The 72,089-nt window shown below is 48.9% G+C and overlaps 1 protein-coding gene across 1 annotated transcript; it reads right to left on the bottom strand.

The window, feature by feature from the left end:
• Positions 1–29,267: 29,267 nt before the first annotated feature.
• Positions 29,268–45,750, bottom strand: LOC116967957 (zinc finger protein OZF-like). The gene is made up of 4 exons (XM_033014593.1): positions 45,603–45,750; positions 38,506–38,671; positions 29,318–30,648; positions 29,268–29,274 (listed from the first exon to the last, which is right to left on the bottom strand). Exons 3-4 carry the CDS (start codon positions 30,508–30,510, stop codon positions 29,268–29,270), a joined length of 1,200 nt encoding a protein of 399 aa, XP_032870484.1. The 5' UTR covers positions 30,511–30,648; positions 38,506–38,671; positions 45,603–45,750.
• Positions 45,751–72,089: the final 26,339 nt, after the last annotated feature.

The raw sequence follows: 72,089 nt of genomic DNA, 5'->3' as shown, positions 1-72,089 counted from the left end.
GTAAAAGCTAGCTTCTTCCAGCTTCGGACGATAGCTAAAATAAAACAATTCCTCCAGTTTGATGACCTCGAAAAGATCATCCACACATTTATCTCCTCCCGCCTCGATTACTGCAACTCCCTCTACAGTGGCATCAGCCAATCTTCCCTGTCCCGCCTGCAACTGGTCCAAAACGCCGCAGCGAGACTCCTGACGGGCACCCGAAAAAGGGACCACATCACCCCGATCCTGGCCTTTCTCCACTGGCTCCCTGTGTGGTTCCCAATAAATTTCAAGATCCTCCTCTATGTCTACAAAGCCCTTAATGGGCTTGCCCCCACCTATATCAAACGTCTGCTTACCCACCACTCCACCTCCAGGTCCCTCAGATCGGCCGACTTGGGGTTACTGAACATCCCGCGGTCCAGGCATAAGCTCAGGGGCGACCGCGCCTTTGCGGTTGCAGCTCCTAGACTGTGGAACAGCATCCCTCTTCCCATCAGAACTGCCCCCTCCATCGACTCCTTTAAGTCGAGACTTAAAACTCATCTTTACTCACAAGCCTTTCTTGGCATCCTCTGAGGGAGGGCTATATGTATGTATTTATGTATGTACTTAATTTATTGAACCAATGTTGTGTAACGTTAGTACCTCCACCAATGTAAAGCACTTTGGTCAACGAGAGTTGTTTTTTAAATGTGCTAGAGAAATAAAAGTGGCTTCACAGAGGGCACCACATTTCTTAAAGAGGGCAGTCCTTTGGGGTACAATCCGTAGATATGACTTCTTAAATGGACAGTCCTTCTTAAAGGGGCAGTCCTTAAAGATGCAGTCCTTCTTAAAGGAGCAGTCCTTGAGTGTAACTTTTTTCTTAAAGCGACAGTGTATTTGAAAGATGCAGTCCTTAAAGATACATACCTTAAAGGTATATTCCTTCTTAAAGGGACAGTGCATCATGAAGGTGTTTTCCCTCTTAAAGTGATAATCTTTCATAAATGGACAGCCCTTTCTGAAAAGGACAGTCCTTCGTAATGGGACAGCCTCTCTTAAAGGTAAAGTCTATTAAAGGGACAGTCTCTTAAAGGGACCGTCTTTCTTAGGACAGCCCTTCTCGACAGAAGATCTTCCTTAAGGGACAGTCTCAGGAGAGAGGGTGGAACGAGGAAAGGGAGGTGGAAGGTGAGGGGAGAAGGAGAGGGGAGGGGAGGGCGGTAGAGGGAGAATGGGGGGAGAAGGGGACGGGGGCGGGGTGAGAAGAGAAGAGGGGGGGGGAGGGGAAGGGGTGTGCTCTCCTTTCCCCATTAGAGTTTCCGGAAGAGGGAGAGGAGACCGCGGTGATCCCGGGGAGATTGGGAAGGGGAAGGTGTTTTGACTCTACCCCCTCCCCTCGAACTCTCCCCCCGCCTCTCCTGTCCATGCTGAGTCTGTAGCTGCTGTCGTAGAATAGTCTGTATATCCTCCTGTGGAAGAGAGAGTGGAGGGAGAGAGTTTGGAGCGAAGAGGAGGGGAGGAGGGGGAGCAGAGAGAGGGGGAGTGAGGGAGAGGGAGACAGAGGGGGTAGAGAGCGAGGGTGAGAGAAAAAGGAGAGGAGAGTGAGAGAGGGGGGGTCAGTGATGGGATAGAGAGGGGGAGAACGAAGGGGGAGATAGATAAGTGGGAGTGAGAAGTAGAGAGAGGGGGAAGAGAGGAGGAGGGAGGAGAGAGATGGGAGTGAGAGAGGGGGAAAGAGAAAGGGGGAGTGAGAGGGGGGAGCGAAAGGGGGAAGAGGGAGAGGGGGAGAATGAGGAGTGGGGAGAGGGTGGAAGAGAGGAGGGAGAGGGAGATTATTTGTTTGTCACATAGAAAAACTAAAGAAAACTAAAAAACTCATCTCGGTCCTAAATAATTTCCGTCTTATCCATTTTGTTCTATGATTATAAACAATCAGAAAGCACACCTGAAGACTGATTCCTGGGATGTCAGGACTTCCATATGAAGAAAGACTGGATAGACTCGGCTTGTATTCGCTAGAATTTAGAAGATTGAGGGGGGGGATCTTATAGAAATGTACAAAATTCTTAAGGGGTTGGACAGGCTAGATGCAGGAAGGTTGTTCCCAATGTTGGGGAAGTCCAGAACAAAGGGTCACAGTTTAAGGATAAGGGGGAAATCTTTTAGGACTGAGATGAGAAAAACATTTTTTACAAAGAGAGTGGTGAATCTGTGGAATTCTTTGCCACAGAAGGTAGTTGAGGCCACAGTTCATTTGCTATATTTAAGAGGGAGTTAGATGTGGCCCTTGTGGCTAAAGGGATAAAGTATGGAGAGAAGGCAGGTACAGGATACTGAGTTGGATGATCAGCCATGATCATATTGAATGGCGGTGCAGGCTCGAAGGGCCTCTACTCCTGCACCTATTTTCTATGTTTCTCTGTCTTTCTGTCCTGGGTTTCCTCCATTGCCAGAGGGAGGTGACATGCAAACTGGAGGAACAGCACCTCAGCTTACAGCCCAATGACATGAACATTGAATTATCCAAATTAAGGGGACAACTCCCCCCCCCCCCCCCCCCCCCCCCGTGGGCCATCTCTTCATCATTCCTCCTCATTCTTCTCCTCGTGATTGGAAGGTAGATAAAAATTGGAAGATAGATCAAAATTGGAAGGTAGATAAAAATTATCCTGACTCCTCATTGGCGAAAGGAGTCAGGATAAATCCCGAGTCACCGGTTCCCCCTCAACTCCGAAAGATGGGATCTCTCTCTCTGCCCTTGGACCTCCTCAAGACTCTGGCTGCGGTAAACAAGGGCTGTTGCTCATTTACCCGCTTGATCCAAATTGTATTACAATGAAATAATTGTCTTTATTTCAGCATAAAAATAAACAATGTAGATAGGCCCCCAAATAATCAGTCAGCTGGTACCTCCACCAGTACTGGCTGCCTCGCCAACAGTCTGTCTGTCCCTTCTGTTTTTATTTTGTTACGTATGTTTTAAACGTATGTTGTGGTGTTTCTAGGTTTGTTCTATGTGGGGATTAGAAACATAGAAACATAGACAATAGGTGCAGGAGTAGAGGCCATTCGGCCCTTCGAGCATGCACCGCCATTCAATATGATCATGGCTGATCATCCAACTCAGTATCCCATACCTGCCTTCTTCTCTCCATACCCCCTGATCCCTTTAGCCACAAGGGCCACATCTAACACCCTCTTAAATATAGCCAATGAACTGGCCTCAACTACCTATATGGCAAAGAGTTCCAGAGATTCACCACTCTCTGTGTGTGAATTTTTTTTTTCTCATCTCGGTCCTAAAGGATTTCCCCCTTATCCTTAAACTGTGGCCCCTTGTCCTGGGCTTCCCCAACATCGGGATCAATCTTCCTGCATCTAGCCTGTCCAAACCCTTAAGAATTTTGTAAGTTTATATAAGATCCCCCCCTCAATCTCCTAAATTCTAACGAGTACAAGCCGAGTCTATCCAGTCTTTCTTCATATGAAAGTCCTGACATCCCAGGAATCTGGTGAACCTTCTCTGCACTCCCTCTATGGCAAGAATGTCTTTCCTCAGATTAGGAGACCAAAACTGTACGCAATACTCCAGGTGTGGTCTCACCAATACCCTGTACAACTGCAGTAGAACCTCCTTGCTCCTATACTCAAATCATTTTGCTATGATTGGGGGAAACTTTTTTTCAGTCACTTACCTAGATGGAGATGTGATTTTTCTCCTTTGCCGAGGATCGACCGTGAGGAGCTCCAACCTCGGGGCCTGCGGACTTTAACACCGTGAAGCCCGAACGGGAGTGTTCCAATCCGTCGCCGGAGTTTTGGTCATCCCTACACGAGGACTTCGGACATCGGACCGTCGGCAGCGGCGACTGCGGAGAGTTCAACAGCCCCGACCACGGGTGAACAAAAGAGGAAGATGCAGTTGTACAGGATCTTGGTGAGACCACACCTGGAGTATTGCGTACAGTTTTGGTCTCCTAATCTGAGGAAGGACATTCTCGCCATAGAGGGAGTACAGAGAAGGTTCACCAGACTGATTCCTGGGATGTCAGGACTTTCATATGAAGAAAGACTGGATAGACTTGGCTTGTACTCGCTAGAATTTAGAAGATTGAGGGGGAATCTTATAGAAACTTACAAAATTCTTAAGGGGTTGGACAGGCTAGATGCAGGAAGATTGTTCCCGATGTTGGGGAAGTCCAGAACAAGGGGTCACAGTTTAAGGATAAGGGGGAAATCTTTTAGGACCGAGATGAGAAAAACATTTTTTTTCCCACACAGAGAGTGGTGAATCTCTGGAATTCTCTGCCACAGAAGATAGTTGAGACCACAGTTCATTGGCTATATTTAAGAGGGAGTTAGATGTGGCCCTTGTGGCTAAAGGGATCAGTGGGTATGGAAAGAAGGCAGGTACAGGATACTGAGTTGGATGATCAGCCATGATCATATTGAATGGCGGTGCAGGCTCGAAGGGCCGAATAGACTCTACTCCTGCACCTATTGTCTATGTTTCTATGTTTAACGGGGCGATCGCTGGTTGGTGGGGAAGGGCCTGTTTCCGCGCTGTATCTCTGAAGTAAAAAGGGAATAGTTGAAGCAGGGAGAGGAGGGCGAGAGTTTGGGGCCTGGTTCAAGATGGCCGACTTTTGCCTCCTGTTTCCGCGCTGTATCTCTGAACTAAACTAGTGTGTGTGAACGGGCGATGGCTGGATCTCCACAGTCAGGTGATGTGGAACGATGAGAACTATATTCTACTCTGTAAATCCTGTCCTTTGCTGAACCTGTCGATGCTACACGAGTTGGGACTGATTGTGCAGACGGGCTGTATAATCTGATCTCTCTCTCTCTGTTCCCCCACTCTCTCTCTCTTTCTCTGTCTCTCTCTAATCTCCGATCTCACAGCTCTGTCACACACACACACACACACACACACACACACACACACACACACAGAGTCAAGGGCCATTAACGGCGGGCACAATCGACCGATCGTTCCCCAGTCTCGATGTCTCCACGGACAGAAGACAGACTCACTGCCCCAGGGGGAGAGAGAGAGAGAGAGAGAAAACACCGACTCATCATCTCTTTCTGTCTCCTCTCCCACACCCACCTGTCTGAAAATCACCAGGTCTCCGCCCCACTCTCTCTTCCTTCCTCCCTCTGTCTATTCCTCCCTTCGCTCCCTACTCTCTTCCTCCCCTCCCCCCCTCTCCTTTCTCTCTCTCTTCCTCCCCTCTGCCCCTCTCTCTCTGCCCTCTCCTCTCTCTCTCTCCCCACTCTCTCTTCCTGAGTTACTCCAGCACTCTGTGAAAAGTCACCTATCCATGTTCTCCAGAGATGCTGCCTGACCCACTGAGTTACTCCAGCACTCTGTGAAATGTCACCTATCCATGTTCTCCACAGATGCTGCCTGACCCGCTGAGTTACTCCAGCACTCTGTGTCTATTGAGCAAGAGCATCCATATACAACTATCTGTCCAGTCCAAAGCTCAATGAATGACCACTCTACACATCACACACGGCTTCCTTTCACCTGAAAGACTTTCATGCTTTGCTTAGGGTAGTTATCATTAACCATTTCACACAAGTGGTTAATGACTAGTTCACATTAACTTTGAAACGTCACCGATCTGTGTCTGTCTTCAATATTCACACCAATGGTGGAATGGCCCACTCCTGCACCTCCCTCTCTCCCTCGTCTCTTCCTCCCCCCTCCCCCCCCCCCCCCCCCTCTCCTTTCTCTGCCCTGTTTTTCTCTTTACCTGGTTTCAGGCCTTTTACAAATGTTGGCATCGAGGGAATGGATGTATGACGGGGAAAATAAATGGGCCACAGAGCAATAAATAACCATTTTGCAATAAAGAGCACAATTAAGTCTAAATTTTAGACAGCAACTTCCAATGTGCATTGAATTCATCTAATAAGTTGCTCCAATTTGTGGACACCACTCCCACCGTGTGGTGATCCGCTGCACTGCAGCTCCTAAGATATAATTGGCCGGGCCTGCAGTGCAGTGGATCACCACATAGAAACATAGAAACATAGAAACATAGAAATTAGGTGCAGGAGTAGGCCATTCGGCCCTTCGAGCCTGCACCGCCATTCAATATGATCATGGCTGATCATCCAACTCAGTATCCCGTACCTGCCTTCTCTCCATACCCTCTGATCCCCTTAGCCACAAGGGCCACATCTAACTCCCTCTTAAATATAGCCAATGAACTGGCCTCGACTACCCTCTATGGCAGAGAGTTCCAGAGATTCACCACTCTCTGTGTGAAAAAAGTTCTTCTCATCTCGGTTTTAAAGGATTTCCCCCTTATCCTTAAGCTGTGACCCCTTGTCCTGAACTTCCCCAACATCGGGAGCAATCTTCCTGCATCTAGCCTGTCCAACCCTTTAAGAATTTTGAAAGTTTCTATAAGATCCCCTCTCAATCTCCTAAATTCTAGAGAGTATAAACCAAGTCTATCCAGTCTTTCTTCATAAGACAGTCCTGACATCCCAGGAATCAGTCTGGTGAACCTTCTCTGCACTCCCTCTATGGCAATAATGTCCTTCCTCGGATTTGGAGACCAAAACTGTACGCAATACTCCAGGTGTGGTCTCACCAAGACCCTGTACAACTGCAGTAGAACCTCCCTGCTCCTATACTCAAATCCTTTTGCTATGAAAGCTAACATACCATTCGCTTTCTTCACTGCCTACTGCACCTGCATGCCTAATTTCAATGACTGGTGTACCATGACACCCAGGTCTCGCTGCATCTCCCCTTTTCCTAGTCGGCCACCATTTAGATAATAGTCTGCTTTCCTGTTTTTGCCACCAAAATGGATAACCTCACATTTATCCACATTATACTGCATCTGCCAAACATTTGCCCACTCACCCAGCCTATCCAAGTCACCTTGCAGTCTCCTAGCATCCTCCTCACAGCTAACACTGCCCCCCAGCTTAGTGTCATCCGCAAACTTGGAGATATTGCCTTCAATTCCCTCATCCAGATCATTAATATATATTGTAAATAGCTGGGGTCCCAGCACTGAGCCTTGCGGTACCCCACTAGTCACTGCCTGCCATTGTGAAAAGGAACCGTTTACTCCTACTCTTTGCTTCCTGTTTGTCAGCCAGTTCTCTATCCACATCAATACTGAACCCCCAATGCCGTGTGCTTTAAGTTTGTATACTAATCTCTTATGTGGGACCTTGTCGAAAGCCTTCTGGAAGTCCAGATACACCACATCCACTGGTTCTCCCCTATCCACGCTACTAGTTACATCCTCGAAAAATTCTATAAGATTCGTCAGACATGATTTACCTTTTGTAAATCCATGCTGACTTTGTCCAATGATTTCACCACTTTCCAAATGTGCTGCTATCCCATCTTTAATAACTGACTCTAGCAGTTTCCCCACTACCGATGTTAGACTAATTGGTCTGTAATGCCCCGTTTTCTCTCTCCCTCCCTTCTTAAAAAGTGGGGTTACGTTTGCTACCCGCCAATCCTCAGGAACTACTCCAGAATCTAAAGAGTTTTGAAAGATTATTACTAATGCATCCACTATTTCTGGAGCTACTTCCTTAAGTACTCTGGGATGCAGCCTATCTGGCCCTGGGGATTTATCGGCCTTTAATCCATTCAATTTACCCAACACCACTTCCCGGCTAACCTGGATTTCACTCAATTCCTCCAACTCCTTTGACCCGCGGTCCCCTGCTATTTCCGGCAGATTATTTATGTCTTCCTTAGTGAAGACGGAACCAAAGTAGTTATTCAATTGGTCCGCCATATCCTTGTTCCCCATGATCAACTCACCCGTTTCTGACTGCAAGGGACCTACATTTGTTTTAACTAATCTCTTTCTTTTCACATATCTATAAAAACTTTTGCAGTCAGTTTTTATGTTCCCTGCCAGTTTTCTTTCATAATCTATTTTTCCTTTCCTAATTAAGCCCTTTGTCCTCCTCTGCTGGTCTCTGAATTTCTCCCAGTCCTCTGGTATGCTGCTTTTTCTGGCTAATTTGTACGCATCATCCTTCGCTTTGATACTATCCCTGATTTCCCTTGTTATCCACGGATGTACTACCTTCCCTGATTTATTCTTTTGCCAAACTGGGATGAACAATTTTTGTAGTTCATCCATGCAGTCTTTAAATGTCTTCCATTGCACATGGTGGGAGTGTTGACCACAAACTTGAAGGGCCTGCAGTGCAGTGCAGCGGATCACCACGTTTTTTTAATACAAATACTTTTATTTCAAAAAATTAAAATAAACATACAGGCTATTAACACAATCAAACAATGCCTATATTGATAGTTTACAAACGTTCATCAGATAAATATAGCAAGTGGAGTTGAGTATAGGAGAAAAGAGGTCCTTCTGCAGTCGTACAGGGCCCTGGTGAGACCATACCTAGAGTATTGTGTGCAGTTTTAGTCTCCTAATTTGAGGAAGGACATTCTTGTTATTGAGGGAGTGCAGCGTTTGGTTTACAAGGTTAATTCCCAGGATGGCGGGACTGTCATATGCTGAGAGAATGAATTGGCTCGGCTTGTATACTCTGGAGTTTAGAGGGATGGGAGGCAATATTATTGAAACATACAAGATTATTAAGGAATTGGACATGCTAGAGGCAGGAAACATGTTCCCAATGTTGGGGGAGTCCAGAACCAGGGGCCACAGTTTAAGAATAAGGGATAGGCCATTTGGAACAGAGATGAGGAAACCACTTTTTCTCGCAGAGAGTTGTGTGTCTGTGGAATTCTCTGCCTCAAAGGGTGGTGGAGGCCGGTTCTCTGGATACTTTCAAGAGAGAGCAAGAGAGGTCTCTTAAAGATAGACAAGTCCGGGGAAATGGAGAGAAGGCAGGAACGGGGTACTGTTTGGGGATGATAAGTCGTGATCACATTGAATGGTGGTGCTGGCTGGAAGGGCCGAATGGCCTACTCCTGCACCTATTGTCTAATGGCTCTGGCAGAGCCAGAATCTCCACATGCTGGCATTGAAACTCTCAACTCCAGTACCAAGTCTGTTGAGCTTCACCCATGCTCCTCTGGGGAGGTCAAACCCTGGACAGCTTTTATCTGCTGAAGAGATGTAGCTGTGTAATGGAGATGAGGTTGCCTTCCACTCCTGTGACCACTTGGTGGCTATCCAGTGTGCTTTTGTCTCAGTTGGCTGGATGGAGGCTAGGAGTTGTTTTCCATGTGGAGCAAAGGGGTGAAGGGAGAGAGAAGGGGATTAAACAGAGAGAGTGGGGAGAGAGATAGAAGGGGTTAGACAGAGAGAGTGGGGGCGAGAGAGAGGGGGGGAGGAGAGAGCGGGGGGGAGGGAGGGGGAGAGAGAGGGGGGGAGAGAGAGAGGGGTGAGAGAGTGGGGGGGGAGAGAGATAGAGGGGAGAGCGAGAGGGGGAGAGCGAGAGGGGAGAGAGAGAAGGGGAGAGAGATGGGGAGGGAAAGATGGGGGAGTGAGAGAGGGGAGAGAGAGAGGGGGGGAGAGAGAGGCAGAGAGATAGGGGTGGAGAGAGAGAGAGTGAGGGGGAGGAGAGAGTGAGAGGGGAGACAGGGGGGGGGGTCTCTGCTCTGTGCTGAAAGCCTGATGGAGGGGGTGATCAGACAGCCCTCAGGGCCTATAATACAGTCTTGTGGCCCAGAATTTAGGCCCGGAGCCTACACCACAGGCCTGGAGCCTACAACACAGGCCTGGAGGCTATAACACAGGCCTGGGGCCTTCAACACAGGCCTGGAGGATATAACACAGGCCTGGGGCCTATGACACAGGCCTGGAGCCTATGACACAGGCCTGGGGCCTATGACACAGGCCTGGAGCATATGACACATTTGATACTGTCGACCACACCATCCGGTACGGGGTTGGTATTGACGACACTGCCCTGAGCTGGTTCATCTCCTACCTCAAAGGTAGGAGTTTCTCTACTAACATAGGTAACTCTTTCTCCTCCCCAGCGAGCCTCTGCTGTGGGGTTCCACAAGGTTCCATCATTGGCCCCATTCTCCTCTCCCTGTATATGCTGCCCTTAGGCCAAGTCATTCAAAGGCACGGTGTTTCCTTCCATTGCTACGCAGACGATTCACAACTCTATCTCCCCCTGAAGCCCCAAAATAAATCAAATCTACTTAACCTTATCCGCTGCCTCGAGGATATAAAGTGCTGGATGGCCCAGAACTTCCTCCAAATAAACGAGAGTAAATCTGAGGTCATCCTTCTTGGTCCCTCGAACACAATCCAAATGATAGCAGGCAGCCTTGGAAGCCTTACCCCATTACGCAAACCTCACGTCAAAAACCTTGGCGTGATATTTGACTCGGCACTGAAATTTGACAAACAAGTCAATGCCGTGGTAAAAGCTAGCTTCTTCCAGCTTCGGACGATAGCTAAAATAAAACAATTCCTCCAGTTTGATGACCTCGAAAAGATTATCCACACATTTATCGCCTCCCGTCTCGATTACTGCAACTCCCTCTACAGTGGCATCAGCCAAGCTTCCCTGTCCCGCCTGCAACTGGTCCAAAACGCCGCAGCGAGACTCCTGACAGGTACCCGAAAAAGGGACCACATCACCCTGATCATGGCCTTTCTCCACTGGCTCCCTGTGTGGTTCCCAATAAATTTCAAGATCCACCTCTATGTCTACAAAGCCCTTAATGGGCTTGCCCCCCCTACATCAAACGTCTGCTTACCCACCACACCACCTCCAGGTCCCTCAGATTGGCCGATTTGGGGTTACTGAACATCTACTGAACATTTACTGAACGTCTAGGCATAAGCTCAGGGGCGACTGCGCCTTTGCTGTTGCAGCTCCTAGACTGTGGAACAGCATCCCTCTTCCCATCAGAACTGCCCCCTCCATCGACTGTTTTAAGTCGAGACTTAAAACTCATCTTTACTCACAAGCCTTTCTTGGCATCCTCTGAGGGAGGGCTATATGTATGTATTTATGTATGTACTTAATCTATGAACCAATGTTGTATAACGTTAGTACCTCCACCAATGTAAAGCACTTTGGTCAACGAGAGTTGTTTTTTAAATGTGCTAGAGAAATAAAAGTGTCTTCACAGAGGGCACCACATTTCTTAAAGAGGGCAGTCATTTGGGGTACAATCCTTAGATATGACTTCTTAAATGGACAGTCCTTCTTAAAGGGGCAGTCCTTAACGATGCAGTCCTTCTGAAAGGAGCAGTCCTTGAGTGTAACTTTTTTCTTAAAGCGACAGTGTATTTGAAAGATGCAGTCCTTAAAGATACATACCTTAAAGGTGTATTCCTTCTTAAAAGGACAGTGCATCTTGAAGGTGTTTTCCCTCTTAAAGTGATAGTCTTTCATAAACGGACAGCCCTTTCTGAAAAGGACAGTCCTTCGTAATGGGACAGCCTCTCTTAAAGGTAAAGTCTATTAAAGGGACAGTCTCTTAAAGGGACCATCTTTCTCTGGACAGCCTTTCTCGACAGAAGATCTTACTTAAGGGACAGTCTCAGGAGAGAGGGTGGGACGAGGAAAGGGAGGTGGAAGGGGAGGGGAGAAGCAGAGGGGAGGGGAGGGTGGTAGAGGGAGAATGGGGGGAGAAGGGGACGGGGGCGGGGTGAGAAGAGAAGAGAAGGGGGGGAGGGGAAGGGGTGTGCTCTCCTCTCCCCATTATAGTTTCCGGAAGAGGGAGAGGAGACCGCGGTGATCCCGGGGAGATTGGGAAGGGGAAGGTGTGTCGACTCTACCCCCTCCCCTCGAACTCTCCCCCCGCCTCTCCTGTCCATGCTGAGTCTGTAGCTGCTGTCGTAGAATAGTCTGTATATCCTCCTGTGGAAGAGAGAGTGGAGGGAGAGAGTTTGGAGCGAAGAGGGGGGGGGGGGAGGGGGAGCAGAGAGAGGGGGAGTGAGGGAGAGGGAGACAGAGGGGGTAGAGAGCGAGGGCGAGAGAAAAAGGAGAGGAAAGTGAGAGAGGGGGGGGGGGGCAGTGATGGGATAGAGAGGGGGAGAACGAAGGGGGAGATAGATAAGTGGGAGTGAGAAGTAGAGAGAGGGGGAAGAGAGGAGGGAGGAGAGAGATGGGAGTGAGAGAGGGGGAAAGAGAAAGGGGGAGTGAGAGGGGGAAGAGGGAGAGGGGGAGAATGAGGAGTGGGTGGAAGAGAGGAGGAAGAGGGAGAGCAGGATAGAGCGGGAGAAAGGGGGTTGGAGAGAAATTGATTAGAAGGGTCCTTTATCGCCCACAATCCAAAGTGCTTACCCCCCCCCTCCCGCCCCCACTACAAAAGGGCAGCACGGTGGTGCAGCGGTAGAGTTGCTGCCTCACATCGCCAGAGAACCGGGTTTGATCCTGACGACGTGTGCTGTCTGTACAAAGTTTATCCTGCCTCCCCGTAACCTCCGTGGGATTTCTCCGGGGGATCCGGTTTCCTCCCACAGTCCAAAGACACCCAGGTTTGTAGGTTAATTGGCGGGTAAAATTGTAAAATGTCCCCAGTGTGTAGGATTGTGTTAGGGTGCGGGGGTCGCTGGTCGGCGCGGACTCGGTGGGCCAAAGGGCCAGTTTCCGCGCTGTACCTCTAAACTAAACCGGTGTGAACAAGTGAACAAGTAGTAAACACTGCCCAGTCCATCATCGGCTCTGACCTTCCTTCCATCGAGGGGATTTATCACAGTCGCTGCCTCAAAAAGGCTGGCAGTATCATCAAAGACCCACACCATCCTGGCCACACACTCATCTCCCTGCTACCTTCAGGTATAAGGTACAGGAGCCTGAAGACTGCAACAACCAGGTTCAGGAATAGCTACTTCCCCACAGCTCTCAGGCTATTAAACCTGGCTCGGTCAAAACTCTGATTATTAATAACCCATTATCTGCTATATGCACTTTATCAGTTTATTTATTCAAGTGTATATATTTATATTATGGTATATGGACACACTGATCTGTTTTGTAGTCAATGCCTACTATGTTCTGTGTGCTGAAGCAAAGCAAGAATTTCATTGTCCTATCAGGGACACATGACAATAAACTCACTTGACTTGACTTGATCGCTGGTCGGCGCGGACTTGGGAGGGAGGGAGGGAGAGATGGAGAGGGGGGGGGGAGGGATGGGGGGGGGAGAAGAAGGGACTCACCTGCCAGTCCTCTAGTTCTTGACTAAGTCGAACCTTGTGACGACCGGTGGTGATAAGTTGCCGACTTAGAGAATCTCTTTCGTCCCGAACTTGTTCCAGCTCTCGCTCCAACTTTCGCTTCCTAACACAGAGAGAGAGGGTCAGAGAGGGAGGAGAAAGTGGGGGAAGTGAGGCAGGAGAGAGGGAGGGGGGGAGGAAGAGAGTATGACAGGGGAGAGAGATGGGGGGAGAGGAAGAGAGTGAGAGGGAGGGGAGAGAAAGAGGGGAGACAGTGAAAGTAGTGTGAGGTTGGGGAGAGGGAGGAGGGAGTGGAGGGAGAGAGGGGGAGGAGAGAGAGGGTGGAGTGAGACAGTGGAGACAGCGAGGGAGAGAGGGAGAGAGTGGAAGAGGGGTGAGTGAGAGGAGGAGAGTGAGAGTGGGAGAGAGGAGTAGAGAGGGAAAGGGGGAGATAAAGAGGTGAAAGAGGGTAGAGAGGGGGAGGTGAGAGCGTAGAGTGGAAAGAGATGGGAGAGAGAGAGAGGGAGAAAGAGGGGGAGGAGAAAGAGGAAAGAGAGGGGGAAGTGAGAGGCAGAGAAATGGAGAGAGTGAAAGAGAGGGGGGAAGTGAGTGAGAGGGGAAGGGAGGGAGAGGAGTGTGAGTGGAGAGAGAATTGGGCGGGAGAGAGTGGAGGGATGGAGAGGGGGCTAGAGAGTGAAAGAGAGGGGGGGAGAATGATGGGGGAGAGAGAGAAGTGAAAACCCGGAGTTGGTCTCACTTGCGGATCGCTTCGTCCCGGGAGTGGATGGCCTGCTGTAAGACTCGGAGCGTCCTGGATCAGCTCCTGCAGTTCCTCAAACTCTGGGCTGTCTCCCTCCTGTACTCGACCCTGGTGAGGGAGGAAGGGGAGGGGAGGGGAGGGGAGAGAAGGGAAGGGGAGGGGGAAGAGAGGGAGGGAGGGAGAGGGGAGAGAGGTCTGCAAGCTGTTTTTCCCCTTCTCTCCTCCACTCTCTCCCCCTCTATCCTTAAGGGGAGTAAGGGGCGACCACGGCTGACAAGGACAGTCAGGGACAGTATAAAAATAAAAGAGAAGTACAACGTAGCAAAGATGAGCGGGAAGCAAGAGGATTGGGTAATGTTTAAAGAACAACAGAAGATAACTAAAAAGACAATACGGGGAGAAAAGATGAGGTACGAAGGTAAGCTAGCCAAGAATATAAAGCAGGATAGTAAAAGCTTCTTTAGGTATGTGAAGAGGAAAAAATTAGTTAAGACCAAAGTTGGACCCTTGAAGACTGAAAAAGGTGAATTTATTATGGGGTACAAGGACATGGCAGATGAGTTGAACATGTACTTTGGATCCGTCTTCACTAAGGAGGACACAAACAATCTTCCTGATATAGTAGTGGCCAGAGGATCTGGGGTGACGGAGGAACGGAAGGAAATCCACATTAGGCAGGAAATGGTGTTGGGTAGACTGATGGGACTGAAGGCTGATAAATCCCCAGGGCCTGATGGTCTGTATCCCAGGGTACTTAAGGAAGTGGCTCTGGAAATCGTGGATGCATTGGTGATCATTTTCCAATGTTCAATACATTCAGGATCAGTGCCTGTGGACTGGAGGATAACTAATGTTATCCCACTTTTCAAGAAAGGAGCGAGAGAGAAAACGGGGAATTACAGACCAGTTTGCCTGACCTCGGTGGTGGGAAAGATGCTGGAGTCAATTATTAAAGAGGTAATAATGGGGCATTTGGATAGCAGTAAAAGGATTAGTCCAGGTCAACATGGATTTATGAAAGGGAAATCATGCTTGACTAATCTTCTGGAATTTTTTGAGGATGTGACAAGTAAAATGGATGAAGGGGAGCCAGTGGATGTAGTGTATCTAGACTTTCAGAAAGCCTTTGATAAGGTCCCGCACGGGAGACTGGGGACTAAAATTAGGGCACATTGTATTGGGGGTAGGGTGTTGACATGGATAGAAAATTGGTTGGAAGACAGGAAGCAAAGAGTAGGAGTGAACGGGTCCTTTTCAGAATGGCAGGCAGTGGCAAGTGGAGTGTCGCAAGGCTCGGTGTTGGGGCCGCAACTGTTTACCATATATATTAATGATTTGGAAGAGGGAATTAGGAGCAACACTAGCAAGTTTGCGGATGACACAAAGCTGGGTGGCAGTGTGAACTGTGAAGAGGATGTTAGGAGGTTGCAGGGTGACCTGGACAGGTTGAGTGAGTGGGCAGATGCTTGGCAGATGCAGTATAATATGGATAAATGTGAGGTTATCCATTTTGGTGGCAAAAACAAGGGTGCAGATTATTATCTCAATGGGGTTAGGTTAGGTAAGGGGGAGGTGCAGCGAGACCTGGGCGTCCTTGTACACCGGTCACTAAAAGTTGGCTTACAGGTACATCAGGCAGTGAAGAAAGCTGATGGAATGTTGGCCTTCATAATAAGAGGATTTCAGTATAGGAGTAGAGAGTTTCTTCTGCAGTTGTATAGGGCTCTGGTGAGACCACATCTGGAGTATTACGTACAGTTTTGGTCTCCTAATTTGAGGAATGACATCTTGTGATTGAGGCAGAGCAGCGTAAATTCTCCAGATTGATCCCTGGGATGGCGGGACTGTCATATGAGGAAAGATTGAAAAGACTAGGCTTGTATTCACTGGAGTTTAGAAGGATCAGGGCGGATCTTATAGAAACATATACAATTATAAAAGGACTGGACAAGCTAGATGGAGGAAAAACGTTCCCAATGTTGGGCGAGTCCAGAACCAGGGCCACAGTCTTAGAATAAAGGGGAGGCCATTTAAGACTGAGATGCGAAAACACATTTACAACCAGAGACTTGTGAATTTGTGGAATTCCCTGTCACAGAGCGCAATGGAGGCCAAGTCACTGGATGGATTTAAGAGAGCGTTAGATCTAGCTCTGGGGGCGAGTGGAATCGGGGGATATGGGGAGAAGGCACGCACGGGTTATTGATTGGGGACGATCAGCCATGATTCCAGTGAACGGCAGTGCTGTCTCGAAGGGCCAAATGGCCTCCTCCTGCACCTATATTCTATGTTTCTAACACACGATAGAATTTACCATGAACATCCCCACACAGCGGAATCAACGTTTCCCACTGTGAGGCGATAAAGTTCACTCGTCTTCCTCTTTGTTTACCCGTGGTCGGGGCCTTTGAGCCTCCTAGGCCTCCTAACCTCCAATAGCCGCTACAGGCCCTCTCGCAGGGATGATCGGAACTCCGACGTCGGAACGGAAGAACATTTCTCAGCGGCTTGGAGTTTCCGAATCGGTCACTTCTTACCGGAGACCGCGGCTCCCGAAGTCCACAGGCCGAGCTGGGCGGAGATTCAACACGGGCGGCTCTCGGCAAAAGGATCCCAGGACTTTGCGATGTTCAAATCAGCGCCGCCCGCGGCTAGAAGCTCCACAACCACAGCTCCACGATGTTAATGCAGGATGTGTGTAGGATGGAGCTAGTGTACAGGGTGATCACTGGTCGGCGAGGACTCGGTGGGCAGAAGGGCCTGTCTCCGTGCAGTATCTCTAAAATCTAAACAATACCCGGTGACTTGGCCTCCACCTTTTTTTAATTTAAAAATATACTTTATTCGAGAAATAATTATATACAAGATCCATATAAACTCCATCCGACATTTTCGGAGGCTTTACACACATTGAATAGTTTCCCCAAACCACAGTTTTACCCCACACCCTTGCCACTCATGTGGCCCACTGGCGTGGAATCGCTTCCCTTATTTTGAGGGCATCTCCACCACACCCTACCCCCCATGTCCAGCAGCGGAAGGACCCCAGACTGCGGTCCTCCCCCACCGAGCCCTGGCGTTGACTGCACCAAGTTTCAGTGCGTCCCTCAGCACGTACTCCTGCAGTCGGCAGCGGGCCAGTTGGCAACATTCCCTGACGGACATCTCGCTCCGCTGGGTGGTGAACAACGCTCGGGCAGACCAAAGAGCGTCTTTCACCGAGTTGATGACCTTCCAGCAGCACTCAATGTCAGTCTCTGAATGTGTCCCTGGGAATAGTCCGTAAATCACAGAGTCATCTGTGACGGAGCTGTTCGGAATAAACCGTGACAGGGACCCCTGCAGACCTCTCCACACTCTCTTTGCCAATCCACACTCTACAAAGATGTGGGCAACCATCTCCTCTCCATAGCAGCCGTCCTGAGGGCAGTGTGCGCTGATAGTGAGGCTCCGACGGTGCAGGAAGGATCTAACTGGGGGGACTCCCCTCACTGCCAGCCAAGCCAGGTCTCGGTGCTTGTTGTTGAGTTGTGGCGATGAGGCATTTTGCCAGACAAGCTGGGCAGTCTGCTCTGGGAACCACGCCACAGGATCCAGGTAGTCATTTCCCTGCGGTGCCTGCAGGACGTTCCGTGCTGGCCACTGCCCGATGGACATGTGGTCAATGGTGTTGATCCGGAAAACCCTTTCCACACACGACAGATGGGGCGGCAATGCCCAGCTGACTGGCACATTGTGTGTCACACACTAACCCCCCCCCACACACACACACACTAACCCCCCCCACACACACACACACTAACCCCTACCCCCCACACACACTAACACTACCACACACGCACTAACGCCACCACACACTAACCCCCCCACACACACACTAACACTACCACCCACACACTAACCACTCCCCACACACTACCCCCCACACACACCAACCACCCCACACACTAACCCTTCCCACACATTAAACTCCCCCACACACACTAACCACCTCCACACACACTAACCATCCCACTTGATATTATATTAATATTATTCATGGGCTCCTTTTAACCCATCCCCGCCCTGTCCACTGACACATAGCACCTAACTCGCAGGCACGTCTTGAGCGAGGGGGGTAGAGTGCGGGCAGAGACAGAGAGGGGGAAGAGACAGAGAGAGGGGCAGAGAGAGAGGGAGAAGGGGAAGAGGTGGGGGAGGGGGGAGAGGAAGGGGGTAGAGAAGGGGGGGGGGGGAGATTGTGGGGTAGGGGGGAGGGGGAGAGAGGAGGGGCTTTGGAGTGAAGAAGGGGAGAGGAGAGGGGAGAGGAGGAGGGGGAGGGGAGAGGAGGAGGGGGAGAGCGGAGAGGGAGAGGAGTTGGGGGAGAGGAGAGCGAAGGGGGAGTGGGGGAAGAAGGAAGGGGAGAGGGGAGAGGTGGTGGGGGAGAGCGGAGAGGGAGAGGAGGAGGGGGAGAGCGAAGGGGGAGTGGGGAAAGGAGGAGGGGGAGAGGAGGAGGGGGAGAGGAGGAGGGGAGAGCGGAGGGGGAGTGGTGGTGGGGGAGAGGAGGAGGGGGAGAGCGGAGAGGGAGAGGAGGAGGGGGAGAGGAGGGGGAGAGCGAAGGGGGAGTGGGGGAAGGAGGGGGAGAGGGGAGAGGAGGAGGGGGAGAAGAGGGGGAGAGCGGAGGGGGAGGGGGGAGGACGTCACTTGCAGCGCGTGGAACAGCGCAGGTCGCGCGCAGCAGACCTATTGTGACATCATCAGTGAGACCATCTTGTTTATTTTCAAGGTTTTATCGGGTCTGTAAACATCTTCATCAATAACACGAGAAATAAAGCATGAATTTTTCAGATAAGGCGGGTTTGGACTCCAGGAGGAAAATCTCTACTGGAATATGTAAAAGATTTACCGTTACCGTGCTGTTTTTCAAGAAGATGTGATTACACACAAACATCACACACACAAATAAATACACATCCAAGATTAGTTTTATAATTATAGAGACATGGAGGAAAGCTTATCCTTCAAGTTGGAATTTATTGTCACATAGACCAATTAAGGTATAGTGATATTTGAGTTACAAAGCAGCCATACTAAGTAAAACGCAACAGGACACACAGCCGCATAAAATAACATTTAACATAAACATCCACCACAGCGGAATCCACATTCCTCACTGTGATGGCAGGTAATAAAGTTCAATCATCTTCATCTTTTGTTCACCCGTGGTCGGGGCTGTTGAACCCTCCGCAGTCGCCGCTTCCTGCCAACACACAGCAAAAAAGTCCCTTTAAACTTCCATGATCCAAAGACATCCTCATGAAGGCCTCTGCTTGTAGTTATCCAGCCAGAAGATGCGAAAGCATTGTGGGAGTTTGTGATATTTCTTAGAAATATGAAAGAAATGACTACCCTCTTAGACTACATGCAAGAAATGAATGTTGTTAGCAATATGTAAATGATCACTCTAAAACTGCCCTATAGACTTAGAGAAAAGATAAAGCTGGTCTGTTCGAGGAAAATGAGAATTGAAAGGCCATGATCTGGTGAACTTCATACAAAAGGAAGTACGGTTCAGGTCAAATTTAGGCTACGGGAGTATTCAAGATCCTAAACCAATCGCAACTGTCAAAGGTTCTAACTTTACTAAAACAAAAGGAAGATCAGGACCTAAGGGAAGTAGTTTGATTCCACTGTCATACCTGTAGAAACGAGAGCCAAGATGGTTCTGCTTGTCATCGAGATGAAGACAGAGGAATGACGAAGAGATGACCCACGAGGGGAGGGGCTGTCGATGACTGGTCAGCTCGGACCTTGCATCCCATCCCAAGAATGGACACCGCATTCTTGACAGGACCAAGGAGGGCTTGTAATAGGAACACTTCTCCATCCGTTTCCCACCAGGGATGGCTGGCCTCCTGAGTTCTTCCGGCACTTTGGAGCGGAATGGACGGGCGAAGTGTCGGGTCTGGACTCTTCTTTGGACTTATGGGGTCGGGCCTGACTTCAGGACTTGATTAGGAGGGGGAAGTCTGCTTAATTTGGAGAATTCAATGTTCATGTCATTGGGCTGTAAGCTATGAGGTGCTGTTCCTCCAGTTTGCATGTCAACCCACTCTGGCAATGGAGGAGGCCCAGGACAGAAAGACCAGTGTGGGAGTGCGAATGGGAATTAAAATGGTTGGCAACCGGGAGATCCAGCAGCCCTTGGCGGACCGAGCGCAGGTGTAGGGTGGAATGCACGCCTAGTCCTGATACATTAGACAAGAGACAATACGTGCAGGAGTAGGCCATTCGGCCCTTCGAACCAGCACCACCATTCAATGCGATCATGGCTGATTATCCACAATCAGTACCCCGTTCCTGCCTTCTCCCCATATTCCCTGACTCCGCTATCTTTAAAAGCCCCAACTAGCTCTCTCTTTAAAGTATTCAGAGATATGTGGAAGGGACTTCAATGTGGTCATGAATCATAATTTGGATACAACAAGACTTTAAAAAAAAGATGCATCTGACCAAGTTTATTAACACATCACTGCAGGAAATGGGCCTAATTGATGTTTGGAGAAAACCTCACCCTTTAGAAAGGGACGACACACACTATTCAGTACCTCACTCAGTCTACTACAGGTTTGACTACTTTTTAATGAATCCGGGAGAAAGTCACAGGATCACAGAGTGTAAAATCAGGGTGGCAGATGTATCTGATCACAGTGCGATCAGCTTGACAGTACACCTGAATAGTAGAAAAAGAAATACAGTTTAGAGGCTGAATGTGGGTGTTTTGAATAATAAGGCAATTGTGGAACAAATAAGGGAAGAGATAAAAAGGTACATAGAAGAGAATGATAATGGGGATGTGGATCCTGTAATACTGTGGGATGCTATGAAGGCAGTTATACGTGGAAAGCTGATCGCCCTGACATCATCACAAAAAAGGCCCGGCTAGCTACGTATGAACATAAAGTAGAAAAACTGAAAGAATTGGAGAAAAAACATTAACACATACAGGACAAGTTGGTACTAAAACAGATTAAGGAAATAAAGGGGGAGATAGTTGAGATCCTCAGGGGAGATAGGGAAAAAAGGGCAAATTTGCAAAGCAGACCTATTATGAAGCAGGTCCAAAAGCAACTAGACTCCTGGCCAGACGCCTGCGTAAACAGCAGGCCTCTAATACAATTCATAAAATAAGAGATCCTAAAACCAATCAATTATCACATGAGCCAGATGAGATAGAAAGAATATTTGAAGAATAATATAAGAAACTCTATTCTAAACCACCATCAGCTGACGAAAGGACAATGAGAAGTTTTCTTAACTCACTCGACCTGACATCCATTGGTGAGACACAAAATAATATAATTATGTCACAATTTACGGGTAAGGGGCTGGAAGCTACAATCAGTAGATTTAAGGCTAGTAAATCACCAGGCAGCGATGGGTTTCCACCAGAATGGTACAAGGCCTTTAAGAAAGAGCTAACACCTCTGCTCCTGTCTTGCTTTAACTGGACCCTTAAAGAGGGCAGGGCTCCTCCATCATGGAAGGAAGCAATTATTACCATTTTACCCAAGGAACGCAAAGACAAAGAGCAACGTAAACATTTCAGGCCAATCTCAATTTTAAATGTAGACTACAAACTATTTACCTCAATCATTTGCAAAAGACTCGAGACTTTTGTACCAGATCTGATTAATGAAGACCAAACTGGATTTATCAGGGGGCGTCAATCACAGGACAATATTAGAAGAACCCTCCACATTGTGGATAATGGTAAAAAAAAGGATACAAATATGGTCCTGGTCAGTTTAGATGCAGAAAAAGCCTTTGATAGTGTTAGTTGGGTATTTTTATAAGAAGTACTGAGGAGATTTGGTTTCAATGAAGATGCAATTCTGTGTATTATAACAATATATCAGGAGCCTACAGCTAGGATTAAGGTAAATGGAAACCTATCAAAGAGGATCCAGTTAGAGAGGGACACCAGACAAGGATGCTGTCTTTCCCCTACTCTCTTTGTTTTGTATATTGAACCCTTAGCACAAGCAATAAGGCAGAGAGAAGACCTGCAGGGGGTCAAAATAGGGGGGGAAAGAACATATTGTTTTTTTTTCGCTGATGATGTCATTATTTTTCTCCCAAAATGAGATATATGTCTCCCAAATCTAATGAACCTACTTGAAACATATGGATACTACTCAGGGTATAAACTGAAAATAACAAAAACACAAATTCTATCATTGAATTATTCTTCATCCCAACATATCAGAGACGCATATAATCTGAAATGGAATTTTAAAACGATGCAGTATCTTGGTGTAACTATAACCAAAACACTTTCCAATTGTTTGAAACTAATTATAACAAAATTGAAGAAGACATCGAAAAGGATGTTGAAGTGTGGTCGACCCTTCCTCTAGACTTCAGTGCCAGAATACAAACGGTAAAAATGAATATCCTACCTAAACTACTATATTTATTCCAATCTCTCCCAATTAATGTTCCCCGAGACAAATTGATAGCCAGGGATAAAATGATCTCTAGATTCATTTGGAATAGCAAAAAACCAAGAATAAAACTAACAACACTTCCACTGCCGAAAAGCAAGGGTGGAATGGCTTTACTAAATCTGAGGAAATACTTTTATGAAGCTCAACTCAGACCTCTGGCTTGTTGGTGTAGACCTGATTATGAATCTCGATGGAAATAAATGGAAAGGGAGATACAGGGTTACCAGACCCAGATTTTGATGGGAGACAAATATCTGAGATGGGCTTTGAGACATGCTATGGATCAAATAGTAGCATTTACGTTAGAAATATGGAATGTTATAGTGGAAAAATACAAATTAAAAAGCGGGGTTCACGCATTGAAGTGGTTCACATATGACTCAAAGTTTACGCCAGGGGTGTATGATTCAAGATTCAAAGAATGGACACAAAAAGGCATATCGGCAATGTATACAGTTTCAGAAAATGGCGACTTTATGAGCTTCCAAGATTTAAAGTCAAAGTATGGTCTCGAAAACAAAGATTTTTTTCAGATACTTGCAATTAAGAGACTACTTTACAAAAGAGATGAGGCCAGAACTAGATGAAACTTCAAATAATGTGATCAAGGTGATTGTGGATGCATACAAACAGAAGGGATCTCGGGTCATCTCTGCTTTCTACCAAGCTCTGGTGGGAAGCGGGGGAGAATCAACGCTCTACATGAAAACAAAATGGGAAGCAGAATTAAAAATTCAAATAACAGAAGAATGGTATAAAATGTGTGAAACACAATATTCATCCACAGGCTCACTAGTATGGAGAGAATAACACCCAAAATAAAAAGCAGACAACTAGCTGTACAACAGACCACTCGCATATTTCCTGGAACTGTGTAAAGGCCATACTGGGAAATGTTAACGCAGCTGTTAAAAATATCTTGGGTTATAAAATCCCAAATACCTGCCCTATGATGTATCTGGGGCACATTAAAGATATTGTAAAGATAGAAGATACCTATTTGATTAAAGTTTTGCTTGCAGCAAGTAAGAAGGCCATTACCAGGCAGTGGCATAATGAAAAAAGTCCAAAACAGAAACAGTGGTTAGAAATTGTGCGAGACATCTTTAATATGGAGAAACAAACATATTCCTTAAGAGTTTAGATTCTGGAGTAGTTCCTGAGGATTGGAGTGTAGCTAATGTAACCCCACTTTTTAAAAAGGGAGGGAGAGAGAAAACGGGGAATTACAGACCAGATAGTCTAACATCGGTAGTGGGGGAAATGCTAGAGTCAGTTATTAATGATGGGATAGCAGCGCATTTGGAAAGTGGTTAAATCATTGGACAAAGTCAGCATGGATTTATGAAAGGTAAATCATGTCTGACGAATCTTATAGAATTTTTCGAGGATGTAACTGGTAGAGTGAATAAGGGAGAACCAGTGGATGTGTTATATCTGGACTTTCAGAAGGATTTCGATAAGGTCCCACATAAGAGATTAGTATACAAACTTAAAGCACACGGTATTGGGGTTTCAGTATTGATGTGGATAGAGAACTGGCTGGCAGACAGGAAGCAAAGAGTAGGAGTAAACGGGTCCTTTTCACAATGGCAGGCAGTGACTAGTGGGGTACCGCAAGGCTCAGTGCTGGGACCCCAGCTATTTACAATATATACTAGACCAAGTGCAGACCAGTTGGGTCTGTTCCCCCAACGTGCAGTTGTGTGGGGGGGGGGGGGGGGTGGGAGGCGGCATGCAGCGTCACACACACTATCTATTCCCCCCCCGCCCCACACTCACGCTAATTACCCCCTTGATATTATATTATTATTAATTTTCTTTTACCCCATAACCACCCTATCTACTGACGCATAGCCCCCAACTTGCAGTCACATTTATAGAGAGAGGGGGGGGGGGGGGGGTAGAGAGTGAGGGCAGAGAGAGAAGGGGAAGAGACAGAGAGAGAGAGAGACGGGCAAGAGGGATAGGGGGGTGGAGAGGAGGAGAAGAGGGAGGGTGGGTGAGGGGGGGAAAGGTGGGGGAGGAGGGGAGGAAAGAGAGAGGGTGAGAGTGAGGGTGCTGAGAGGGGGGTGAGGTGGGGAGCAAGGAGGGGGGTGGAGGGTAGGGTTGTGGAGGGGAGAGAGAGAGGGGGGAGATAGAGGGTGTGCTGAGGGAGGTGAGGTGATGGGGAGAGGTGGGGAGCAGGGATGGGGAGGGAGGGAAGGGGTAGGGGTGTGTGGAGGGGAGGGGGGTTTAGGGGAGGGACGGTGGGGGAAGGGAATGGAGGGGAGAAGAGAAAAAGAGGGGAGAGAGAGAGAGGGGGAGGGGAGAGGAGAGGAGGGGGAGAGGAGAGGGGGGCGAGGAGAGGGAGGGAGAGGAGAGGTGGGAAGCAGGGGAAGAGAGGGGGAGAGAGAGGGCGTGCTGAGAAGGGGGTGAGGGGGAGAGGTGGGGATCAGGATGGAGGGTGGAGGGTAGGGGGTGTGGAGGGGAGGGGGTTTAGGGGGGGAGGAAAGGGGGGGGTGAGGAAGGGGGGGGGTGAGGAAAGGGGGAGAGGAAATGGGGGGAGAGAGGAGAGGGGGAGAGAGAGAGTGGGAGAGAGGAGAGGGGGGAGAGAGGAGAGGGGGGGTGAGGTGGGGAGCAAGGGGGGGGGAGGGGGAGAGGAGAGAGGGGGGAGATGAGAGGAGGAGAGAGGAGAGGGGGGAGAGGGGAGATGGGGGAGAGGAGAGGGGGGAAAGGAGAGGGGAAGAGAGGAGAGGGGGAAGAGAGGAGAGGGGGAAGAGAGGAGAGGGGAGAGAGAGGAGAGGGGAGAGAGAGGAGAGGGGGGAGAGAGGAGAGGGGGGAGAGAGGAGAGGGGGAAAGGAGAGGCGGGGGAGAGGAGAGGGGGGGGAGAGGAGAGGGGGGGAGAGGAGAGGGGGGGAGAGGAGAGGAGGGGGGGGAGAGGAGAGGAGAGGGGGAGAGAGGAGAGGGGGAGAGAGGAGAGGGGGGAGAGGAGAGGGGGGAGAGGAGAGGGGGGGAGAGGACGAGGGGAGGGAGAGGAGAGGGGGGGAGAGGAGAGGGGGGAGAGGAAAGGGGGGGGGACGGGGAGAGGTGGGGAGCAGGGAGGGGGAGGGAAGGGGTAGGAGTGTGTGGAGGAAAGGGGGGTTTAGGGGAGGGACGGTGGGGAAGGGGATGGAGGGGATGAGGGGATAAAAAGAGGGGAGAGAGAGGGGGTGGGGGGGGGGGAGAGGAGAGGGGGAGAGAGGAGAGGGGGAGAGAGGAGAGGGGGAAGAGGAGAGGGGGAAGAGAGTAGGGGAGAGAGGAGAGGGGGAAGAGAGGAGAGGGGGGAGAGAGGAGAGGGGGAGAGAGGAGAGGGGAGAGAGGCGAGGGGGAGAGAGGAAGAGGGGGCAGAGGATGAGGGGGCAGAGGAGAGGGGGGGAGAGGAAAGGAGAGGGGATGAGAGGAGGGAAGAGGAGAGGGGGAGAAGAGTAGGGGGGAGAAGAGGAGAGGGAGGGAGAAGAGGAGAGGGGGAGAAGAGGAGAGGGGGAGAAGAGGAGAGGGGGAGAAGAGAAGAGGTGAGGGGGAGAAGAGGAGAGGGGGAGAGGAGAGGGGGAGAGGAGAGGGGGGAGAGGAGAGGGGGGGGGAGGACAGGGGCGGAGAGGACAGGGGGGAAAGGACAGGTGGGGAAAGGACAGGGGGGAGGAGAGGAGGGTGGAGAGGAGGGGATAGGGGAGAGTAGAGGGGGAGGGAGAGAGGAGAGGGGGGGTGGGAGAGAGGAGAGGGGGAGAGAGGATAGAGGAGAGGGGGGAGATGAGAGGGGGGAGGGGAGAGGGGAGCGAGAGGAGAGAGAGGGGGTGAGAGAGGAGGGGGTGAGAGGAGAGGGGTGAGAGAGGGGGAGAGGAGAGGGGAGAGGGAAGAGAGAGAGGGGTGAGGAGGATGAGGGTGTGGGGTGAGAGAGGAGAGGGGGTGAGAGAGGAGGGGGAGAGGAGAGGGGGAGAGAGAGGGGGAGAGAGGAGAGGGGTGAGAGAGGAGAGGGGGGAGAGGAGAGGGGATGAGAGGAGGGGGAGAGAGGAGAGGGGGAGAAAGGAGAGGGGGAGAAAGGAGAGGTGGGGAGCTGGGGGAGAGAGGAGGTGCTGAGAGGGGGGTGAAGAGGAGAGGTGGGGAGCAGGGAGGGGGAGGGAGGAGGGTGGATGGTAGGGGGTGTGGAGGGCAGGGTGTTTAGGGGAAGGAGGGAGGGTGGGGTAGGGGATGGAGGGGAGAGAGAGAGAGGGGGGGAGAGAGGGTGTGATGAGAGGGGTTTGAGGTGAGGGGAGGGGCAGAGGTGGGGAGCAGGGATGGGGAGGGAGGGTGTAGGGTGTGTGGAGGGGAAGGGGGTTTAGGGGAGGGACGGTGGGGGAGGGGATGGAGGGGAGAAAAAGAGGGGAGAGAGAGAGGGGGGAGGGGCGAGGAGAGGAGAGGGGGAGATAACAGGGGGGAAAGGACGGGGGGGAAGGACAGGGGGGAGAGGAGAGGGGGGGAGAGGAGAGGGGGGAGAGGAGAGAGGGGGAGAGGAGAGGGGGGAGAGGAGAGGGGGGGAGAGGAGAGGGGGGGAGAGGAGAGAGGTGGAGAGGAGAGGGGGGAGAGGAGAGGGGGGGGAAGAGGAGGGGGATGGAGAGAGAGGTACACCAGTCATTGAAAGTAGTCATGCAGGTGCAAAGGCAGAGATGAAAGCGAATGGTATGTTAGCATTCATTGCAAAAGGATTTGAGTATAGGTGCAGGGAGGTTCTACTGCAGTTGTACAGGGCCTTGGTGAGACCACACCTGGAGTATTGTGTACAGTTTTGGTCTCCTAATCTGAGGAAAGACATTATTGCCAAAGAGGGAGTACAGAGAAGGTTCACCAGACTGATTCCTGGGATGGCAGGACTTTCATATGAATAAAGACTGGACAGACTCGGCTTGTGCTCACTAGAATTTAGAAGATCGAGGGGGGATCTTATAGAAACTTACAGAATTCTTAAGGGGCTGGACAGGCTTGATGCAGGAAGATTGTTCCCGATATTTGGAAGTCCAGAACACGGGGTCACAGTTTAAGGATAAGGGGGAAGTCTTTTAGGACCGAGATGAGAAAAACATTTTTCACACAGAGAGTGGTGAATCTGTGGAATTCTCTGCTATATAGTTCATTGGCTATATTTAAGAGGGAGTTAGATGTGGCCCTTGTGGCTAAAGGGATCAGGGGGTATGGCTAGAAGGCAGGTACAGGATACTGCAGGCTCGAAGGGCCGAATGGCCTACTCCTGCACCTATTTTCTATCTTTCTATTTCTATGTTTCTATGAGTCAAGGAGAATTCATTTGAGAAGATCTGGGAAAAATGGACCGCTTATTTGAGCCATGACACCAACTAGATAAATGCCAAGCAAGATATGGGAAGATTCTGTTGTATAGAACTAGATGGCATGTTTGTGCGAATATTGAAATACATCCAGATAACTAATCAATGTAATTTTTAATTTGGTAAGTGAACCACACAAACTTATTCCAATGTTTTATTTATTTACTTTTTCTTTTTTTCCCACTATCTATTTTTTTTAAATTTTGATTGTTGCTTCTCTTATTTTGTTTTATTTATGGTGATGGTGTTGCATTGTTTTGTATATATCTCTGAAAAATCAATAAACATTTAAGTTAAAAAAAAAGAAAGTATTCAAAGAACTGGCCTCCACCCCTGTGTGTGGAAAAGTGTTTCCTCATCTCCGTTCAAAATGGCTTACCCCTTATTCATAAACTGTGGCCCCTGGTTCCGAACCCCCCAACTCAGCATATGACAGTCCCGTCATCTCAGGTATTAACCTTGTGAACCTACGCTGAACCTTGTGCACGCCCTCAACAGTAAGAATGTCCTTCCTCAAATTTGGAGACCAAAACTGCACACAATACACCAGGTGAGGTCTCACTAGGCCCTTATACAACTGCAGAAGGACCTCTTTACTCCTATACTCAACTCCTCTTGTTATAAAGGCCAATATGCCATTTGCTTTCTTCACTGCCTGCTGTACCTGCATGCATACTTTAATTGACTGATGAACAAGGACCCCCAGATCCCGTTATACTTCCCCTTTTCCCAACTTGACACTGTTTAGATAATAATCTGCTTTCCTGTTTCTGCTACCAAAGTGGATAACCTCACATTTATCCACATTAAACTGCATCTGCCCATTCACCCAAACAGTCCAAGTCGCCCTGCATTCTCATAGGATCCTCATCACAGTTCACACTCACCCAGCTTTGTGTTACCTGCAAATTTGCTAATGTTACTTTGAATCTCTTCATCTAAATCATTGATGTCTATTATAAATAGTTGTGATCCCAGCACCGAGCCTTGCGGTACCCCAGTAGTCAGAGCTGCCATTCTGAAAGGGACACGATAATCCCTATAAGCAGACAAAAATGCTATAGAAACTCAGCGGGTGAGGCAGCATCCATGGAGTGAAGGAAATAGGCAGAGTTTTGTGCTGAACCCCTTCTTCAGACTGATGTGAGGTTGGGGGAGGGGGGGGGTGGGCAGGAAGAAGAAAGGAAGAGGAGCGAGTGGGCTGAGGTGGAGCTGTGAAGGGGGGAGAAAGTAAGGACTACCTGAAGAAGGGGAGGAAAAAGTAAGGACTACCTGAAAAGCTCTCCCTCAGCCCACTGGCTCTTCCTCTCAGCGGGACAAGCAGCATCTCTGGAGTGAAAGGATGGGTGACGTTTCCGGTTGAGATTGAAGAGGGTCTCGACACGAAACATTGCCCATTCCTTCCATCATTTTGTGTCAACCTAAACAGCGCCTATCTACGTGGCGGTGTGCCAGCAGGCTGGAGGAGCAGGTAAAGGCTTGGCCACAGACGGGCAGATGGAGGGTACCGGTGTGGACTCGCCGGTGCTCCAGCAGGTGGTCAAGGCGGGTGAAGCCCTTACCACAGGACGAGCAGGGGAAGGGTACGCCGGTGCTGTCACTGACTGGACATGTGGGTGAAACCCTTGCCACACTCAGCACACACAAAGGGTCTCTCTCTGGTGTGTATCCTCTGGTGCTCCCGCAGCCCCCGTGCTCTCTTGTAACGCTTCCCGCAGTGGGAGCAGCCGCTCGCCGGCGTGGGTCCGCTGGTGCTGCCGCAACCCCCGCGAGCTGTCAAACGACTCACCACAGTACGGGCAGTCGTAGGGCTGGCCACTGGTGTGCACGTGCTGGTGAGACAGGGCGTGGGAGGCCATGGCAAAGCCCTCTCCACACATTGAGCTGGGGAAGGGACGGTTGCCGGCGTGCACCCGCTGGTGGGAGCGCAGCCCGGAGGAGCGGGTGAAGCCCTTGCCGCACTGGGCGCAGGTGTAGGAGCGCTCGTCGGTGTGGCTGCGCTGGTGCTCCAGCAGATGATGTGACTCGGTGAAGACCTTGCCGCACTGGGCGCAGTTGTAGGGGCGCTCGCCGGTGTGGCTGCGCTGGTGGTTCAGCAGATAGGAGGAGCGGCTGAAGTCCTTGCCGCACAGGGCACAGGTGTAAGGGCGCTCGCCAGTGTGGCTGCGCTGGTGCACAAGCAGGATGCTGGACTGGGAAAAGCACTTGCCGCAGTGGCTGCAGGTGTAGGGGCGCTCGCCAGTGTGGATGCGCTGGTGCTCCAGCAGGATGTCGGAGCGGGCGAAGCCCTTGCCACAGTCATTGCAGGTGTAGGGCCGCTCCCCGGTGTGGATGCGCTGGTGGGACAGCAGATGATGTGACTGGGTGAAGCCCTTGCCGCACTGAACACAGGTGTAGGGACGCTCGCCGGTGTGGATGCGCTTGTGCTTCAGCAGGTTGCTGGAGCTGGAGAAGTCCTTGCCGCAGTCGCTGCAGGTGTAGGGCTGCTTCCCGTTGTGTACACGCCTGTGCACCTTCAGGTCCTGCGACGACTTGAAGCCTTTGCCGCAGTCGGAGCACGTAAAGGGCCGTTTACTGCTGTGCACCCGCCTGTGCTCCCGCAGCCGCGATATCCGGGCGAAGCTCTTGCCGCAGGTGGGGCAGCCATAGGGCTTCTCGCCCGTGTGCAGCTGCTGGTGCAGCTTCAGGTGTTGCGCCATCTTGAAGTCTTTGCCGCACTCCGAACAGTCGAAGGGGCGTTCTCCTGTGTGAACCCGCCGGTGGATCTCCAGAGAGCTCGGGTACTGCCAGGCCTTCCCACACACTTCACACTCATAACGCTTCTCCTTGTGCCCCGCCATGTGGCCCTCCACTGAAGCTCAGCCCCTCAAAGCTCAGTCCACACACCAAACAGATGGGGGGGACTCACCGGCACCTTGGCCGCCCTCAATGGCCGCTCACATCTCCGTCTCTCCGCCCACAGCAACAGCTCCTAAACCCTGCAGAAGGGGAACACAGAGGGTCAACAAGCTGGCAAACAGGATATTACTGGCACATATTGGAAGCGTTTATGGTGGAAGAAACCGTTATATAATTCAGCGCGGCACAGTGGCTGCTGCCTCACTGCCAGAGACCCGGGTTCAATCCTGACTATGTGGAGTTTGTATGTTCTCCCCTTGACCAGCGTGGGTTTTTACTCTGGGTGCTCCAGCGTTTCCTCCAACATTTCAAAGACGTACAGGGTGATTGCTGGTCGGCGCGGACTCCGTGGGCCGAAAGACCTGTTTCCGCACTATGTCTCTGAACTAAACTGAACCAAACAAGGGTCTCAACCCAAAATGTCGCCCATTCATTCTCTCCACAGATACTGCCTGTCTCACTGTATTATTCCAGCACTTTGTGTCTATCTTCTCCACAGATGCTGCCTGTCTCATTGAATTACTCCAGCACTTTGTGTCTACCTTCTCCACAGATGCTGCCTGACCTGCTGAGTTAATCCAGCATTTTGTCATAGATTCATAGAGTGATACAGCGTTGGAAAGAGGCCCTTCGGCCCAAATTGTACCCGCACTCCTAGATCCCTCGGCTTCACACATTCCCCCAGCGCCCCGCCATTCGCAGTGAAGATCCAGCCCTGGTTTGACTTCCTAAACTGCAAAACCCTCCCCACCCCCAAACAATGTGACCTCCTCCTTGTGGCTCCCTGCCCCTTACCCCTGCCGCTTCCTGGTCCTTACCACCCTGCTCCCTCCCCTTCCTCTCCACCCCGAACAATGTGAACCCCCACCAGGCTCACAACCCCCTTCCTTGACTCACTTGACCTCTCTCCCCCCCAGTTCCCTGCCCTCCCCCTACATCCCCTCGGCACCAAACCCACTCCACCTTGAATCCCTCCCCCCTCCCTTTGCTGTTTCCCCCTGCTACTCACTTCACCCCTTTTCCAACCCCAGCCTCTCACCCCTCTCCTCCCTGCCCCCTCACTCTACATTCTCTCTCTCTCCATCCCTCCTCACCCTCTCTCCCTCTCCCCTTATTCCTGCCCCTCTCAGCCTCCCACTCTGATATCTCTCTTCTCATCTCTCCCCCACTCTCCTCTCTCTACTGACTCTCCCCACTCTATCTCTCTGTCTCTCCCTGTCTCTTTCTCCCAGTCCCGGCCACTGTGCGTTTCCCGGTACGGGTCGGAGACTGGACCCGCCCCCGATCCACAGCGCCGCCGCGCCCGCCCTGATCCTCCGGTGCATCTCACCGTGCCCGGCCCTGGTACTCACGGCTCATCCCCCCTGGAGGACCGTCCCGGAGGACCACCACCTCGCGCGTGCGCCCGGCCGCCTGGAGATAGAGCGCGGGTGGACAGAGACGGAAGCGAATGCGCAGCGCCGGGCCTCAGCCCGGAAATGACGTCACGGCCGTACTGCCATCCACCAGCGGTGATGTGGGCGGGCGGTGACGGTGGCGCATGCGCAGCGCCACTATGATGGATCCACCCACCCCGGTTCAATCCCCACTCCGGGGGCTGTCTTGTCTGTTCTCCCCGTCACTTTCAGCGTAATACATCCACATCCAGAATATTAGCATTTGATAGAGGGAAGGGGGGGGTGGGGGGAGCGTTTCTTGGTCCTCCAAAATATTCCAAATGGAATTTAAACTGCAGGTGGTGGAGGACTTAAGCCAGAAAGGGTTTTTGGAAAGTAAGAGAAATTTAGTTGCATCTGGTTGGGTAACTATGGTAGGGTGAGGATTTTTCCATGCTTTAATTGCGCGGGGGAAGAACGAATTGCTGTACACATCTGTCTTGGTAGCTGGAATCTCAAATTGGATCGAATGCCCTTGTCTGCTCCTAATTGGTTTGGGTTTGGTGTAGGTTTTGTAATCTATGTCGAGCTGACCATTTAACATTTTGTAAAAATAGGTCAAACGGTGAGCTTCACGTCTGTCTTGGAGAGGGTTCCACCCCAGTGAATTCAGAAGTTTGGTAACACTTGCTTCTCTCTCATCGGTGTTAGTAACAAATTGAGCTGCCTGTCTTTGGACACGTTCGATGGAAGAAATGTGTTTATTTGTGTATGGACCCCATGTTGCAACCGCGAAGTCCAAATGAAGTCTAACGAGGGTGAAGTATAGCTTCTCTTTGACAGAAGTTGAACAATGATGAAAGTTGCGGCTCAGAAAATTTAGGACACCTGTTGCTTTCACCTTGATGAGTCTGACCATTCCAACACAGATCATTCTGCAATTTGATGCCAAGATAGGAACATAGAAAATAGGTGCAGGAGTAGGCCATTCGGCCCTTCGAGCCGGCACCGCCATTCAATATGATCATGGCTGATCATCCAACTCAGTATCCTGTACCTGCCTTCTCTCCATACCCCCTGATCCCATTAGCCACAAGGGCCACATCTAACTCCCTCTTAAATATAGCCCATGAACTGGCCTCAACTACCTTCTGTGGCAGAGAATTCCACAGATTCACCACTCTCTGCGTAATAAATGATTTTCTCATCTCGGTCCTAAAAGACTTCCCTCTTATCCTTAAACTGTGACCCCTTGTTTTGAACTTCCCCAACATCGGGAATAATCTTCCTGCATCTAGCCTGTCCAACCCCTTAAGAATTTTGTACGTTTCTATAAGATCCCCCCTCAATCTTCTAAATTCTAGCGAGTACAAGCCGAGTGTATCCAGTCTTTCTTCATATGAAAGTCCTGCCATCCCAGGAATCAGTCTGGTGAACCTTGACTGTACTCCATCTATGGCAAGAATGTCTTTCCTCAGATTAGGAGAATTAAAACTGTACTCAATACTCCAGGTGTGGTCTCACCAAGACCCTGTACAACTGCAGTAGAACCTCCCTGCTCTGACACTCAAATCCTTTTGCTATGAATGCTAACATACCATTTGTTTCTTCATTGCCTGCTGCACCTGCATGCGTACTTTCAATGACTGGTGTACCATGACACCCAGGTCTCGCTGCATCTCCCCTTTTCGTAATCGGCCACCATTCAGATAATATTCTACTTTCCTGTTTTTGCCACCAAAGTGGATAACCTCACATTTATCCACATTATACTGCATCTGCCATGCATTTGCCCACTCAAGCAACCTATCCAAGTCACCTTGCAGTCCCCTAGCATCCTCCTCACAGCTAACACTGCCCCCCAGCTTTGTGGCAACCGCAAACTAGGAGATGTTGCATTGAATTCCCTCATCCAGATCATTAATATATATTGTAAATAGCTGGGCTCCCAGCACTGAGCCTTGCGGTACCCCACTAGTCACTGCCTGCCATTCTGAAAAGGACCCGTTTACTCCTACTCTTTGCTTCCTGTCTGCCAGCCAGTTCTCTCTCCACATCAATACTGAACCCCCAATACTGTGTGCTTTAAGTTTGCATATTAATCTCTTATGTGGGACCTTGTCGAAAGCCTTCTGAAAGTCCAGATATAACACATCCACTGGTTCTCCCTTATCCACTCTACTAGTTACATCCTCGAAAAATTCTATAAGATTCGTCAGACATGATTTACCTTTCATAAATCCATGCTGACTTTGTCCAATGAATTCACTACTTTCCAAATGTGCTGCTATCCCATCTTTAATAACTGACTCCAGCATTTTCCCCATTACCGACGAAAGACTAACTGGTCTGTAATTCCCCGTTTTCTCTCCCTCCTTTTTTAAAAAGTGGGGTTGCATTAGCTACCCTCCAATCCTCAGGAACTACTCCAGAATCTAAAGAGTTTTGAAAAATGATCACTAATGCATCCACTATTTCTGGGGCTACTTCCTTAAGTACTCTGGGATGCAGCCTATCTGGCCCTGGGGATTTATCGGCCTTTAATCCATTCAATTTACCTAACACTACTTCCCGGCTAAACTGGATTTCACTCAGTTCCTCCATCTCATTTGACCCCCGGTCCCTTGCTATTTCCGGCAGATTATTTATCTCTTCCTTCGTGAAGACAGAACCAAAGTAGTTATTCAATTGGTCTGCCATGTCCTTGTTCCCCATGATCAAGTCACCTGTTTCTGACTGCAAGGGCTCTACATTTGTTTTAACTAATCTTTTCTTCTTCACATATCTAAAAACTTTTGCAGTCAGTTTTTATGTTCTATGCCAGTTTTCTTTCATAATCTATTTTCCCTTTCCTTATTAAGCCCGTTGTCCTCCTCTGCTGGACTGAATTTCTCCCAGTCCCCAGGTAGGCTACTTTTTCTGGCTAATTTGTATGCTTCATCTTTTGTTTTGATACTATCCCTGATTTCCCTTGTTATCCACAGATGCACTACCTTCTCTGATTTATTTTTTTGCCAAACTGGGATGAACAATTGTTGTAGTTCATCCATGCAGTCTTTAAATGCCTTCCATTGCATATTTACCGTCAACCCTTTAAGAATCAATTGCCAGTCTATCTTGGCCAATTCACATCTCATACCCTCAAAGTCACCTTTCTTTAAGTTCAGGACCCGTTTCTGAATTAACAATGTCACTCTCCATCCTAATGAAGAACTCAACCATATTATGGCCACTCTTGCCCAAGGAGCCACGCACAAGACTGCTAACTAATCCTTCCTCATTACTCAATACCCAGTCTAGAATAGCCTGCTCTCTCGTTGGATCCTCTACATGTTGGTTTAGAAAACTATCCCGCATACATTCCAAGAAATCCTCTTCCTCAGCACCCCTGCCAATCTATATGTAGATTGAAGTCACCCATTATAACTGTTTTACCTTGGTTACCAAAGATACTTGGTTTGTTTGGATTCACCAAGGGTGGCACCAAGTATATTGTAAGATGTTTCGCCCGGATTCCTCTTTCTGGTGACACGTATGGTTTCACATTTGGAAGGGTTGAACTGCATGCCCCATTGTTGTGACCACTCAACCATTGTATCGAGATCCTTTTGGAGAGGGGGAGGGAGGTGGATGTGGAGAGAGGGTGGGGGAGAGAGGGGGGGGGGGGGAAGAGGGAGTGGGGGAAGGGGGAATTCCGTAGAAAGGGAGGGGGCAGAGAGGGAGGGGGTAGCGAGGAAGGGGGGGAAGAGAGGGTGGGGGGGCAGAGAGGGAGGGGGCAGAGAGGAAGGGGGGCAGAGATGGATAGAAACATAGAAAATAGGTGCAGGAGTAGGCCATTCGGCCCTTCAAGCCTGCATCGCCATTCAATATGATCATGGCTGATCATCCAACTCAGTATCCGGTACCTGCCTTCTCTCCATACCCCCTGATCGTTTTAGCCACAAGGGCCACATCTAACCCCCTCTTAAATATAGCCAATGAACTGGCCTCAACTACCCTCTGTGGCAGAGAGTTCCAGAGATTCACCACTCTCTGTGTGAAAAACGTTTTTCTCATCTCGGTCCTAAAGGATTTCCCCCTTATCCTTAAGCTGTGACCCTATGTCCTGGACTTCCCCAACATCGGGAACAAGCTTCCTGCATCTAGCCTGTCCAACCCTTTAAGAATTTTGTGAGTTTCTATAAAATACCCCCTCAATCTCCTAAATTCTCATGAGTATAAGCCGAGTCTATGCAGTCTTTCTTCATATGAAAGTCCTGACATCCCAGGAATCTGTCTGTTGAACCTTCTCTGCACTCCCTCTATGGCAATAATGTCTTTGCTCAGATTTGGAGACCGAAACTGTACGCAATACTCCAGGTGAGGTCTCACCAAGATCTTGTACAACTGCAGTAGAACCTCCCTGCTCCTATACTCAAATCCTTTTGCTATGAAAGCTAACACACCATTCGCTTTCTTCATTGCCTGCTGCACCTGCATGCCCACTTTCAGTGACTGGTGTACCATGACACCCAGGTCTTGTTGCATTTCCTCTTTTCCTAATCGGCCACCATTTAGATAATAGTCTGCTTTCCTGTTTTTGCTACCAAAGTGGATAACCTCACATTTATCCACATTATACTGCATCTGCCAAACATTTGCCCACTCACCCAACCTATCCAAGTCACCTTGCAGTCTCCAAGCATCCTCCTCACAGCTAATACTGACCCCCAGCTTAGTGTCATCCGCAAACTTGAAGATGTTGCCTTCAATTCCCTCATCCAGATCATTAATATATATTGTAAATAGCTGGGGTCCCAGCACTGAGCCTTGCGGTACCCCACTAGTCACTGCCTGCCATTGTGAAAAGGACCCGTTTACTCCTACTCTCTGCTTCCTGTTTGCCACCAGTTCTCTATCCACATCAATACTGAGCCCCCAATACCGTGTGCTTTAAGTTTGTATACTAATTTCTTATGTGGGACCTTGTTGAAAGCCTTCTGAAAGTCCAGATACAACACATCCACTGGTTCTTCCTTATCCACTCTACTAGTTACATCCTCAAAAAATTATATAAGATTCGTCAGACATGATTTACCTTTTGTAAATCCATGCTGACCTTGTCCAATGATTTCACCACTTTCCAAATGTGCTGCAATCCCATCTTTGATAACTGACTCTAGCAGTTTCCCCACTACCGATGTTAGACTAACTGGTCTGTAATTCCCCGTTTTCTCTCTCCCTCCCTTCTTTAAAAGTGGGGTTACGTTAGCTACCCACCAATCCTCAGGAACTACTCCAGAATCTAAAGAGTTTTGAAAAATAATCACTAATGCATCCACTATTTCTGGAGCTTTAAGTACTCTGGGATGCAGCCTATCTGGCTCTGGGGATTTATCGGCCTTTAATCCATTCAATTTACCCAACACCACTTCCCGACTAACCTGGATTTCACTCAGTTCCTCCATCTCATTTGACCCGCAGTCCCCTGCTATGTCCAGCAGATTATTTATGTCTTCCTTAGTGAAGATGGAACTAAAGTGGTTATTCAATTGGTCTGCCATGTCCTTGGGCTCCAGGATCAATTCACCCGTTTCTGACTGCAAGGGACCTACATTTGTTTTAACTAAACTCTTTATCTTCACGTATCTATAAAAACGTTTGCAGTCAGTTTTTACATTCCCTGCCAGTTTTTTTTCATAATCTATTTTCCCATTCCTAATTAAGCCCTTTGCTCTCCTCTGCTGGTCTCTGAATTTCTCCCAGTCCTCTGGTATGCTGCTTTTTCTGGCTAATTTGTACGCTTCATCTTTTGCTTTGATACTATCCCTGATTTCCCTTGTTATCCACGGATGCACTACCTTCCCTAGTTTATTCTTTTGCCAAACTGGGATGAACATTTTTTGTAGTTCATCTATGCAGTCGTTAAATGCCTTCCATTGCATATCCACCGTGAACCCTTTTAGAATTAGTTGCCAGTCAATCTTGGCCAATTCACGTCTCATACCCTCAAGGTTACCTTTCTTTAAGTTCAGAACCATTGTTTCTGAATTAACAATGTCACTCTCCATCCTTATGAAGAACTCAACCATATTATGGTCATTCTTGCCCAAGGGGGAACGCACAACAAGACTGCTAACTAACCCTTCCTCATTACTCAATACCCAGTCTAGAATAGCCTGCTCTCTCGTTGGTTCCTGTACATGTTGGTTTAGAAAACTATCCCGCATACATTCCAAGAAATCCTCTTCCTCAGCACCCTTGCCAATTTGATTCACCCAATCTATATGTAGATTGAAGTCACCCATTATAACAGCTTTACCTTTGTTGCACACATTTGTAATTTCCTGTTTGATGCAGCATCCTGTTTGGATGGGGGGCGGAGAGTCGGGGGACAGAGGATGGGCCCTCTCCCCCCTTCTCCTGCACATCTCCATCAACTCCTCCACGCCCCTCTTCTCCCCCCTCCATCCACCCACCCTCCTCCCTTCACCCCCCTCTCTCACACCCCCGCTCCTCTCTCTTTCTCTGCCTCAGGGAGGGGGTAGAGAGGGAGGGGGAGTGAGTAGAGACAGCACCTACCGAAGTCGTAGAGCAGAAACCTCCCCATCAGGCGGTGGGATCGAGCTAGGCTGCAGCGGGCGGCGTTGACCAGAGCGAGGCCGCAGCGCTCTGAGGACCTTGAAAACAGCGGATGTCCGGCAGCGCACTCACCAGGAGCTTTCTGAATTCATGAGGTAAATCACTGCTGTAATGTGAAAAAATGTCTCCGTTACTACATCGGGTTTTCGAGGAGATAGGACTGAAAACCAAACAACCAAACAAACAGACTCTCTGCATCTCTCTCTTTTTTTTGCATCTTTCTGTCTGTCTCTGTCTGCATCACTTGTTTCTCTCTCTCTCTCACTCTCTCTCCCCCATGTGTGTGTGTCTCTCTCTCCCTCCCACTCTCCCCTGTCTCTCCCTCTCTCTCTGCATCTCTCTCTCTCTCACTATCTTTCACTCTCTCTCTTTCTCTCTCTCTCTCTCTCTCTCTCTCTCTCTCTCTCTCTCTCTCTCCCTCTCTCTCCCTCTGTCTGCCTTTCTCTCCGTCTCTCTCTCTTCTGCATCTCCCTATGCATTTCTGACTGTCTGTCTCCCACTGTCTCTCGCTCTCGCTCTCTCCGTCTCCCTCTGTCTCTCTTCCCTCCCTCTCTGTCTCTCACTGCATCTCTCCCTCTCTGCATCTCTGTCTCTCTCTCTCTCTCTCTCTCTCTCTTTCCCTTCCTGTCTCTCTCTCTTTCTCTCTCTGTCACTCTCTCTCTCTGCCTGTCTTACTCTCTCCGTGTCTGTCTCTCCAGCGACTCTCTCTCCTGTGTCTCTCTATGTCGCACTCTCTCTGTTTCTCACTCTGTCTCTCACTCTTGTCCCTCTCTCTCGCTCTGTCTCTCTATCTCCCTCCGTTTCTCTCTCTCTGTCTCCCTCTCCGCATCTCTCTCTGTCTGTCTCTCTCTCTTTTTCTCTCTCTTTGCATCTCTTCCTCTGTCTCTGCCTCTCAATCTCTCTCTCGTTGTCTCTCTGCCTCTCACTTTTTCTCACTGTCTCTCTATCTGTCTCTATCTGTCTGTCTCTCTCTGTCTCTCTCTCTCTCTCTATCTGCATCTCTCTCTCTCTGTCTGTCTCTCTCTGTATCCCTCTCTGTCTCATTCTGTATCCCTTTCTGTCTCTCTCTGTTTCTGTCTCACTATTTCTCCCTCAGTCTCTCTCTTTCCCTGTCTCTCTCCTGTGTCTCTCCCTCTCTGCGTCTCTCTCTGTATCTGCATCTCCGTCTATCTCTCTCTCTCCCCTGTGTGGGTCTCTCGGCATCTTTCTATCAGTCTGTCTGTCTGTCTCTCTCTCTCTTCCCCTCCCTCTCTCTTTTTCTCTCTCTCTGTCTGTCACCCCCTCTGCATTTCTGTCTGTCTGTCTCTCTCTGCCTCTCACTCTCTATTTTCCTCCCTCTCTCTGTGTAGAAACATAGAAACATAGAAATTAGGTGCAGGAGTAGGCCATTCGGCCCTTCGAGCCTGCACCGCCATTCAATATGATCATGGCTGATCATCCAACTCAGTATCCCGTACCTGCCTTCTCTCCATACCCTCTGATCCCCTTAGCCACAAGGGCCACATCTAACTCCCTCTTAAATATAGCCAATGAACTGGCCTCGACTACCCTCTGTGGCAGAGAGTTCCAGAGATTCACCACTCTGTGTGAAAAAAGTTCTTCTCATCTCGGTTTTAAAGGATTTCTCCCTTATCCTTAAGCTGTGACCCCTTGTCCTGGACTTCCCCGACATCGGGAGCAATCTTCCTGCATCTAGCCTGTCCAACCCCTTAAAAATGTTATAATTTTCTATAAGATCCCCTCTCAATCTCCTAAATTCTAGAGTATAAACCAAGTCTATCCAGTCTTTCTTCATAAGACAGTCCTGACATCCCAGGAATCAGTCTGGTGAACATTCTCTGTACTCCCTCTATGGCAATAATGTCCTTCCTCAGATTTGGAGACCAAAACTGTACGCAATACTCCAGGTGTGGTCTCACCAAGACCCTGTACAACTGCAGTAGAACCTCTTTGCTCCTATACTCAAATCCTTTTGCTATGAAAGCTAACATACCATTCGCTTTCTTCACTGCCTGCTGCACCTGCATGCCTACTTTCAATGACTGGTGTACCATGACACCCAGGTCTCGCTGCATCTCCCCTTTTCCTAGTCGGCCACCATTTAGATAATAGTCTGCTTTCCTGTTTTTGCCACCAAAATGGATAACCTCACATTTATCCACATTATACTGCATCTGCCAAACATTTGCCCACTCACCCAGCCTATCCAAGTCACCTTGCAGTCTCCTAGCGTCCTCCTCACAGCTAACACTGCCCCCCAGCTTAGTGTCATCCGCAAACTTGGAGATATTACCTTCAATTCCCTCATCCAGATCATTAATATATATTGTAAATAGCTGGGGTCCCAGCACTGAGCCTTGCGGTACCCCACTAGTCACTGCCTGCCATTGTGAAAAGGACCCGTTTACTCCTACTCTTTGCTTCCTGTTTGACATCCAGTTCTCTATCCACATCAATACTGAACCCCCAATGCCGTGTGCTTTAAGTTTGTATACTAATCTCTTATGTGGGACCTTGTCGAAAGCCTTCTGGAAGTCCAGATACACCACATCCACTGGTTCTCCCCTATCCACGCTACTAGTTACATCCTCGAAAAATTCTATAAGATTCGTCAGACATGATTTACCTTTTGTAAATCCATGCTGACTTTGTCCAATGATTTCACCACTTTCCAAATGTGCTGCTATCCCATCTTTAATAACTGACTCTAGCAGTTTCCCCACTACCGATGTTAGACTAACTGGTCTGTAATTCCCCGTTTTCTCTCTCCCTCCCTTCTTAAAAGGTGGGGTTACGTTTGCTACCCGCCAATCCTCAGGAACTACTGCAGAATCTAAAGAGTTTTGAAAGATTATTACTAATGCATCCACTATTTCTGGAGCTACTTCCTTAAGTAAACTGGGATGCAGCCTATCTGGCCCTGGGGATTTATCGGCCTTTAATCCATTCAATTTACCCAACACCATTTCTCGGCTAACCTGGATTTCACTCAATTCCTCCAACTCCTTTGACCCGCGGTCCCCTGCTATTTCCGGCAGATTATTTATGTCTTCCTTAGTGAAGACGGAACCAAAGTAGTTATTCAATTGGTCCGCCATATCCTTGTTCCCCATGATCAACTCACCTGTTTCTGACTGCAAGGGACCAACATTTGTTCTAACTAATCTCTTTCTTTTCACATATCTATAAAAACTTTTGCAGTCAGTTTTTATGTTCCCTGCCAGTTTTCTTTCATAATCTATTTTTCCTTTCCTAATTAAGCCCTTTGTCCTCCTCTGCTGGTCTCTGAATTTCTCCCAGTCCTCTGGTATGCTGCTTTTTCTGGCTAATTTGTACGCATCATCCTTCGCTTTGATACTATCCCTGATTTCCCTTGTTATCCACGGATGTACTACCTTCCCTGATTTATTCTTTTGCCAAACTGGGATGAACAATTTTTGTAGTTCATCCATGCAGTCTTTAAATGTCTTCCATTCCATATCCACCGTCAACCCTTTTAGAATTAATTGCCAGTCAATCTTGGCCAATTCACGTCTCATACCCTCAAAGTTACCTTTCTTTAAGTTCAGAACCATTGTTTCTGAATTAACAATGTCGCTCTCCATCCTAATGAAGAACTCAACCATATTATGGTCACTCTTGCCCAAGGGGGCACGTACAACAAGACTGCTAACTAACCCTTCCTCATTACTCAATACCCAGTCTAAAATAGCCTGCTCTCTCGTTGGTTCCTCTACATGTTGATTTAGATAACTATCCCGCATACATTCCAAGAAATCCTCTTCCTCAGCACCCCTGCCAATTTGATTCACCCAATCTATATGTAGATTGAAGTCACCCATTATAACGGTTTTGCCTTTGTCGCACGCATTTCTAATTTCCTGTTTGATACCATCTCCAACTTCACTACTACTGTTAGGTGGCCTGTACACAACACCCACCAGCGTTTTCTGCCCCTTAGTGTTTCGCAGCTCTACCCATACCGATTCCACATCCTCCAAACTAATGTCCTTCCTTTCCATTGCGTTAACTCCTCTCTAATCAGCAACGCTACCCCACCTCCTTTTCCTTTCTCTCTATCGCTCCTGAATATTGAATATCCCTGGATGTTCAGCTCCCAGCCTTGGTCACCCTGGAGCCATGTCTCCGTGATCCCAACTATATCATAGTCATTAATAGCTATCTGCACATTCAACTCATCCACCTTATTACGAATGCTCCTTGCATTGAGACACAAAGCCTTCAGGCTTGTTTTTACAACACTCTTACCCCTTATACAATTATGTTGAAAAGTGGCCCTTTTTGATTTTTGCTCTGGTTTTGTCTGCCTGCCACTTTTACTTTTCACCTTGCTACCTATTGCTTCTACCCTCATTTTACACCCCTCTGTCTCTACGCTCACACATTTAAGAAACCCTTTCCCTTTAACTCCATCCTCCACTATCCCATTCGACACCCCACCCCCTTATTCAGTTTAAAACCACCCGTGTAGCAGTGGCAAACCTGCCTGCCAGAATGCTGGTCCCACACCTGTTAAGATGCAATCCGTCCCTTTTGTACAGTTCCCCATTACCCCAAAACAGATCCCAGTGATCTAAGAATCTAAATTCCTGCCCCGTGCACCAGTTCCTCAGCAATACGTTCAGGTCCCGTATCTCCCTGTTCCTGCTCTCGCCAGCACGAAGAACTGGAAGCAAACCGGAGATAACAACCCTGGAGGTCCTGCTTTTCAGCATTTTTCCGAGCTCTCTAAAGTCACGCTGCAGAATATTCATCCCCTTCTTTCCGACATCGTTTGTGCCGACATGCACTACCACTTCCGGATGTTCACCTTCGCCCTTGAGGATTTTCTGCACTCTGTCCGTGATATCCTGGATCCTGGCCCCAGGAAGGCAGCACACCATCCTCGCATCCCGTCTGTTGCCGCAGAAACCCCTGTCCGTACCTCTCACAATGGAGTCTCCCACTACAATGGCGTTGCCTGCCTTAGGCCTTTTTGGTTTTGGCTCAACAGCCCTATTCGCATCACAAGCCAGTCCGCCGCCCAGTGTAAACACCTCTTCTGTCCCGACAGCTTCTAAGTGGGTGAACCTGTTCACAAGAGGTACAACACCCGGGGACGTTGGCATTGCATGCTTCCCACCCGTTCTCACTGTCTCCCACCTTCTCTCTTCCAGTACCTTAGGTGTAACAATCGTACTGTAGGGCTTGTCGTAACTACTCCGTTTCTCGGACGAACCGGAGGTCATCCACTTGCTACTCCAGTTCCCCAACACGGCCCTTCAGGAGCTCTACCTGGATGCACTTCTCGCATTTGTAGCAGCCAGAGGCACCAGCGGTGTCCTTGACCTCCCAAATACTGCAAGCATCGCACTGAATCAGCTTGCCTGACATCTCCTTCTTTCGTCTCTACCTCTCAAGCATATTGCGTGGTCTCCTCTCCGAAGACTCTCGAGCCAAAGACTTATACTTTACTCACAGGGCACTTCCCTCACAAGGCCGCTCACTCACTGCCGCTCGCTAAGAGGCGTCTTGCTTAAATTGACTGATAAATTACCTGATTTACCAATTTACAAACCAAATTCCTCAGTTTTCCCAGCACTGACACTTCTCTCCTCCCACTTGGGCTAGAGCCAATCAGTCGTATCTCTTGCTTATCTCCTGCTGCTGTTGGTCCCAAAGCTACAGCAGTTCTGAGTAACGTCTGCCTGTCCTTGGCCCCTACTTTAACTGTTTTCACCCCTCTGACTCACTTCTCTCCTCCCACTTGGGCTAGAGCCAATCAGTCGTATCTCTTGCTCTGTCTGTCTGTCTGTCTCTCTCTCTCGTCTCTCCCTCTCTGCATCTGTTTGTCCCCCCCCCTCTCTCTCTCTCTCTCTCTCTGCGTCTCTCATTCTGTCTCTCTCTCTCTTTCTGCATCTTTCTCTCTCTGTCTGCATCACTTGTCCCTCTCTCGCTGTCTCTCACTCTCTCTCTCCCCGTGCGTCTCTCTCTCTCTCTCCCCTGTCTCTCCCGCTATCTCTGCATCTCTGTCTCTCACTCTCTGTCCCTCTCTCTGCATATCTTTCTCCAGGCCTCTCTCAATCTCTCTCTCTTTTTCTCCCTCTCACTCTCTCTCGGTCTAAGTCTCTTTCTGCCTGTCTCTCTTTCTCTCTCTCCCTCTGTCTGTCTCTCGCTCTCTGCCTCTCACTATGTCTCTCTTTCCCTCCCTCTCTTTTTCTCTGTATCTCTCTCTCTTTCCCTCTTTCTTCTGTGTCTCTCCCTCTGCATCTCCCTCTCTGCATTTCTCTGTCTCGTTGTCTGTCTCTCGCTCTCTCTTTCCCTCCCTCTCTGTCTCTCTCCTGTGTGTCTCTCACTGCATCTCTCCCTCTCTGCATTTATGTCCCTCTATATCCCTCCCCCCCTCTCTCTCTCCATCTCCACCAGGGTAAGGAGTGAAGACAGGTACAGGATACTGAGTTGGATGATCAGCCATGATCATATTGAATGGTGGGGCCAAGGAAAGAGCGTTCATGTCGCAGCCCTGTTTCAACCAATCTTTCCACCACCACGCACAAGAAGCACAAGAAGCGCAAGACAGACACCATTGGGCAGATGCCGAGAAGTGTGCTCAGCTCTGGCTGAACAACTTCTAATCTTGTGTGTGGACTCGATAAGAAGAAGAATATTGAATGGTGAAAGGTGCCGGCTCGAAGGGCCGAATGGCGTCTACTCCTGCACCTATTGTCTATGTTTCTGTCTCTCTCTGTTTCTCACTCTCGCTGTTTCTCTCTGTCTCTCTTTCCGTCACTCTCTCTCTGCATCTCTCTCTCTCCCGTGTGCCTCTCTCTGCTTTTCTCTCTGTCTGTCTGTCTCTCTCTCTGTCTCCTGTGTCAACCCCTCTCTGCTTTTCTCTCTGTCGGTCTGTCTGTCTGTCTCTCTCTCTGTCTGTCTCTCTCGTGTCTCTCATTCGCTGCATCTCCCTCTGTCTGTCTGGTTGTTTCTCTCTCTGTCTCTCTCTCTCTGCATCTTTATCTCTCTCTCCATCTTTCTCTCACCAGGGTCCGGGGTCTCAGCGCCATTGTCTTTATGTGTCTCTCACTGCATCTCTCCCTCTCTGCATTTCTGTCTCTCTATCTCTGTCTCTCCATCTCCACCAGGGTCCGGGGTCTCCATCAGCGCCGGCTCGTCTCCATCTTGTTCCCGCTCCAACCGCCAACCCCGCACTCTCTCTCTCGCGCTCAGGCCCCGCCTCGCTCGCGCTCCAACCGCCAACCCCGCACGCGCTCCAACCGCCAACCCCGCACTCTCTCTCTCGCGCTCAGGCCCCGCCTCGCTCGCGCTCCAACCGCCAACCCCGCGTGCGCACGCACGCGCTCCAACCGCCAACCCCGCGCGCGCTCGCGCTCCAACCGCCAACCCCGCACGCGCTCCAACCGCCAACCCCGCGCGCGCACGCGCTCCAACCGCCAACCCCGCGCTCTCTCTCTCTCGCGCTCAGGCCCCGCCTCGCTCGGCCGCACCGCCCCCCCCCCCCCCCCCCCCGCCGCCCCGCCTGGAGGACCGGCCCGGAGGACCACCGGCGCTCGGCTCACCCCGCCTGGCCTGGAGGACCATCTGTGATCCGCTCGCCCACCTGGAGGACCGCTGGCTTCCATCTGGGACTGATATCGCTCTGTATCGTCCTTCACTCTCCCTCTTCCCCCCACTCCCCTCCCTCCTCCTTCTCTCTCCCAGCTCTGTCCCCTCCTCTCTCTATCTCAAACCTCCCTCACTCCTTCCCTCTCTCCATCCCAAACCTGTTTCCCCAACCCCTCTCATCCTTCCCCCCACCTGTCCCCTCATTCCCCTCCTCCTCCCCCTCACCCCCCCCTAATTTCGCCTCTCACTCCCCTGATTAAAAGAGGGGGAAGGGGAAGACCTATCACTACTGATGGGTCTTCCCTGTAGGAGGGGAGCGGTTTCAGGGTCCAGGCCTGGGTTTGGCCGGGAAGGCGGTGAGGGTGGGAGATGTCCTGGATGTTGTTGTTGCTATTCCTCGTGGCGGCTATTCCAAGTGGGACAGGGGCATAAGGCTCACAAACAACTTATTTGTTTCTTCCGCTGACGGCCACGCTGAGTCAGAGCAGTTATCCCCCTTTTAAAAACCTCCAATGATCACATGGCCGTTCCCCCCTTGTAGCTGCTCCTAGGCAGTCTTTATACCCATCAAATGACCATAATACAGACCTACCTGCCCAATCATTCCTGTTCTCCCTCCGGCTCTCGGCTCTGGTCTCTCGGCCTTCCGTTGATCCCCTATTCCCTCTCCCCGTGTGTGCTGCAGGTCAGGCAATCTGATCCAGTCACATTGTTCGGACATCTATATCTGACGTAATTCTGCAACACATCGTCGTCTGCCCTCGTTGTCGAGGCCACTGGATCTCCTCCCTGGTCCGCCCCATCAGCCATGGTGGTGACTGCCGTTCACGCGTCCCTCTGCTCTGTAATATACAGATTAAAAGATGGTATTAGACAACAATTCAAAGGAACAGGACAACACCTTCGGCTGTGACATCACACGCTGTCAACCGTGTGGGAAACAACTGCAGATGTTGGTTTAAATTGCAGGTAGACACAAAATGCTGGAGTAACTCAGCGAGACAGGCAGCATCTCTGGGGAGAAGTTTTTTTTTATATGGGTGACGTTTCAGGTCAAGACCCTTCTTCAGACTGATTCAGTCCCTCAAATACATGCTTGTCTTATCAATAAATCAATCAAAGCCCCCAAATAATGGAACAAATATACGTTGGAGACAGCGCTAATGGCAAAGTGTGTATTCAGGAAATAAGATGGGATAAAACATAGTCTGTGTAGCTTTGGAAATTAGGTTTATTTGGAACAATAAATGAAGATATTAGTTGCAGGAATATGACACTTGACCTCTTGAGTTTGATTTGCCTTTTTTATAAGGTTGTAAGGGGGGTGGGAGGAGAGGGGCGGCCTGTGGGGGGGGGGGGGGGGGATTTAACTGGAGTCACACCTCAAGATCAGACCCGTCCACTCAGGACCGGCGGAAACCAACTCATCAATGAGAATCTGCTGTCGTGGGGGGCGATCTTCCTGGTCCTCCGCCCCGGCCAGCGAGGTCCCACTCCCCAGTCCTCCGCCCCATTTCCCCGTACTCCGCCCCGGGCGGCGTGGCCCCTCTCAACGGTCCTCCGCCCCTAACAGCGTGGTCTCTCCCCCACCCCCCCCTCCCCTGTCTCGGATGACGCGATCCCTCGGCCCGACCCGGACAGCGGGGCCACCATCCCCGCCCGGACAATGGGGTCTCTACCCTGCTCCCCCACCCTGGACGTTGGGGCCCTTCACTCCGCTCCCCCGCCCCGGACAGCGCGGCCCCTCACCCCGCCCCTGAACCGTGAGGTCACTGTCCCAGCTCCCCCGTCTCAGACAGCTGTGGACAAGTGATGCCCCTCTAAATCAGAAACTTAAATAATTGTATGCACATAACTTGGGATTGGTGTAGAATTGACACATGAACCGAGAACCAGTGAAAATGATTATTATATTTTTAGCACTCATAACAAACACACTAGACACAAGTAGTGTAAAAATAAACTAATGGTGCTGCTGAAGACAATATTCATTCATTCATCATCGTTGATGACATTAGCGACGCAGTGGTGCTGGTATCCGACGGGAACGGTGACGGACGGACACAGTGAGGGACTGTCTCCAAACTTGAGGAAGAACATTCTTGCTATTGAGGGAGTGCGGTGTAGGTTCACCAGGTTAATTCCCGGGATGGTGAGACTGTCACATGCTGACAGAATGGGGCGGCTGGGCTTGTATTCACTGGAATTTAGAAGGACGAGAGGGGATCCTATTGAAACATATAAGATTATTAAGGGTTTGGACACGCAAGAGCCAGGAAACATGTTCCCGATGTTGGGGGGGGGGGGGGACAGCGGAACCAGGGCCATAGTTTAAGAATAAGTGGTCAGCCATTTATAACAGAGATGAGGAAATCGTTTTCACAGAGAGTTGTGAGTGTGTGGAATTCTCTGCCTCAGGTGGAGGCTGGTTCTCTGGATGCTTTCAAGAGAGTTAGATAAAGCTCTTAGGGATAGCGGAGTTAATGGATATGGAGAAAAGGCAGGAGCAGGGTACGGATTGTGGATGATCAGCCATGATCTTATTGAATGGTGGTGCTGGCTCAAAGGGCCGAATGCCTATTCCTGCACCTATTGTCTTTTGTCCTCTAGTTCCTGCGGACTTCCGCCGCTGGAAAAATAGGATTTTGGTGTGTGCTTTATCATCATTCCTTACAATGCTATGTACGACAGTGAACTGAATGCTATGTATGACAGCAACTTCTACTGAATGGCCGTTGGCTCGCTAGAAGCTCATCCGCCCTTTGACAGGTCTTGTTTTTGGTCCTGCTGTGGTTCCATAGCTCCCTCCTCACCTAGTAAACCAGGTGGGGGAGACGGTTTAGTCGCCAACTATCTGACCATGGAGCAGGTGGCATGGGATTACATGGTACCCGTGGCAGGAGGAACTCCCCCCGACCTGACCTGATAATATGCTGATATAGAAAGTGTAACGGCCACAATGAGGTAGATTGGGAGATCGGGATGACATCCTCAGCATACAAGGTGTATATTTAATAGCCTGATCACATCATCTTAACGTCATTTTAGTGAATCTTGTCGTACATGCTTTCCAGCTTTTGGGTTTTCGATGGGAGGAGACGGAACAACACTGAACAACGAGGTCCTCAATTCCAAAGCAGCGTGCATCATGGGCGGTGTCGATTGGGAGAGGTGGGGAGATTGGTTTGGATGACAGGGTCATGAACAACTGTCATTTTTTATGATTCGTAGCAGGTTCGGAGATCACCAGGACACCGCGGTCTAGAGTGCCAGCTCCTCCGACAGGAAGTGCCCGGAGGCGGCGCAGAGACCGCAAACAAAGACGTGGGAAGCGGGGAGGCTATCGGGCTAGGCTAAAGCTAAACCCTCACCAACCAGCACTGCCCAGCATTTTCCTCGCCAATGTTCGGTCCCTGGTGAACAAAATCGCTGAACTACGGCTGCGGATCACCTCACATAAACGGATTGCAGACTGCAACGCCATGGTCTTTACTGAAACATGGCTTAACGACAACATCCCGGACAACGCCATCGAGCTGGATGGGCGCACTGTCTTCAGGGCCGACAGAACAGCGGAGGACTCCGGTAAGACCAAGGGCCGCGGGCTGTGCATTTATGTAAACAACTCATGGTGTACGGACGTTGTTATGACTGGTAGTCACTGCTCTGCTGACCTGGAATACCTGATGATAAAGTGCAGGCCCTTCTATCTGCCCAGATAATTTACATCGACTGTTATCACTGCAGTCTATGTACCTTCGGACACTAATGCCAGGCTAGCAATGAAAGAGCTGCAAGCTGCTATTAGTAAACAACTAACTGCACACCCAGAGGGGGCTTTTATTGTTGCGGGTGACTTTAAGCACTCCAACCTTAAAACTGTACTCCCCAGGTTCCATCAGCATGTCTCCTGTCCAACCAGAGGAGACAATATTCTGGATTTAGTGTTCACTAATATTACTGAAGCCTACAAAGCCCTCCCATTCCCCCACCTGGGACAGTCTGACCATCTCTCTCTGTTCCTGCTCCCCAAATACACACCTCTCATCAGACGTGTGAAACCAACTGTGAGGACAGTGAAGGTTTGGCCTGAAGGGGCTGTCTCTGTACTACAGGAGCAGTTTCAGCAAAGAGACTGGAGTCTGTTTGCCACCCAGGCCACCTTCGACTCTCAAGTGGACATTAACACATACACCTCATCTGTTTTGGACCACATACAATCCTGCACCGACAACGTCACAACCCACAAACAAATAAAGACCTCCCTAATCAGAAGCCGTGGATGAACAGAGAGGTCAGACATTTGCTGAAGGCTCGCGATGCCGCTTTCAGATTTAGTGACACTGAGGGATACAGCTCATCCAGGACCAACCTGAAAAATGGGAATTAGGAGCGCAAAACACAAACACAAGCTGCAGATGGAGGAGCATTTTCAAAATAACTCCGACCCCAGACGCATGTGACAAGGCATCAAGTCCATCACAGACTACAACAAAGTTAACACCCCCCACCCCTCCAGCCAACGACGCCTCCCTTCCTGACGAGCTAAACTATTTCTATGCTGGTTTTGACCGGGATAATAAAACACCAGCCATCAAACTGCCCCACCCTCGAATGAACACCCCCTCAGTCTCTCCACCTCTGCTGTACAAGCCGCACTGAGCAAAGTGAATGAGCACAAAGCTGCCGGCCCCGACGGCATCCCCGGGCGTGTGCTCCGGGCATGTGCTGGACAACTATTCCTGGTCTTCACTGATATCTGCAATCTGTCACTGGCCCAGGGTGTCGTCCCTACTTGCCTCAAGACCACAACCATCGTGCCAGTGCCCAAACAGTCAGCTTCAGGGAGTCTCAACTACTTCCGCCCAGTGGCACTCACCCTCATCATTGCGAAGTGCTTCGAGAGACTGATCCTGGCTCACCTCAAATCTAACCTCCCTCCCACACTGGACACCCATTAGTTTGCCTATCGGCCCAACAAGTCAACAGAGGATGCCATATCTGCGGTTCTTCACTCTGCCCTAACCCACCTGGACAATAACAACTCCTACATCAGCTTGTTATTCATTGACTTCAGCTCTGCATTTAATACTGTCATCCCCGCCAGTCTGATCACCAAACTCAGTGGCCTTGGCATCAACACCTCGCTCTGCAATTGGACACTGGATTTCCTCACAAACAGACCCCAGTCCGTAAGTATTAACAACCTCACCTCCTCCACTCGTGCCACAGGGCTGTGTGCTCAGCCCTCTCCTCTACGCCCTCTTCACCCACGACTGCGTCCTTATGCATGGCTCCAACTCCATCATAAAATTCGCTGACGACACCACGGTGGTAGGACTGATCAGTGACAACAAGGAATCAGCTGCAGGGAGGAGGTCCAGCACCTGGCAGCTTGGTGTACCAACAACAACCTTGTCCTCAACACACAGAAGACGAAGGAAATCATTGTGGACTACCTGAAGACCAGAGGTGGCAGACACATCCCCATCCACATAAACGGGACTGAAGTGGAGCGCGTCTCCAACTTCAAATTCCTCGGGGTACACATCTCTGAGGATATATCCTGGTCCCTCAACACTGCCAAATCGATTAAAAAGACGTAGCAGCGCCTCTACGTTCTGAGGAGGCTTAAGAAAGCTCACCTCAGAGCTCCCGTGGATTTGGAAACCACAGCAACAAAGAGAAGTAGGAGAAAACACTGATTGGCCCTAGCCCGAGTGGGAGGAGAGTTAGAAGTGAGTCAGAAGGGGAAACAGTTGAAAAGGAGAGGCAAAGCACAGGCTGACTACTCAGAGCTCCCATGGATTTGGAAGCAACAGCAACAAAGAGAAGCAGGAGAAAACACTGATTGGCTCTAGCCCGAGTGTGAGGAGAGTTAGGCGTGAGTCAGAGGGGGAAAACAGTTGAAAACTGAGGAATTTGGTTTGTGAATTGGTAAATTAGGCAATTTATCAGTCAATATAAGCAAGACGGCTCTTAGCGAGCGGCCTTGTGAGGGAAGTGCCCTGTGAGAAAAGTGTGAGTCTTTGGCTCGAGAGTCTTCGGCGAGGAGGCTGAGGAGCGGAAGCTTTGCAAAACGCTGGAGAGGGAGAGACGAAAGAAGGAGATGTTAAGCAAGCTGATTCAGTGTGATGCTTGCAGAATGTTGGAGGTCAGGGACACTGCTGGTGCCTCTGGCTGCAACAAATGTGAGAAGTGCATCCAGGTAAAACTCCTGAAGGATCGTGTTGGGGAACTGGAGAAGCAAGTGGATGACCTCAGGTTCGTCCGAGAAACTGAGTCGTTCCTCGACAAGTCCTACAGTAAGATTGTTACTCCTAAGGTACTGGAAGAGAGAAGGTGGGTGATGGTGAGAAAGGGAGGGAAACATGGAATGCAAACGTCCCCAGGTGTTGTACCTCTTGTGAACAGGTTCACCCACTTAGAAGCTGTCGGGACAGAATACATTATCACACTGAGCGGCGGACTGGCTTGTGAAGCAAATAGGGCTGTTGAGCCAAAACCAAAGAGGCCAACGCCAGGCAACGCCATTGTAGTTGGAGACTCCATTGTGAAAGGTACGGACAGGAGTTTCTGAATGAATGAATGAATACGTTTATTGTCATTGCACAATACTGTGCAACGAAATTCCATTGCATCTCCTCCGGTTAAAAAATATAAACACGACAACCATTGACACATATGTACACTTATTAGTAAAAATAATAAATAAGTATTTAAAAATAATTTTAAAAGAATGTTGCATTTCTTGGAAATACATTTTGCTTCCCCAGTGTTCTCTGTTGGAATTAAGTTATTTTTATCGCACATGGGTAAAAACTATTTTTTAGTCGGTGCGAGCCTTCAGAGACCTGAATCGCCTCCCAGAGGGTAGCAGAGTGAAAAGGTGGTTGGCAGGGTGGGATGTGTCCTGCTTGATGTTTGTGGCCCGGCGCAAGCATCGGGCCCTATATATATCATCCAAGGAGGGCAGTTGAGTGTTTGTAATGCTCTGTGCAGTTTTTATAACTCTCTGCAGCGCCCTCCTCTCAGCCACAGTGCAGCTAGCAAACCACACCAGGATGCCATAGGAGAGGATACTTTCCACGGCGCATCGGTAGAAGGACAGCAGCAGCGGCTGTGAGACGTTTACTCTCCGCAGAGACCTCAGGAAATACAGCCGCTGCTGTGACTTCTTCACGAGAGTGACGGTGTTCATTTGCCATTTGAGGTCCTGGGAGATGTTTATTCCCAGGAACTTAAAGCCAGTGACTCTCTCCACCATGTCCCCTTTGATGTATAAAGGAGCAGGTTCCTCTCTCCTCTTCCTCCTGAAGTCAACGACCAGTTCTTTTGTCTTTGATGGGTTGAGTACCAGGTTGTTTTTGGTACACCAGACAGTCAGTTTTTGGACTTCATCTCTGTAGGCAGACTCGTCGTTGTTGTTTATCAGTCCCACCACAGTCGTGTCGTCCGCAAACTTGATGATCCTGTTTGTACTGTGTGTTGGTGTACAGTCATAAGTGTATATTGTATACAAGATGGGACTCAGCACACAACCTTGTGGCGCTCCTGTGCTGATCGTCGGGACTGGGGAGTAATTGGACCCCATCCTGACAGTCTGTGGGCGGTCTGTTAGGAAGTCCTTAATCCATCTGCATGTGTTTGCATTAACACCCAGATCAGACAGTTTGTCCACCATTCTGCTGGGGATGATGGAATTAAATGCATAACTAAAATCTACAAATAACATCCTCACATATGAGACAGGGCGCTCCAGATGTGTCAGTGCAGAATGTAGAGCTATGTTGATGGCATTCTGCGGCAACAGACAGGATTCGAGGATGGTGTGCTGCCTTCCTGGTGCCAGGATCCAGCATGTCACGGACAGAGTGCAGAAAATCCTCAAGGGCGAAGGTGAACATCCGGAAGTGGTAGTGCATGTCGGCACAAACGATGTCGGAAAGAAGGGGATGAATATTCTGCAGCGTGACTTTAGAGAGCTCGGAAAAATGCTGAAAAGCAGGACCTCCAGGATTGTTATCCTCGGTCTGCTTCCAGTTCCTCGTGCTGGCGAGAGCAGCAACAGGGAGATACGGGACCTGAATGTGTTGCTGAGGAACTTGTGCACGGGGCAGGGATTTAGATTCTTAGATCACTGGGATCTGTTTTGGAGTAAGGGGGCACTGTACAAAAGGGAAGGATTGCATCTTAACAGGTGGGGGACCAGCATTCTGGCAGGTAGGTTTGCCACTGCTACACGGGTGGTTTTAAACTGAATAAGGGGGGTGGGGTGTCAAATGGGATAGTCGAGGATGGAGTTAAAGGGAAAGGGTTTCTTAAATGTGTGAGCAGTGATACAGAGGGGTGTAAAATGAGGATAGAAGCAATAAGGTGAAAAGTAAAAGTGGCAGGGAGACAAATCCAGGGCAAAAATCAAAAAGGGTCACTTTTCAACATAATTGTATAAGGGGTAAGAGTGTTGTAAAAACGAACCAGAAGGCTTTGTGTCTCAATGCAAGGAGCATTCGTAATAAGGTGGATGAGTTGAATGTGCAGATAGCTATTAATGACTTTGATATAGTTGGGATCGCGGAGACATGGCTCCAGGATGACCAAGGCTGGGAGCTGAACATCCAGGGATATTCAATATTCGGGGAGGATAGAAAGAAAGGAAAAGGAGGTGGGGTGGTGTAGCGGGTTAGAGAGGAGATTAACGCAATAGAAAGGAAGGACATTAGCTTGGAGGATGTGGAATCGATATGCGTAGAGCTGCGAAACACTAAGGGGCAGAAAACGCTATTTGGAGTTGTGTACAGGCCACCAAACAGTAGTAGTGGAGTTGGGGATGGCATCAAACAGGAAATTAGAAATGCGTGCAACAAAGGTAAAACAGTTATAATGGGCGACCTCAATCTACATATAGATTGGGTGAATCAGATTGGCAGGGGTGCTAAGGAAAAGGATTTCTTGGAATGTATGCGGGATAGTTTTCTAAACCAACATGTGGAGGAACCAACGATGGGCAGGATATTCTAGACTGGGTATTGAGTAATGAGGAAGGGTTATTTAGAAGTCTTGTTGTGCGTGGCCCCTTGGGCAAGAGTGACCGTAATATGGTTGAGTTCTTCATTAGGATGGAGAGTGACATTGTTAATTCAGAAACAAGGGTTCTGAACTTAAAGAAAGGTAACTTTGAGGGTATGAGACGTGAATTGGCCAAGATAGACTGGCAATTGATTCTTAAAGGGTTGATGGTGGATATGCAATGGAAGGCATTTAAAGACTGCATGGATGAACTACAACAATTGGTCATCCCAGTTTGGCAAAATAATAAATCAGGGAAGGTAATGCATCCGTGGATAACTAGGAAAATAAGGGATAGTATCAAAACAAAAGATGAAGCATACAAATTAGTCGGAAAAAGCAGCCTACCAGAGGACTGGGAGAAATTCAGTCCAGCAGAGGAGCAGAAAGGCTTAATTAGGAAAGGGAAAATAGACTATGAAAGAAAACTGGCAGGGAACATAAAAACTGACTGCAAAATCCTTTTATAGATATGTGAAAAGAAAAAGATTAATTATAACAAATGTAGGTCCCTTGCAGTCAGAACCGGTGAATTGATCATGGGGAACAAGGACATGGCAGACCAATTGAATAACTACTTTGGTTCTGTCTTCACTAAGGAAGACATAAATAATCTGCCGGAAATAGCAGGGGACCGGGGGGTCAAATGAGATGGAGGAACTGAGTGAAATCCAGGTTAGCCGGGAAGTGGTGTTAGGTAAATTGAATGGATTAAAGGCCGATAAATTCCCAGGGCCAGATAGGCTGCATCCCAGAGTACTTAAGGAAGTAGCCCCAGAAATAGTGGATGCATTAGTGATAACTTTTCAAAACACTTTAGATTCTGGAGCTGTTCCGGAGGATCGGAGGGTAGCTAATGTAACCCCACTTTTTAAAAAGGGAGGGAGAGAGAAAACGGGGAATTACAGACCAGTTAGTCTAGCATCGGTAGTAGGGAAACTGTTAGATTCAGTTAATAAAGATGGGATAGCAGCACATTTGGAAAGTGGTGAAATCACTGGACAAAGTCACCATGGATTTATGAAAGGTAAATCATGTCTGACGAATCTTATAGACATTTTTGAGGATGTAACTAGTAGAGTGGATAAGGGAGAACCAGTGGATGTGTTATATCTGGACTTTTAGAAAGCTTTCGACAAGTTCCCACATAAGAGATTAGTATACAAACTTAAAGCACACGGTATTGGGGGTTCAATATTGTTGTGGATAGAGAACTGGCTGGCAGACAGGAAGCAAAGAGTAGGAGTAAACGGGTCCTTTTCAGAATGGCAGGCAGTGACTGGTGTGGTACCGCAAGGCTTAGTGCTGGGACCCGTTATTTACAATATATACTAGACTAAGTGGGACACGTTGGGTCCCAGCATCACACGGGAGGGCTGGACACCCTACACAATATTCCACCTTTCCACCAATTCCAATATTGCTGGCCAGTGAGGGGGGGAGGCTATCTGTTGCGCTAGTATGAGTGTTGTGGGCCGAAGGTACTGGTTTCCAGAGGGCTAGAATGGAGTTTGTGGGGAAATGATTTTTGGGCGGGCAGCACAGTCACTGAGGCCTGGCAGATCAGTCACTGAGGCCTGGCAGTACAATCACTCGGACCTGGCAGGCTGGCGGCTGAGAAACTGCCAGAAATTCTGCCCGAAACAGGTGACAGACTGTAAGAGAGAAGGGGGAAGAGGGTGGACTGAATAGATTATTGGGCTGGCATTTCAGTCACTTACAGCTGGTGGGCTGGCAGTTCACTAACTCACGGCTCGTGGGCTGGCAGTGCAGTCGCTCACGCCTGGTACGCTGGCAGTTCACTCAGTCACCCCACCTACCTTCAACCCCCCCCCCCCCCAATCTGCTCCTTGCCATTCCCCTCCCACCCACACATTCAGTGCATCTCCCCACAACCTACCACCCATGCACTCTTAGTGGCTCTCCCACAGAGCAGCCATTCCTGCCTATTAGGTTCTATTGTGATGAAGAACACACAGCATTAAAAGTGCAAAAAGGTTTTATTAAAGTTTAAAATGTGGATGACTCTTAAAATATAAGAACAATTTAAATTTTAATGATGAGATTTATTAAGTTTTTACTTGTTGTGTCTTGTTGCGTCTTGTTGTGTTCTGCTGCTCACTGCCTCTTGATGACTGTTTCCTGTTGATAAAAAGAGACAATTTTAATATAGAGAAAGTCAGCGGTCAAATTTTAAGAAGGAAAATCTGAGAATATCTCAGGTCATCATTCAACGAAGCACGCTATTAATGACAAAATTCTTGGGCGATGTTCCATCCTTCAGGAAACCTTTGACATTTCCCTTCATATTTCTGTGGAGCTAGTGTGTTGGGCCAAAGGTACTGGTTTCTAGAGGGCTAGTATGGAGTTTGTGGGCGGAATGGATTTTTGGGCTGAAAGCTCAGTCACTGAGGGCTGGCAGCACAGCAACTGAGGCCTGTACTGGCATGGGGGCACCAAAATGCTTGGTGTTGCTGAAGACATCTGGAAGAATTCTGTCCACAACTTCAAAGCATTCTCTCCTAATCATTGGACATTCATCCCAAACAATGATTTTCACTTGCCTCGTGAAATGTGCCGTCTTAGAGTTCTTCTCGATGTTGCACAATGTATCCTCGGCCACAAGGTTTCTAAAACTGTAACATCTACATTGAGGAACAGCTTCTTCCTGACAGCCATCACGCTATTAAACATAACAAATAAGCTCTGAACTACGAAATACTATATTATTTCACACACACATATATATTCACATGCACTCACACACATATGCACACACACTCACATTCACACACACACACACACACACATATATAATCATGCACACGTACACACACACACATATTCACACACACACGCATATACACACGCCCATATTCACACATACACATGCACACATATTCACACACACACACAGATATACACACGTATTCACACGCACACATTCTCATACACATATTCACACACAGACTCATTCACGCACACACAAACTCAATGACACACACATTCACATAAAGGCCCACACACACACTGACTCATACACACACACACGGACTCACTCACACACACGCACAGACTCAATCACACACACACACACACATATATATATTCACGCACATATATATATTCACACACACACACATATATATATTCACACGCACACATATATATTCACACGCACACACATATATCCACGCACACATATTCACACGCACACACACGTATATATTCACGCACACATATATATATACACACACACATACACATATTCACACACAAACACTAAAATACAGTGTGTAAAACGTATATTCAAATCCTGCTGAAGAGTCTTTTGCTGAAACAAAATGCTGCTTTTAAATAACGTCCAACAAACACACACTTACCGTAGAGAAAGCAGCCGAATATTTCAATCTTCAAATCCTGCTGAAACACAATGCTGCAACAAACACACACACACAGCTTTTGCTGAAACACAATGCTGCAATAAACACATACACATACACAGCTTTTGCTGAAACACAATGCTGCAACAAACACACACACACACACACACAGCTTTTGCTGAAACACAATGCTGCAACAAACACACACACACACACGCAGCTGTTGCTGAAACACAATTGCAGCTGTTGCTGAAACACAATGCAGCTTTTGCTGAAACACAATTGCAGCTTTTGATAAAACACAATGACATAGAAACATAGACATAGAAATTAGGTGCAGGAGTAGGCCATTCGGCCCTTCGAACCTGCACCGCCATTCAATATGATCATGGCTGATCATCCAACTCAGTATCCCGTACCTGCCTTCTCTCCATACCCTCTGATCCCCTTAGCCACCAGGGCCACATCTAACTCCCTCTTAAATATAGCCAATGAACTGGCCTCGACTACCCTCTGTGGCAGGGAGTTCCAGAGATTCACCACTCTCTGTGTGAAAAAAGTTCTTCTCATCTCGGTTTTAAAGGATTTCCCCCTTATCCTTAAGCTGTGACCCCTTGTCCTGGACTTCCCCAACATCGGGAGCAATCTTCCTGCATCTAGCCTGTCCAACCCCTTAAGAATTTTGTAAGTTTCTATAAGATCCCCTCTCAATCTCCTAAATTCTAGAGAGTATACACCAAGTCTATCCAGTCTTTCTTCATAAGACAGTCCTTGCATCCCAGGAATCAGTCTGGTGAACCTTCTCTGCACTCCCTCTATGGCAATAATGTCCTTCCTCAGATTTGGAGACCAAAACTGTACGCAATACTCCAGGTGTGGCCTCACCAAGACCCTGTACAACTGTGGCTGCAACAAACAAACACTTACTAGTTCTGTAGTAATTTTCAACACCTCGTGCACTCTGTGGGCAGCGCCATCTTGCCTCCGACCGGAAATGACGTCATCGCAGCCGGCTTTCCGACCACCGGAAATGACGTCATCGTCGCCATCTTGCAACCGCCAAAATCACAAAATGAGCGCCAATTTTAAATTTAAACACAGTTCTGGTCCAAATAAAAAGCGTTATTCGTGCTTTATCCGCCTGAAAACGTTGCAATAAATCCATTTCAATTTACATGAACATTTCAAAGACAATACAGACATCATGCTTTAGTCACCTGAAAACGGTTGCAACCATTTTAAAACCCAAGAGAAACAAATTTGCAAACGCATTATAACAATAACAAATGCTTTTTATTTTCAATACACATTTCAAAGACAATATAGATAGACAAATTTGCAAATGCATTTCATGTTCAATACACATTTCAAAGACAATATAGATAGACAAATTTACAAATGCATTTCATGTTCAATACACATTTCAAAGACAATATAGATAGACACATTTGCAAACTCTTTCCAACAAAATGCCAAGAAACTTCAGACCATGGTGAATGGTGAACAACATACATATCAATTGGCTGAAAAAGCATATGGAGGCGACTCACCTTGGAGTAGAGCTGCATCTCAGAGAGCCGTGACCCTTTCACTTCGTGGTCCAGAAGAAAGCAATTGAAGCAGGACACTTCCGGGTTTTATAGTCCCTCCCTCCCCCTGCTGCCAGCGGGGGCAGCGGAGAGAATGGGGAATGTTGTAAAAACATTAATATCTCTGGCATTTTTAATCGACGGGAAAAATGCTCGGCACACATGCGGCGGAGGGGGGCTCTGAGCGAGGTGGCCAAAAATAACGGTCGTAGGTGGCGGTGTTCTCTCGGAAATCGCAGCACAGATTGCCAAAACCGGTCAAGAACAGAATTTTAGTAATATAGATTAATGATTTGCACAAGGGAATTGAATGCAACATCTCCAAATTTGCGGATGACACGAAGCTGGGGGGCAGTATTAGCTGTGAGGAGGATGCTAGGAGGCTGCAAGGTGACTTGGATAGGGTGGGTGAGTGGGCAAATGCATGGCAGATGCAGTATAATGTGGATAAATGTGAGGTTATCCACTTTGGTGGCAAAAACAGGAAAGTAGACTACTGTCTGAATGGTGGCCGATTAGGAAAAGGGGAGATGCAACGAGACCTGGGTGTAATGGTACACCAGTCATTAAAAGTAGGCATGCAGGTGCAGCAGGCAGTGAACAAAGCAGTGAAGAAGTATATTAGCATTCATAGCAACAGGATTTAAGTACAATACAATACAATTCAATGTATTGTCATTTGGACCCCTTGAGGTCCAAACGAAATGTCGTTCCTGCAGCCATACATTACAAAACAAAAAGACCCGAGACACAACACAGTTTACACAAATATCCATCACATCGTTGTGATGGAAGGCAAAAAAACGTAATTCTCCACTGCACTCTCCCCCCCGATGTCAGAGTCAGAGTCAAAGTCAAAGCCTCCGGCTGGCGATGGCGATTGTCCCGCGGCCATTAAAGCCACGCCGGGTGATGCAAGGCCGCGCACCGGGTCTTGGTGTTAGAGCCCCCGGCGTGCGCTCGCAGAGTCCCGCGGCCATTCCAAGCCGCGCGGGGCGATGGTGTAAGGCCCCGCTCAGGTGCTCTTCAACCCCGCAACTCGGGCGGGAGAAGTCGCCGTTGCGGAAGCCCCGAAAAGCGGTCTCCCAGCAGGGACCCGCGGGCTCCCGGTGCCGCCCGCCAAACCCGCAGTTGCAGCCTCCGAATTTCCGGAGTTCGGGTGGCAGCAGCGCTCCACCACCGCTCCACCCGCTCCGCAGCTGGAACCCCAGGTCGTTCCTGTTGGAGGCCGCTCCACGTTGCAGCCCCAAAGACAACGGAGACCCGACAAAGAAAAGGTCGGGTCTCCCGTGCAGGGGAAATATTTTAAAGTTACCCCCTCCCCCCACCCCCCCCCCCACACACGTACCCCAACAAAAAAATCAACAAAAACTACATAAAAACGAGACAAAAAATAATAAAAATAATAAAACACAGACGGACTGCAGAGGCCGCTGCTGACCGGAGTCGCGCCGCCCACCGATCAAGAGTATAGGAGCAGGGAGGTTCTACTGCAGTTGTACAGGGTCTTGGTGAGACCACACCTGGAGTATTGCGTACAGTTTTGGTGTCCTAATCAGAGTAAAGACATTCTTGCCATAAAGGTAGTACAGAGAAGGTTCACCAGACTGATCCCTGGGATGTCAGCACTTTTATATGCAGAAAGACTGGATAGATTCGGCTTGAACTCGCTAGAATTTAGAAGATTGAGGGGGGATCTTATAGAAACTTGCAAAATTCTTAAGGGGTTGGACAGGCTAGATGCAGGAAGATTGTTCCCGATGTTGGGGAAGTCCAGAACAAGGGGTCACAGTTTAAGGATAAGGGGGGAATCTTTTCGGACCGAGATGAGAAAAACATTTTTCACACAGAAAGTGGTGAAGCTGTGGAATTCTCTGCCACAGAAGGTAGTTGGGGCCACAGTTCATTGGCTATATTTAAGAGGGAGTTAGATATGGCCCTTGTGGCTAAAGGGATCAGGGGGTATGGAGAGAAGACAGGTACACGATACTGAGTTGGATGATCAGCCATGATCATATTGAATGGCAGTGCAGGCTCGAAGGGCCGAATGGCCTACTCCTCAACCTATTTTCTATGTTTCTACCTGTCCCCTCCGATCCTGTCCAACCTCTACCGCTGTATCATAGAAAGCATCTTGACCACCATCTTGACCACGTGCTTCACGGTTGGGTACAGCGGCTGCAACACAGCTGACAGGAAGGCACTGCAACGGATGGTGAAAACCGCCCATCACATCATTGGTGCCCCGCTCCCTGCCATGGCTGTCCTTCACCGCACACGGTGTCTGAGACGGGCTGGCAAAATCATTAAGGATCCCATCATACCCCAACCATGGACTGTTTGCCCTCATCCGATCAGGAGTCTCGCACCAGCAGGCTAAGGAACAGCTTATTCCCCAACACCATTACCCTGCTGAACTCACAGGCCCGGCGCTATCTCCCCCCCCCACCCCTTCTCATCATAGAAACATAGAAACATAGAATTTAGGTGCACCCTCGAAAAATGCTATAAGATTCGTCAGACATGACTTACCTTTCATAAATCCATGCTGACTTTTTCCAATGATTTCACCACTTTCCAAATGTGCTGCTATCCCATCTTTAATAATTGATTCTAGCAGTTTCCCCACAACCGATGTTAGACTAACTGGTCTGTAATTCCCCGTTTTCTCTCTCCCTCCCTTTTTAAAAAGTGGGGTTACATTAACTATGTTCCAATCCTCAGGAACTACTCCAGAATCAAAAGAGTTTTGAAAAATTATCACTAATGCATCCACTATTTTTGCGGCTACTTCTTTAAGTACTCTGGGATGCATCCTATCTGGCCCTGGGGATTTATCGGCCTTTAATCCATTCAATTTACCTAAAACCACATCTCGGTTAACCTGGATTTCACTCAGTTCCTCCTTCTCATTTGACCCCCGGTCCCCTACTATTTCCGGCAGATTATTTATGTCTTCCTTAGTGAAGACAGAACCAAAGTAGTTATTCAATTGGGCTGCCATGTCCTTGTTCGCCATGATCAATTCACCTGTTTCTGACTGCAAGGGACCTAAATTTGTTTTAACTAATGTTTTTCTCTTCACATATCTATAAAAACGTCTGCAGTCCGTTTTTATGTTCCCTGTCATTATTATTTATAGTTTATACTAGACTAAGTGGGACCCGTCGGGTCCCAGCTTAAACGGGAGGGCCGGTCACCCAACGCAATATTCCACCTCTCCACCAATTCCAATATTGCTGGCCAGTGCGGGGGGGGGGGGGGGGGGGGGGGGGGGGGAGGGCGCGTTCTGTTGCGCTAGTATGAGTGTTGTGGGCCGAAGATACTGGTTTCCAGAGGACTAGTATGGAGTTTGTGGGCCGAATGGATTTTTGGGCTGGCAGCTCAGTCACTGAGGCCTAGCAGTACAATCACTCGGACCAGGCAGCTGAGAAACTGCCAGAAATTCTGCCCAAAACAGGTGACAGACTGTGAGAGAGAGATGGGGGAGAGGGTGGACTGAATAGATTATTGGGCTGGCAGTTTAGTCACTTACGGCTGGTGGGCTGACAGTTGACTAACTCATGGCTCGTGGGCTGGCAGTGCAGTCACTCACGCCTGGTACGCTGGCAGTTCACTCAGTCACCCCGCCTACCTTCACCCCCCCCACTCCGCTCCTTGCCATTCCCCTCCCACCCACACATTCAGTGCATCACCCCACAACATCCCCCCATGCACTCTTAGTGGCTCTCCCACAGAGCAGCCATTCCTGCCTATTATGTTCCTATTGTGATGAAGAATACACAGGCATCAAAAGCGCAAAAAGGATTTATTAAAGTTTAAAATGTGAATGACTATTAAAATATTAGAACAATTTAAATGTTAAAGATGAGAATTATTAAGTTCTTACTTGTTGTGTCTCTTGTTGAGTCTCTTGTTGTGTTCTGCTGCTCACTGCCTCTTGATGACCATTTCCTGTTGATAAAAAGAGACAATTTTAATATAGAGAAATTCAGCGGTCAAATTTTATGAAAGAAAATCTGAGAATTTATCTCAGGCCATCATTCAACGAAGCACGCTATTAATGACAACATTCTTGGGCGATGTTTCATCCTTCAGGAAACCTTTGACATTTCCCTTCATCTTTCAACCAAAAGGCTTAGTGATGCTGAAGACATCTTGAAAAGATCTGTCCACCGCTTCAAAGCTTTCTCTCCTAATCATTCATCCCAAACAATATCTCTCACTTGCCTCATGAAATGTGCCGCTTTGAGTTCTTCTCGATGTTGCAGAATGTATCTTCGGCCACTTGGATGGGTATCTTGAATCGAGAATGTGTAGTTCTTCCACCAGGCATTAACGTAGCTGCTATCCCAGAGGATGCTACTGCAATAGCCACATCACCTTGACCTCTAACTTTTCCTGACATTATGTCGAAAAAGCAGCCTAAAGACAATTTCAGTTGTTAATGAACACTGAAGAAGTTGTGCAAAACATTTTTTGAGGCGGTGGCTGTCAGGGTGGGGTGGGAGGTGGTAAACGTCGTGCAGCAAAGAGAGGGGCACAGTTTCAGGCAGGGGCTCTCGTGAGCTGATGAGAAGGGGGGGGGGTCCTCATGCAGGGGATGTGGGCGGCTCCAGTAGGGCGTGCATCCTATAGCCAGGCGGAGGACAGCGTCTTGAGGTGGGGGATGTCAGTCGAGGAGGGGGGGGGGGGGTGGTGAGCTACTGATTGATTGATTATACCTTTAATAATCCTTTACAGGAAATTACAGTGCCACGACAGCTTCAAGACAGACATAACACCACACATTTCCTCAAATGGCTTCCATACTTAACAAGTTAAAATACAAGTTAAAATACAAGTTAAAATACAATTATTTAAAAAAAGTGCAGTTATTTATGCGCATTATATAACCTTATAGCAGCTGGTAAACAGGACTTCCTATGTCTCTCAGTTTTGCACATTGGTGCAATCAGTCTCTGACTGAAGATGCTGCTCTTGATCACCTTCAGGGCATGGAGTGGGTGAGTGGGGTTGGTCATTATTGAACCCAGTTTGTTCAGAGTTCTGGCCTCTGCCACCTGCTGGACCGTTCGTTGCTCAGCCCCGACCACTGAGCCGGCCTTCCTGATCAGCTTGTCCAGTCTGTTTTTGTCCGCTATGCGGGCGCCATCTCCCCAACAGGTCACAGCAAAAAACAGAGCACTGGCCACCACTGAATGGTAGACACTGCACAGTAGGGGTTGGCAGATGTTAAATGACCTCAGCCTCCTTAAAAAATACAGTCGGCTTTGTCCCTTCCTGTACACCGCCTCCATATGACACTTCCAGTCCAGCTCACTGTCAAGCTGCACCCCAATGGTACCTGTGGTTAGCGACCACCTCCACCTCAGTGCCCTTAATGGTGATTGGTGTTGCTTGAGTCCTCCTCCTCCCCCTCCTGAAGTCCACAACTATCTCCTTGGTTTTTTTGGTGTTAAGATGGAGGTTATTGTGTGCACTCCACTCCACAAAGTTACTTATTATGTCTCTATACTCCTCCTCATTGCCCCCTTTAATGAGGCCGACAACAGCTGTGTCATCCGAAAACTGCTGCAAAAAGCAGCTGTTGGTGTTATATTGGAGATCCGCTGTGTAGATGGTAAACAGGAACGGAGCCAGCACAGTTCCTCGTGGAGCCCCTGTGCTGCTCAAGATGGTGCCCGAGACACTGTTCTGTAGGCGCACGTATTGTGGTCTGAGGGAAAGGTAATCCAAACACCACAGTACCAGTGCTGGATCCACTTTCATCTTCTCCATCTTTTCCCCTAGCAGTCGGGGCTGAATTGTGTTGAAGGCGCTTGAGAAGTCAAAAAATGTAATCCTTACAGATGCATCAGTAGTGTCCAAATGTGTGTACACCCTCTGCAGCATGTAAATGAGGGCATCATCGACACTGATGTTAGGCTGATATGCAAACTGTAAAGGATCCATTTGATTTGACACACTAGTCCTAATGTAGGAAAGGACAAGTCTCTCAAATGTCTTCATTATATGTGAAGTGAGCGCTACTGGTCTGTAGTCATTGTGGAGAGTGGGATGGGTCTTCTTTGCGACAGGTACCAGGCAAGATGTTTTCCACAGCCTTGGAACCTTCTGTAGACGCAAGCTCAGGTTGAACAGGTGTGTTAGAATACCACACAGCTCTGAAGAGCAAGTCTTCAGTAGCCTTGGGCTGGTGTCATCAGGCCCCACTGCTTTCCCTGGCTTCAGTCTGTCCAGCATCACCTTGACCTGAGCAGTATGAAGAGTCATAGGTGGGGCTGCCGGTGGAGTGGCAGATGGAAAGAGGGGACTCCGTACAGGTGACATCTCAGGAGTGATGGAGATGATGGAGAGAGGGAGGGGAGGTGGAGAGGAAGCAGCAATGGTCAGCAGACCAGGTGGGGGAGGCTGGGGTGGTGTGGGGCAGTCAAATCTGTTGAAAATCTGTTCAGATCATCAGCCAGACTCTGTTCACCATCAGGCAGTGTACCACCTTTCTGCTTCATGCCCGTGATCTTTCGCATTCCAGCCCATACCTGCTTCACACCATCTTGCTGCAGCTGTCGTTCTAATTTGAACCTATAGGCTTCTTTCCCCTCCTTAATCCTCACCTTCAGTTCCTTTTGAAGTTCTTTGATTTTATTCCTGTCGCCCTCCCTGAAAGCCTTTTTCTTCTCATTTAGTAAGGCCTTCAGGCTGCTGGTAATCCAAGGTTTGTTATTAGGGTAGCAACGAATTACCCTGGATGGCATGATGTTATCATAACAGAAATTGATGTAATGGGTAATGCATTCTGTTAGTCCGTCAATGTCTTCCCCATACTCCTCACAGAACACATCCCAATCTGTTGTCTCAAAACAATACCTCAGGGCTTCATCTGCCTCAGGATACCAGTCTCTTGATGTTCTGGTGGTGACAGGCAGCCTCTTGGCAGCTGGGGTGTAGGAGGGAGAGAGATGTAGCATGTCGTGGTCTGATCGACCAAGAGGGGGCAGTGCAGTACATTTGTATGCATTTTTCACATTTGCATACAAAAGATCCAGCGTTTTATCGCCTCTGGTTGTACAGTCAATAAACTGTTTAAAAGTGGGCAAAGTCTTAGAGAGACAGACATGGTTGTAATCTCCAGACACAACAATGAACGCCTCTGGGTACCTGGACTGGAGTCCCGCTATAGTGGTGTGCAGCACGTCACACGCGACTTCCGCCTTGGCAGATGGAGGAATATAAACAACAATGGCTACCACCACAGTGAACTTCCTGGGTAGGTAATATGGTCTTAAACTAACCGCTAAAAGTTCAATGTCCTTGTTGCATATCCGTTCTTTGATAGTAGCGTGATTAGGGTTACACCACTTGTTGTTGACGAGCAGTAAAAGCCCCCCACCTTTCTGCTTACCGCTCGCTCCGGTGTCCCTGTCCGCTCGTATCGACCTGAAGCCGGTGAAACTGATCAAAGAATCGGGCGTGTGTTCCGTCAGCCACGTCTCTGTCAGGCTAACAATGCTGCTCTCCCGGCACACTTTCTGGTACCTGACCAGGGTTTCTAATTCGTCTAATTTGTTCGTTAGACAGCGAACATTTCCCATGGTGATAGATGAAAGGGCTGGTTTGAAAGTCTCTCTCCATGTTCTCGTCAACCTCCTCTTGTTTCTCTTCACCCCTGCACGCGTTCCCCGATGTCTCCTCTGTAAGAGTTCCCTCGATATGTCATGTCGAATCCCGAATATTGAGCCATGTACCAGGCTTAGCAGTTCCTGACGGGTATATACCACGGCAGTTTGCTCCGCCCGTCTGGCCGATATCAGGCACATATTTCCACTCCACTCCCGTTCCCCCAGATAGTATGGTTAAGTCTTGATTAAGAACTGAACAACACGCAATAGTTGTAGCTATAACACTTATATGTGGTCTACTAAAATACTAACTAAGCATACACACTAATAATCCTATATAATACTAAAATAAATATACACTACACACAGCTGCACGCGACAGGCTGCCGTCTCACCGGCGCCATTTTCCATAGATGTAGATGTTACTCATGACCTCTGGACTCACGCACTGCCTGGGGATTAACTCATGGCCTTTGGACTGACTGACTCTCACGACTTGTGGACTGACTGATGCACGACTTCTGGAGTCGCGTCGGACCTTTGTAAACTGAAAACTGTAACATCTACATCGAGGAACAGCTTCTTCCTGACAGCAATCACGCTATTAAACATAACACATAAGCTCTGAACTGCGAAAGACGATATTATTTGTACTATTTGTTATTTGTTGATCACACACACCCTCCACCTCATACACTCACACACAAACTCACACACACACACACACACCCAAACACAGACTCACACACGCAAACACAGACTCACACACACACACAGCCACATAGACTCATATACACGCACAGACTCATACATACTGTACACACGCACACAGACTCATATATAAATACACACACTCATATACACACACACACACACTCATACATACACACACTCATATACACACACAGACACATACACATAGACACTCACAGATTCATTCACACATACACACACAGACTCATTCACACATACACACAGACTCATTCGCACACTCATATACACACACAGATTCATACATACATACATACATACACACACACGCAGACTCATTCACACATACACACACAGCCACATGCACACACACACTCATTCACACACACAGACACATTCACACTCACAGACTCATTCACACATACGCACAGATTCATTCATACATACAGACTCATTCACACATACACACAGATTCATTCACACATACACACACACAGACTAATTTACACACAGACTCATTCACTCACACTCACACACACACAGACTCATTCACACACACACGGACTCATTCACACATACACACACACAGAAACTCATTCACACATTGTTGCGAGAAAGTCCTTTAAAAAGTCAAGCAATTGGGGAAAAAAACACTGAGCAAGCAAGCAAGCCGACAAAAACTCATCCGTTCTCTGAAAACCACACCGAGGGGATTCACCGTGAGAGAGTCGTGACCCTCTAGCTTCCTGGGTCTGGCAGAGACTGTGAGGCACCACACTTCCAGGTTTTATAGTCCCTCTCCCTGCCGCCAGCGGGGGCAGCAGAGAGAATGGGGATTAAAAAAACCCCATTAATATCTCTCTGATCTTTAGCCGATGGGAAAAATCCACTGGTCCAGGAAGGCGGAGGGGAGCTCTGAGCGAGGTGGCCAAAAATGACGGCCGTAGGTGGCGGCGTTCTCTCGGAAATTGCAGCACAGTGGGCCAAAAGCAGTCAAGATCAGACTTTTAGTAATATAGATTATTTATTGGCTCCTTTTACCCCATCCCCGCCCTATCCACTCATGCATACTCCCAACTCGCAGGCGCGTCTAGTGTGGGTGTGGTTGTGGGGGGGGGGGGGGCGGTAGAGAGAGAAGGCAGAGACAGAGGGGACAGAGACAGAGAGAGTAACAGAGAGAGAGGGACAGAGAGGGAGGAGTCAGGGGGCGAAAGGGGTGGGAGAGAGGGGTGGAGGGGAATGAAGTGAGCGCCCAAGTGAGAGAGAGGCAGGGGGGAGAGAGAGGAGGGGGGGGGAGGGGAGAGAGGAGGGGGAGAGAGAGAAGAGGGCGGGAGGGTGGCGGATGGGGTGTAGTGTATGCTGAGGGGGAGGGGGTGGAAGAGAGCTCCCAACTCGCAGGCGCGTCGAGGGGGAGAGGGCAGAGAGAGAGAGGGGGCAGACACAGTGAGAAGGGAGGAAGTGAGGGGGGAGAGAGGGGGTCATTAGCAGGTCGTTTTTTCGAGAAGATGTGACAACACACAAACAAATAAATAAGCACACACACACACATCCAAGATCAGAGGGGAAGAGGGAGGGTGGTAGGAGGAGCGGGGAGAAGGAGGGGGGTGGAAGAAGTGGGGGGGGGGGGGGAAGAGAGAGAGGGGGGGGGGGGTTTATTAGCGCGTTGTTTTTTTCGAGAAGATGTGACAACACAAAAAACTATAACACACACACATCCAGGATCAGAGTTTTATAATTATGGAGATAGATGCAGATATAGAGGAAAGCTTTTCAAGTTCAAATTTATTGTCACATGTACCAATTAAGGTAGAGTGATATTTGAGTTACCATACAGCCATACTCAGTAAAAAGCAACAAGACACACAGCCACATAAAATAAAATTGAACAGAAACATCCTCCACAGCGGAATCCACATTCATCACTGTGATGGAAGGTAATAAAGTTCAATCATCTTCCTCGTTTGTTCACCCGTGGTCGGGGCTGTTGAACCCTCCGCAGTCGCCGCTGCCGACGGTCCGATGTCCGAAGCCCTCACGTTGGGATGACGGAAACTCCGGCGTCGGGAAGGATTGGAACACTCCGCAGCATGGAGCTCCCGAGTCGGCCTCTTCTTACAGGAGACCGCGGGCTTCACGGTGTTAAAGTCCACAGGCCCCGAGGTTGGAGCTTCTCACGGGCGATCCTCGGCAAAGGAGAAAAATCGCATCTCCGTCGAGGGAAGTGACTGAAAAAAAGTTTCCCCAATTCCCCCCTCCCCCCCCCATGTAAAACAAACCTAGAAACACTAAAACGTACTTTTTGAAACATACTTAAAATACGGGAAGCGGTGACTCCGGATTAATCCTGACGCCTTTCGCCAGCGAGAAGAAGACAGAGGAATGACGAAGAGATGGCCCACGAGGGAGAGGGGGGATGTCCGTTCAAATGGGATAATTCAATGTTCATGTCAATGGGCTTTGAGATGCTGTCCCTCCAGTTTGCGTGTCACCTCAATCTGGCAATGGAGGAGGCCCAGGACAGAAAGACCAGTGTGGGAATGGGAAGGGGAGTTAAAATGGTTGGCAATCGGGAGATCCAGCAGGCCTTAGAGGACCGAGTGCAAGTGTAGGGTGAAATGCGCGCCTAGTCTAGATACAAGGAAGTGCAGATGCTGGTTTACAAAAAGAGACACAATCTCCTGGAGTAACTTGCACCTCTGGAGAGCATGGACAGGCAACATTCTAGGTCAGGACCCTTCTTCAGACTGCTTGGTGTGGGAGATGGAGAAAGTTGGAAAGGAGAGGTGGGAGTGGTCGCCTTGGATTGCCTTCCCTCTACAGATGCGGCCTGACCCAGAGTTCCTCCACCACTTTAGAGGGAATGGACAGACGACGTTTTGAGTCAGGACCCTTCTTCAGACTGATTGGAGAGGGTGGGGGGAGGAAGCTGGAAAAGAGAGTTGGGGGCGGGACAAAGCCTGGCAAGTGATAGGAGGATACATAATGCTGGAGTAACTCAGCAGGATAGACAGCATCTCTGGAGAGAAGGAATGGATGATGTTTCAGCTTGAGACCCTTCTTCAGAAGTGATAGGTGGATATAGGTGAGGGAGCCACAAGAAACCGCAGATGCTGGAATCTTGCATAGAACACAACTTATTTAGATGCATAGAATCTCTTGCCCAGAGTGGGGGAATCGAGGACCAGAGGACATCGGTTCAAGGTGATGGGGAAAAGTTTTAACAGGAATCTGAGGGGTAACTTTTCAAAAGAGGGTGGTGGAACAAGCTGCCGGTGGAGGTAGTTGCGGCTGGGACTATCCCAACGTTTAAGAAACATTTATAGACAGGTACATAGATAGAACAAGTTTGGAGGGATATGGACCAAATGCAGGGAGGCGGGACTAGTGTAGCCACATGAAGCGCTGCAGTAACTCAGCAGCATCTGTGGGGAACATGGATCGGTGACATTTAGGGTCAGGACCCTTCTTCAGACTGACACTATGTTAAGATTTGAGGGAGTGATCGGCGGATGAGTGAAGTAAGTGCAGAG

Source organism: Amblyraja radiata, chromosome 42 (assembly GCF_010909765.2).
Source record: "Amblyraja radiata isolate CabotCenter1 chromosome 42, sAmbRad1.1.pri, whole genome shotgun sequence".
Taxonomy (NCBI): domain Eukaryota; kingdom Metazoa; phylum Chordata; class Chondrichthyes; order Rajiformes; family Rajidae; genus Amblyraja; species Amblyraja radiata.
Note: the sequence above shows the minus strand (reverse complement) of the source record. Positions and strands in the feature narration are given on the sequence as shown.

What these genes read in the sequence shown, in the direction of transcription:
- LOC116967957 (XM_033014593.1), bottom strand. Translation starts at nt 30,510, where the DNA reads ATGGCGGGGCACAAGGAGAAGCGTTATGAGTGTGAAGTGTGTGGGAAG.